This window comes from Labeo rohita, chromosome 15, assembly GCF_022985175.1.
Source record: "Labeo rohita strain BAU-BD-2019 chromosome 15, IGBB_LRoh.1.0, whole genome shotgun sequence".
Lineage (NCBI taxonomy): Eukaryota > Metazoa > Chordata > Actinopteri > Cypriniformes > Cyprinidae > Labeo > Labeo rohita.
Genome location: NC_066883.1, coordinates 4,293,568 through 4,356,909, shown reverse-complemented (window position 1 = coordinate 4,356,909; position 63,342 = coordinate 4,293,568). Strand labels below are relative to the sequence as shown.

The 63,342-nt window shown below is 37.5% G+C and overlaps 1 protein-coding gene and 1 long non-coding RNA gene across 2 annotated transcripts; one reads left to right on the top strand and one right to left on the bottom strand.

Annotated features, from left to right (window-relative positions):
- Positions 1-2,838: 2,838 nt before the first annotated feature.
- On the bottom strand, positions 2,839-46,851 carry LOC127177461 (B-cell receptor CD22). The gene is made up of 4 exons (XM_051129749.1): positions 46,824-46,851; positions 45,007-45,288; positions 3,056-3,328; positions 2,839-2,981 (listed from the first exon to the last, which is right to left on the bottom strand). The coding sequence occupies exons 1-4, from the start codon at positions 46,849-46,851 to the stop codon at positions 2,839-2,841; spliced, it is 726 nt and encodes a 241-aa protein (XP_050985706.1).
- Positions 27,108-27,321, top strand: LOC127176902 (uncharacterized). Its single transcript, XR_007829169.1, has 2 exons — positions 27,108-27,170; positions 27,248-27,321. It is a non-coding gene; the product is annotated as an uncharacterized LOC127176902 (long non-coding RNA).
- Positions 46,852-63,342: the final 16,491 nt, after the last annotated feature.

Here is a 63,342-nt window from a genome sequence, read left to right as displayed (position 1 = left end):
GTTGGGCCATTTTCTGAAAAAAAAAAAAAAAAAAAGAAATAAAAAAAAGTTTTTAACCTCAAATGCTTATCTTGTCTAGCTCAACCATGCACATGTGTACTCTGTGCATTCCAGTTCAATACAGTTAGGGTAAAACTCTTATCTCATTTTCTCCTCCAACATCAAAATCATCCTACATCACTGTTTTACCTGTTGTTTTTTTTTTTTTTTTTTTGTAAAGGGCGTTTGACCCTCCTTGCGCGTTCAGTTTGTAAACACTGCATCTGTACTTGTGCAGGGATGTAGGATGATTTTGAAGTTGGAGGAGAAAATGAAATGAGTTTTACCCTAACTGTATTGAACCGGAATGCACAGAGTACACCTACACATATGTATATATATATATTAGGGATGCACGATATTATCGGACTGATATCGGAATCGGCCGATAATGACTTCAAATGTAAATATCGGCATCGGCCCGATATGAAACATTATGCCGATATGTTTTGCCGATAAGATGAATATGTTAACTCACATGTGCTAAGGGTGTGCTAGGGATTAGATCATGTCAGCAGTGTGGCTCATTCTTGAAGCAAAGTTTTGACTGAATGAGGAGTAGATTCACTGTTTTGGATCGCTGCATTTAAACTGAGAATACACATAGAGAATGATGCATAGCAATAGCACGTGCAGTGGCAGCAGCGGCTATAGGAGAAAACGCGCCGTTGTTCCATTTGGGATAATTTACTGTTGCCTGTTTCATATCCAGTCACTAGATCGCTAAATGCACATTTTAAATGGTTTTATGGTGCTCTTTGTTGTATTTTGAAACCCAATGGCTGTGTTTGCACATGACATGATCTGCATTTAAAATAAAAAGTAATTACGGCGCGCGGTCAGTGAATTCTCTTTCTTCGGCGGCGCAACGGCAAAACACACTGTTGCTCATATGAAACATTTTTCGTGAATATGACACAAGTGAGGTACAAAGCATTCTTTATAAGTTAAATAATTGGTTAGCAGGCAAATGTTAGTAGCGACCATACTTTTGGATTCATGCCGTTCGAGCCAATACATTTAAAGCCATAAGCGGCTGTGTGTCCTGTTTTCCCGGTTGGTCACGAATTGCCACAAACTTAATAATATTTATAGTTTCTTTTCACAAATCATCACCGTCTCACCCTTTGATTTCGCAGGTTTGTTTTCTTGTCATTTACTTTTAATCCATGTTGTCGGATCATTTATGCGGGTAAACTGCGTGTGGGAAATAAAAGATTTCGTGGCAATAAATTAAGAATTCGTTAATACGACTTTTTAATTCGTTTCCTTATTTTACAAATTAATAAATTAATAAAACGTAGGAACGAATTAACAAGTTGTAGGAAATAATTATGTTCGTGTCCTGCAGCCCTGTCAGAGCGAAGTGCACCATATAAAATAATTAGAAATTATAATTAAACATGACTTAGTGACTACATTTCTATTACTTTCTTTCCATGTTGAATGCCTTTGTATTGCAGGGCTCTAGACTGATCAAAACTGTCACATTTTTTTTTTTTTTTTTTTTTTTTTTAAATGTGCAAGTTAAAATTTGACATGGTCGCACTGCTCCATACAGCGCGGGTTACAGAGTTACAAAGCCGTGGCATATTCAGGATTTCACTGATCACGCGAAGAGTAGTTTTCGTTGTGAGCGCTTCGGGTGTAGAGCCTGGTTTGTATTTGTAGTGTCAGCACGAGCCAGGCGGTGACGGCAAAAAGGACGCGACTATTCTGGAAAGATTGCGGACGGAGGATTTGGTTTTCGAGTAGGGTAAAAGACCGCTTGTTAAACCAGAGAAGGTAAACATGTTGGTATTCTTGTGCAAAAAAGGTGTACTGTTTTGCCAGTTGGTCACGAATTGCGACATAACTTAATATTTTTATTTTCCCAAATCCTCACCGTCTCACCCTTTAATTTCTTAGGTTTATTTTCTTGTCATTCACTTTTAATCCATGTTTTCGTATCTCTTACTGTGATAAATTGCGGGTGGGAAATAAAATATTTTGTGGGAATAAATTAACAATTCGTTAATACTACATATTAATTCCTTCCCTCATTTTACAAATTAATAAATTAATAAATCATAGGAACGAATTAAGAAATTGTAGCAATGAATTATGTCCTGTTCATGTCCCGCAAAGCACCCTCACAGTCACCCAGTTTAGTTCTACTTTTCTGTTTTCGTTTTGAAATGTTGTATTCAGATTGCAAAATCGAAAGTGAAAGCATCCGAAGTTCGGCTTATAACATAGCAAAAGTGAACTTAATTTACAAAATTCAGATCATAAATAATGCTAGTCTACTGATGAAAAAGAAGGGATTGAATGTAAACCACTCATTACTATTTATTTAATCCTAACAAATAAGTTATTGTTAAAAACTAACTTTCCAAATAAAATGATATATATCGGTATCGGTATCGGTATCGGCCAAAATGAGATGAAAAAATATCGGCATATCGGATATCGGCAAAAATCCAATATCGTGCATCTCTAATATATATATATATATATATATATATATATATATATTTGTTTTCTTAGAAAATGAAAGATCATTTCGCAAGATAAGACCCGTATTCCCCAGTTGGGATCATTTAGAGCCCTTTGAAGCTGCACTGAATTTGCATTTTGGAAGTTCAAACTCAGAGGCACCATAGAAGTCCACTATATGGAGCAAATGCAGAAATGTTTTCCTTAAAAAACATAATTTCTTTATGACTGAAGCAAAGACATGAACATCTTGAATGACAAAGGGGTGAGTCCATTATCTGTACATTTTTGTTCTGGTAGTGAACTTCTCTTTTAAGCACATTATAATTTACCTGCTGAGATAGTTAAAGTGAACCAGCTGAATGTCCAGCCTGTAGAGAAACTGTAAACCTCACAGATCAGAGTCACTGGATCTCCTTCAGTCAACCACTTCTGTGAAGAAACACTTAAAACTGCTCTGGGATCTGAAATAGAGAAATCACTCATTAATAACATGTTAAACGTGTTTGTGTGTTTATGAAGAGATGATCAAACTCACCTGATACTGTCAGTGTAACTGCATCACTCATTTGTGACCAGCGTGATCCTCCTGTCTCTGATCCTTTACAGGTGTATTTACCTGCATTAGATTTAGTAACAGAACTGAGTGTGTGTTCCTGTCGATAACTGAAAACACTGATTGAACCTTTTTGATACCAGCTGTAGCGCCAGCTAGTGACTCCTTCACCATAAATGTCACATCTGAGAGTGACTGTTTCTCCTCTGAATACATGTTGAGCAGGTTTAATGGTCACTTTGGCTTTTGGTCTTTCTGTACAATGACAACAATTCACAATGAAAATAATGTGCTGCTTTTTTATTGTATTAACACAGTTACTTGATTGTAAAACACATGCTAAATCAGATTAGACTGAAATGTTTTATGAATTACATTGCATGCATTATGTAACTAAAAAAAAATACTTGCCATATATTGTCACTATTACTGGTTTACTGTAATCTGTGTAATATTTTCCTCTTCGTGCTCTGCACCTGTACTCTCCTCCATCAGAGACTTTCACAGGATTGACTGTTTTCGTTGCAACTTCAGTGGATTCACGGTTTGAGTCTTTTCTCCAGAGAAACACCCATCCATTGTGTGACTGAATCAGCTCACATCTCAGAGTAACTGAGTCTCCAGTGAACACTGAACTCTGTGGCTCAACAGACAGAGTTGGTGTGGGAACATCTGTCAATGAGATTATGAGTTTTTACAGTTTGTAAGCAGATGTCATCCTCTCACTAGTAAATCATTATTTGCATCTTGATTTTAAAGTAAAAGTAAAAAATAAATAAGTAAGAATCAATTACAGGAACAGCCCTTATGAAACAAAAATATGTGACCCTGGACCACAAAACCAGTCTTAAGTCACTGGGGTATATTTGTAGCAATAGCCAAAAATACATTGTATGGGGCAAAAAAAAAGGATTTTTCTTTTATGGCAATAATCATTAGGAAATTAAGTAAAGATCATGTTCCATGAAGATATTTTGTAAAATTCCTACTGTAAATGTATGAAAACTTAAATTTTGATTAGTCATATACATTGTTAAGAACATTATTTGAAGATCTTTAAAGGCAATTTTCTCAATATTTTGATTTTTTTGCACCCTCAGATTCCTGATATTTAAATAGTTGTATCTCGGCCAAATATCGTCATATCCTAACAAACTATACATCAATGACAAGCTTATTTATTCAGCTTTCATATGATGTATAAATCTCAATTTTGAAAAAATGACCCTTAGCACTGGTTTTGTGATCCATGGTCACATATATGGAAATATCCTGCAAATATAATGTGATAAATTACATCATACAAATGACCAGGCAATTAAATTAATACATCGATGATGTATGGCTATATATTGATACAAATAAAAATATTTAGAAAGGAAGGCAAAAATAGCATTACATGTAATATTCATAAAAATGTATAAAACTTAATAAATATATCCAGATTTATTTATTTTTTTGTCTCATAAAGGTATCATCTGTTGTGTAAATGATAAGTGATTTCATGTTTCCTGTTAAATTCAAAGTTCATTTTAAGATTTTAGTGTCTGTTTAGTTTTCTTCATGGTCTTGCCCCTGTTTACATTTCAGATCTCTCCATTTCTACTCTCCTGTGAGTACGCTTAGATCATCCTCTCAGTTGATACTGATTGTCTTAAAATCTTGTTTAAAGGTATGCTATTATGGTTTTTCACTTTTTGAATTTTAGTCAGTGTGTGGTTGTGTATCTTTGGTACGGTGTACATTTTATCTTCAGACGTCAGTCATAAAATGAAAAGGTGTCATGCCTCAGACTAAAAGGCTTCAGTCACTGGACAAAACGGCTTTGTGCCTCAGACCGAAAGGCTTCAGGTCTCAGAAAAAACAACGTCATGTGTCAGGTCTCATATAATTAGACATCAGATGAAATGGCCTCAGATTAAAAGGCATCAGATGAAGTGAGGAGGAATGTGACGTCAAAAGCCACGCTAATGTCCAAATATGTCACATTTTCATTCATTTTGAAACAGGAAGAAGCATCGATATGAAGATAGTACTGTTGTTTGCAAACTGCCAAAAAGAAATAGTTGTTTGCCGTATCGGTAAGTAAAAAAAGTCAGTAACAATAGGCTAAAGCCAGAGCCAATGGGGAAAGTCTTTGCGTGACGAGACCCTGCCCCATTTTGGAGGTTCTGCCCACTTTTGGAGTTCCCGCCCCATTTTGGAGATCTCCAGTCTGCAGTTTTATATACTTGTTGTGTGCCGCGGCGCTCGTCGAAAGTTCACGGAAAGAAAAACGAGATGACAGAAATTAAAGTAAATGCTGCAATTTCGAATGATCTGTATGACCAAAAATGACTGAGTATTTTTTTTTGTTGTTGTTTGTTTCCGCTGCACACACATATAGCAAACGTTTCAGCCTGTTCATTATCAGAATAAAATACAGTCAACAAACATATACACTGATTAATTAAAATAGTGCGTACTGCGTAGTACAATCCGTGTCGTTCAGCCTGAGGTCGGGCCAAACACATATTTGCTAATGTGAGGATGTTTTTACGCGCATTAAGTACAGCGCTTGGTTTACTAATAAATAATAGTTTAGCATTCAAATACATCATATACACATTTTATTGGGTTCATGCCAAATGAGAGAGGTAGGCTGCTTGAGAACAAAACACGTTTGCTTTCAGTTTCGCTTTAAATTAGCCTAATTTGTCTTGGCTTGTTTAGCAACTTATATATTTTACACTTGTTTTGTTCCGAAAAAGGTTCAAAATAGTCTATAGGTATTGTGTTTATTGTTTGTACATTACAGCATTTCACTTTATTTACCGGCATTATTTATAAATGTAATAATTTTGTGCTTATCTGTGTTTAACCTAAACCATAACGTTAGTTTAGACCTACATACCGGTAGCCTATCTAAATATGATTTTATAATTTTAGGCTATATAGACCTACCTCATTACACTCCACTGGATGCATAATGAGCTGCAATAAACTACATTTTGGTATTTTATAATGCCTAGTCATACTTCTGTGGATATTTTGGTGAGAGTAACTCAAAAGTAGTGTAACGCAATGCAATTCCGAGACAGTAATATTGTAATGTAACTAATTCTTTTTAAAAGACAGTAACTAGTAATATATAATGTAACTAGACTAAATGTCATCAGTTTTCCTTGACTAAAACTAGACGAAAATAGTCATGGATAATTCTGACTAAAAAAAGACTAAAATGCTCAGACTTTTAGTCAACTGAAACTTGACTAGACTAAAAAGAGTATGAACGTGACTAAAACTAATAAAAACTAAAATGACAGCTTCACACAAAGACTAGACTAAAACTAAAATTAAAACAGGCCACCAAAAACAACACTACTGATGCTCCAGAAGGAAAAAAATATCCAATAAGAGCCAGGGGCGAAAACTTTTGAAAATGTGTACATTTTACTTATTTTGTCTTTCAAAAGCTACATAACATACTGTACTTACACGCTTGGCAGAAGACAAAATAAGTTAAATTTACCCTGATCCTTTGAACCTTCTGCGATAGTTGCATATGAGTCTCTCAGTTCTCCTCCATGTAAAAAGATGGATCTCAAAATCATACAGTCATTGTTGGAAAGGGTTCAAATACATAAAAATGCTGAATAACCAAAGAATCTGTGGGACCTGAAGGACTTTTTCCGAAGAACTGCAGGCAGTTTAACTGTTCAGGACAAACAAGGGACTCATGAACAACTATCACTAAACAAAAAACACAGCTGTGGATCATTCAGGTAACAACACAGTATTAAGAATGAAGTGTATGAAAACTTTTGAACAGGTCATTTTTATAAATTTAACTATTATTCTCTCTTGTGGACTATATGTAAACATCTTTAATGTGAAATATCTTCTTTAGGTCAGTACTAAATAAACAAGAACATACATTTTCTATGATCCCTCTTATTTTGGTAAAATAATTAACTTTGCAAATAATTAATTAAATAATTATCTACACCATTTTTCTTGGTGCTGTAGATAACAGGTTTTGTCTTTGTGTTTTCATGACTGTTTCAGTTTCACCACTGATGGGAATAAATATACTGCCAGTCAGGGAGTGAGCACACTGTAAAATCCAATAGTTTACCTTACTTAGATATAATTAGTTATCTTTACTTAGTTGCTATACTTACTAGGTTTTATTAAGTTACAGCTACTTTCAAGCGAGTAAAACAGTTTACTTACTACTTTGAGTGATGCTTACTTAAAATATTCAAGTAGCCACAAAGAAACCAATGACATTAATAAACCAGTGAGAGGCAGCAGTGCACTAATATGTTGCTAATTTGCAAAATAACAACAGAAGAAGAAGAAAAGCAATTTTTTTTTGAGGTGGCAATTGTTAATCTGCAGTTATTCACTTGTTACATTCACTCATTTCCCAAAGTCATCTTGAATGTTGTTTCAATACAACTATATATTTGAGAGAACATCACATAAGCTGACTTCATAAATTGATGTTGATTTTCGTAAAATGTTGTTGGTGTGTCTTATTTTATTTATTTATTTTTTATTATTATTATTTTTTTTTTTTTACTTACCATTATAGTGATTAATGTTCTGTTTGGTTGGGCACTTGGAACTTTGCTTTTCTTATTATAATTTTCTTCCTATTGATGCAGCAATGCAATATGAAGTCATAGTTTTTGATTTTAAGGGAAGAAAAGTAATAAGGAGGTTGTTTTTAGAAGGTAACCTTCAAGTTCTGATATTTCAATTAGCTAAATCTTTCCAATTCTTTAGCTAATATATTTTTTTATTTTATTAATGATCTTTTACAATTTTATTGTTCTTCATAAACACCTTGAGAAACTTTATTGGGTTGAGAGAGTCCTTTAATATTTGTGATAATGTGCTCAAGTCACAGACTTCAACATTCAGCATGTGAATCACAACGATGGTAACAATTCAGTTTTATTTATTTTTATTAATTGTGACAATAACCATTATATTATTTTATTTTCTCTTTTTGTTGTGTTACTGCTGACACAAGTCAGTAAATAAAATTAGCAAATAAAAACAACAACAGTAAAACAAAGCAATTGCATAATTTATTCATGCCGCAATGCACTCTGGGAGTCAGTGAGTAGCTATACTAAGTCAAGTGTAAGCCTAAAGTAAATGATCAAGTACCCCCTACAGTTCTTTTTTAGTTACTAGAGCTCCCGTGTAAGTAAACTATACTAACTAAGCATTTGTCACTACAACATACTATTCTTATTTCACTTTACTTAGTTTTTTTAAGGCAATCGGTTTGCATGCTTTTTTTAAGTAAGCCCAACTAATTAGATTTTACAGTGCAGAAGATCAGGACGGTGGTGCAGAGTGATGGCCATCAACCCTGCATGTCAACATCTTCATTCAGTCAATGTTTAAATGGAGGACTTCACAGAGAGGGTCAGTGGCTTGTTTGCCACCACCCACATGCCCTGCATGGTTTTGCTAATTTTAAGAGTTTCATTTTTAGATAGTTGTAAGATAAATCACGTTCTCTCTTAGGACATTGAATTCCAATACAGCCCTCAAGATGCATCTGTTTGTTTCGTTCATATTCTTGCACACTTAAAATGCTTTCATGGCTGTAAATTGTTGATGCACTGTACTCTGGGTAGCAAACACCATGCTAAAATGTTTTGAAATGTTTTCATAAAAATACTTTTGTAAATATGTTTGGATTGTCTTTTGATTTGTAATGTTATTCTGAATTATAGTAGTATCACAATATTCACAAACTATTTGTATGTACTATTCCAACTACACAATACACAATAATAATTACACAATAGCAAATTACAGTAGAAAAATACAGTACAATACTGTTTTTAGTTATACAGTACATTGTTCTATATACTGTAAAGTTGCATTACAGTACATTACTGTAAAACCAATTACAGTAACTTGCTGGCAACCTTGCTGCCAGTACCTTACTGTAAAAATACAGGAACATTTTTAACAGTGATACTATAGAAATAAAACTTGGATATATTAGAGTAGTCAATGTGCAGCTTGTATAGCAGTGCATATTTACGGTCCCCTAAATATAACTCAACATACAGCCATTATTGTCAAACCAGCTGGCAACAAAAGTAGGCACACCCTTGTCAAAACTGTTAATATTTTGTGTTAGCACCACTGTCATCTAGCAATGCCTTAATCATTCTGCGCATGGAATTCACCAGAGCTGCACAGGTTGTTGCTGGAATCCTCTTCAAATCATCTATAACAGTGGTTCGCAAACTTTTTCTGCTGGGCCCCCCTTTTGCAGAATAAAAAAATTTCAAGCCCCACGCCTGCATTTACACAGACATTTAAAAATAAACACAACTTCAGAAGGATTTATTTGAAACGTAATAATTAAAATTCAGTGTGTGACAACTTACTGAAAAAAAACCCCAAAAAAACAACCAAAAAAGGAACTAGTCACTTTTAGACTAGAAACATTAAAAGCAAAACATGCAGCTTTACTACGTACTATTTTTTGTACTATGTAACAGCATTCATTGTTTTTTAAACAGATTTTCTCCTATTTTCTTCTCTTTGTTGTAGTTGCGATCTTTGAAGTAAATTCATCATCTACTTGGCACTGGCACTTGTTGTCTTTTCAAAAACTTGTCCATGCTTAGATCAGAAATACTATGCATCATTCATTCATAATTTTACTCGGCTAATTTCTGATATCAATTGCACCATCTAGTGGTGTTACTGTTATTTTACGACAAAAACCGCTACAACTGATAACAGACAGCTGCAGCAGGTACTGCAAGTCATCATATAAAATATGATGAAATTCATATTTTGTGTTAAATTATTTACATATGTGGCAAGTAGCCATATAATACGCAAGATAATTTCACAGTGGGGTCTTGTATCACCCTGAAAATGTTTCTTTTTACATAAAAATCTAGGGATGTACCGAAATGAAAATTATTGGCTGAAACTGAAACTGCTTTGTAATAATTATTTATTATTTTATTAATTAACATAGTCATTTTGTAATAATATTAATGATACTGCATAAAAAAAAAAAAGGTCACAAGCCAATAAAATAACCACGTTTATTGAAAGTAACAATGAAATTGGACAGAAAATATATGAACATTAAATCTCAATATATTATTTTATTCAATTCTATGAAGCAGAATCAGATATAACTTTTTTTTGACTAATTATCAAAATAATATTTAGTCCTACAAAGCTATTATTATCAGAGCATACTTTCACGAGAGGGTCGCGTCATTTTACCAGTGTTGTCCAGCACAGCAGTACTACAGCATGTTACAGCACAGCATGTTACAGCACAGTATGTGACGCTATGGACCTTATCGCAGCAGAATTGAACACTGGAAGTGCTTGTCGAAGCAGTGTATCAGTTCTTCCGGTTATGTATATTTTTCAATAAGCTGTAATCACTAGTTTAATAAAAGCTTGTTGAAATGAGCATCTGCAGGAGGACTTGTTGACATTTTCAGAGACAGGCGAAGAAATGCCTAGCCTTGCAGCACCCCCCTTATCATAACTCTGCGCCCCCCAGTTTGGGAACCACTGGGTTAGACTAAAGTATTGTTATAGAGCTGTTATAGTCACTTATTTAGTGTCTTGTGAAACATTTTCACTAAATTCTCAGAGCAGTTCATTATGTGAGGAAACACATGTGCTGTATATTGACACTGCTATTGGTTCCCTGTAATTTCTTCCTTTAGTCACAACACACAAATAACTTGTTAAAAAGATGTATTCATTATCACTAAATATCATAACACTCTTTTCGCAGCTAGTTTGTAACAGTGTAAAATCACTCATATGTGAATATGTGATGAAATTCACTCACCTTCAGTTTGTCCGGAGTGAATGATTGAAATCAGCACTAAAAACACAAAAAGAAAATGTGAGCATTGAGCTGATGTTGTGTATAAATTATAGTAGCCATATGAAATTATGTTCTTCTTATTTTGCTTGCAAAACACCATAATTTTACTTTTAAATGTTTCTCAGCTTCACAACACAGGTTTCTTGTAAGTCAAGTCATGTTTTTTGGCTAATTTGTCTAGACCTTTTCATCCAACTTGTCTAGACTTTCAAGGGTCTGAAAACTGTGACAGTAATAAATATAAATCATATTAAGATATTGTGTGGAGGACTGCATATGTGTCCAGATGAACACCGCAACATCTGTTTGATATTTTAGTGATTTCATCATCATAGCAGAGAGACCTGTTTAGGGAACTTGACAGTCTGATCACAAGCAGAAACTCTTACAAACTGTTACTAGATGGGACATTTTACCAGAAACATACATTATCTGTCCTTGACTTGTTACAGGAAATAAAAAGTATTTAATCCAAAAAATATCTAAAATTGACTAATGGTTGATTTCTGTGAGTTGTTCTGAAAAGAATATGTCATTCATTAGATTGTCAGATATTTTTTTCTTTATTAAAAAAAAATAGTCCTGACAAGTCCTGTCATTGTCCTCAGCTTTGTTATGGTAAAAACTGTTATTTAGAAAAAAAAAAAAAAAAACAACAACAAAAAAAAATCCATAAATAAGTTTAAGTTGTTATCACTCACATCAATTGATTAAAAACATGAAATTATACATATATTCTACAAATAAATAATAAAATGTGTGCAATAAGACTTTAAGGGAGTGACTCAAAGGAAGTGACATCATTTGACTGAGGTGAAGCTAACACTGATCAAGGGTGAGTTCTGTCATTGAATTGTCATTGATGAGCTAAAGCGTCAGGCCCTGTAACGGTAAAACATCCCAGAAAATAATAAAAATGTTTGAAATCCAAAACGTCCAAAAAAAAAAAAAGTTACAGAAATTCCTTGTATGCATGTTAATGGTTTTTATGCTAGCGTGCTAGCAGGCTGAGAAATGGCAGTTTAAAATGGCCGACCGTCAGACCCTGTCACATCCTGACAGTCCTGTGATACGACCTTACAAATAAATGGCATTGTTCTGTTTTATTATCTTTATTGCATATAATATGTATTTAACATATGCCATAGTAAAGCAGTATTTGAATAAACAGACATTACACAGTAAATGCAATGCTTTATGTTCATCCACCAATTTTTATTTTAATTTTGCCCCTCTTTTACCTAGGCCTATGTAGCACTGCGTTTTGGGGTTGAACTTTGTATATTAATGATATTTCGGTACATATATAGATATAATTGTCATTTATATTAACTTTGAGTAATGATGACTGTAATTATTACAATTCATGCAGGTTGCAGTTCAATGACTCCATTTAGTGCAGCTGAGAGACAAAGACAATGTCAGAAATAACTAAATGCAAACCCTGAGAGAAAGGAGAAACATCTTCAGAAAGAAAGGCAGAGATGGAAACAGAAAAAAGGAAAGAAGGAGAAGTATTCACAAGTCACAAAGACACAAAGACATAGGCACAAATTATGGAGAGAGCATCAGAAAAAATAGGCTTAACAGGGCTCCAGACCAAAAAAAAAAAAAAAAAGAGAAACAATAGAGGAAATAGAGAAACAAATTTAGGCACCAAATAATTTTTTAGGTGCCACAGAATGAACATATTTTATTTTATTTTATTTATTTTTGACCCTCTACTTTTTTAATCATAGTGTCATGTGTTTATGTCTCATCTTTTCTTGTCTTTACACTCAAAAAAGTCAACTAGTCACTTACTTGATTCAAATATGTCTGATTAACAAGAATAAAACAAATTTACTTATGTTAAGTGATTCATTCTTGTTATTTGAAACTAAATTAAGAAATAATCAAATGAATTAGATAAGAACTTGTTGATTCAATGAGACTGAGGCACTTCAGATCAACGACTCTCTCTGGTGAGTCACTGCACATGCTCAGAACTGGGGCGGAAACACACGGGTACACACTCAAAAAAATATTTCAGCCTAAACTTAAACTTTATGTAATTCAATTACATACAAAATTTCCATGCATTTAAATCACATAGTTTTAATTTAAACAAATCAATTAAACTTAATGTGATTCAAATGCATCAGGTAAAGTTTATGTAATATTTCCCAGTGTTAAACAAACCCTGCTCAGTGTTCATGTGTTTCCACACTACAGTGTTCAAGTAGCATTGACACAGTGTTGGAGTTAAGGAGATCATTATGTCATGATTGACCAATAATGATGAACACCTGCTGTTTACAAGCAGAATCACAGAAGGAAAGAGAAACACAAGAATCAGATTTATTTAAATGAACTTAAATAAATGAAGACATTAAATCTCTGATTAAACAACTCCACAAACAACATTACAGTTTGACTTGATTTCTGTCATATATCCACAAATATTATTTGAGAACATCTAAACAGAGGTTTTTTTATTTAAAAAAAAAAAAAAAAAAAAAAAAAAAAGTTATTTGACCTCACCATCATTGCGATCAGGGTTTACTTTAGTTATACTCTTGACCTTACATTTTTTTTTTTGGCTGCTGTGATTATGTGTATGAAGCACATCTATAACAGCAAATCAAAACAAGCCAAAAAAAAAAAAAAAAGTCTGATTTGGTTTTTTGGTCATTTTTTTTTTTTTTTATTGTTATTATTGGTGGTGTAATTATTATTATCCAGTGCCCTGATCTCATGCTGTGGTTAATCTGTTAGTTTAATGTTTGCAACAGGCATATGAACTATTATGGATGTTTATCTTATACACTAAACCTTGAAATCTACGGCATCACTTTGACACACACAGACATCAAGAATCAGCATATGAATCTCAACAATGGTGACATTCAACAGCTGCATGCTGGGTAACAGCAGATTATAAAACTCACCCATGACTCCCAGCATGCAGCTGTTGAATGTCACCATTGTTGAGATTCATATGCTGATTCTTGATGTCTGTGTGTGTCAAAGTGATGCCATAGATTTCAAGGTTTAGTGTATAAGATAAACATCCATAATAGTTCATATGCCTGTTGTAAACATTATGAAAATAGACTAACCACTGCATGAGATCAGTGCATCACACCACTGGATGTTAACGATTTCACAACCAATAAAAACTAACCAAAAATACCTAATCAGACTTCTTTTTGGCTTTTCACTTTGCTGTAATAGATGTACTTCATACACATAATTACAACAGCCAAAAAATATCAAAAGTCAAGAGTCCAACTAAAGTAAACCCTGATCGCCATGATGGTGAGGTCAATTAAAAATTTTAAAATAATTAAATAAATAAAATTCTCAAATAATATTTGTGGATATATGACAGAAATCAAGTCAAACTGTAATGTTGTTTGTGGAGTTGTTTAATCAGAGATTTAATGTCTTCATTTATTTAAGTTAATTTTATCTTTGGCTGTGGCTGATTCTTGTGTTTCTCTTTCCTTCTGTGATTCTGCTTGTAAACAGCAGGTGTTCATCATTATTGGTCAATCATGACATAATGATCTCCTTAACTCCAACACTGTGTCAATGCTACTTGAACACTCTGTAGTGTGGCTGAAATGTACCTGTGTGTTTCCGCCCCAGTTCTGAGCATGTGCAGTGACTCACCAGAGAGAGTCGTTGATCTGAAGTGCCTCAGTCACATTGAATCAACAAGTTCTTATCTAATTAATTTGATTATTTCTTAATTTAGTTTCAAATAACAAGAATGAATCACTTAACATAAGTAAATTTGTTTTATTCTTGTTAATCAGACATATTTGAATCAAGTAAGTGGCTAGTTGACTTTTTTGAGTGTATCAGCATTTTAATCCATCGTGTAGATGTTCTGGAAACTAAACGTCTTTTCCAGCTTGAGAACTATATACATTCACAAAGAACTGTTTATTACACAGAATCTGTGCCAATATCATGGACCATAACTATGTCAGCATCACTTAGGAGTGTAGTTTTGGCTCCTCCTCAATGCATCCTAAATGTTGTCATATGTCTTTCATCCAGTCTGTTTTTCTTCATTAGTAACATGCAATTGTTTTAGGTGTTGAATTTTAGCTTTAGATCCTTGCATTGTTTTTATCATGTAGACAACAAGTTAAGTAAAAATATGAATGTGCAATATAGTGCATATATTTAGCAGAATGATCCTTTTTATAGTTATTTTTCTAGCTGTCTGATGAGCTTATGGACGTTGAATGGTTATTCTGAGTTAAATGTACAGTATTGTTAGGTGGCATTGTTTATACTTTACACACTTTCTGCAGTTTGAAACACTGGATGAGTGATTACATAAGATATTTCAGTAAGTTGTACTGGAGGCTACATTATAAAATAGTCTACCTTTTGATGTCTATTCATGTTCATTTTGTAATATAGTAGTAAAGAGAAATATAAAATAGTTTTTCACGTGTTGCTTTAACTGAGGCGCTAAACTAAAGCTATCGTTCATGTCGCATTAAGATGCGCCAAAACTGTATTTATTCTCTGAATTTTGTTATGTTCGTCAAGTTGATGCTTTGTTTATTGAAAAGTAACAAAGCATTATTGCGATTACTGGACGGCAAGTGCGCTACAAATAATATGATGTGCACGCATTGACAAAACACAGCATATACACTAAAGATCTTGATAAGAAGAAGCCACAGTATCGTTTATAAACCAGAATTGTTAATGATATTGTTAATGTCCACACAGCTGACAGCTTTACCCATTGTAGTTTGTTTAAGTTGTGCACGAAACACTGCTTTTCCACGCTCTCACTTCATACGTCTCTGTCATTTCAATCTCTCTCATGCCGCACAATAGAGCTGCTTTCAGCAGTTGTGCTGTCAACGCTAAAGTCCAGCAGAGATGAGGACTGTTTGAAAGACTTTTTCCTCTAAAACTTTGGTGCGCATCATCTCAGTTTATTACATCAACATAACAAACAATGTGATCACAAAACAGTCAGGAAAAAAAGGCTGTAACAGGACTCGTGGGAAGCGTATAAGATCCAAGTGTGAGCTTTTATTAACACAGCGTAATCAGACAGGCAGGGTTGATCTTCAAACAAACAGTAATATCCATGGCAAAAACAGTAGCAAAATCCAGAAATCAGGCAGAGGGTTAAAATACCAAGACAGCAGTCCAAAAGTAACAAATAAACAAGGCTATGAAACTAGGCAAAAATTATGGCAATGAACTAGACAGAACTATGGTAAAAAAACAAGGCAAAACAATGACAAGAAACAAAACCGTGGCAAAAACAAGGCAATGAAACAAGAGAAAACGCTTAGTAGAGTCCACACAGCAAAACAATACTTCACAGGGCCTGTTTGGTTTTAGGCCTCCTTAAATGGCCACCAAACAGGAAGTTACCAGAGAAGCAGCAGAGGGAGCAGCAACAGGCAATCAATGGGTGAGGGCTCCCTCTGCTGGTGTGGCGTTACAAAGGCATTACATTCACATTTTAAAATCATAACATGTACATTTATGTAATCGCCACTGGCGAACTGCACACAGAAAAAAAAATGGTGCTTCAGCGGTTCTTCAGTGGTTCTTTGGGGTCGTTAAGGTGCTATATAGCACCACTGTCATACAAAGAACCTGTTAAGCCTCTGAATAAGGATCTCTAACTCTCTCTGAAACTCTTCAGTTGGGGAAAGGATTAAAAAGAACATTAACATACAGTGTATTTCCTGAAGATCTTTTTGCCCCTAAGGCCCCCATAATGAAATATTTCCCACATAAGACCTTTTGACCTTAGAAAAGCATAAAAGTGATTCAAGACATTTTGCCATTGTAGTAAATATATTTACTACTATTGTAGTAATACAAGCCCCTATGATTGTTTCTATTGAGCACCATTTTTGTTGAAGTAATAAAATGCTATACACAGCAAAATCCCCAGTGTTAATTTAACACTCTGAGTGTGGACACATATAAACACTGAAGCAGTGTTGAAGTTAACGAGATAATTAGGTGATTAACGAAGTGATGATTGAACATTATTGAAGACACCTGATGTTAATAAGCAGAATCACCAAAGGAGAAAACCAAAGCAACCATTATAGTGGTCAGTGTTTGCATTAGTTGGGCTCTTGACCCTTAAATCATCAATATTAGGTCTTGTTTGGCTGCAATTACTGAGTTATAACAGCCAGACAAGCAAAGAACAAAAGTCAGTAAGATGGCATTGACTGTGCTTGACTTAATCATCATACAGTGACTTGAGTATTTGACATAGAATTTTCTTGCTGATTACAAAAAGAACTGTGAACAAAAGATCAATCAGTTTTGCCATAATCAGACAGATGATGGAAAAAAAGCTTATCTTAATTTAGACACACAGACATGAAGAATCAGTGTGAGAATCACAACAACGGTGACCATCAAAAAGCGTGTTGTAGCCAATCAGAACTCATCCATGACTCCCATCATGCATTGCGGCATGAATAAATTATGAGAGTTCAGAGTTGATCTGTTTATCTGAATATGCCGTTTGTCACCATTGTTGAGATTCATGGGCTGGTTCTTGATGTCTATGTGTGCCTAGGTAAAACACTTTTCTTTTTTTTTTAACAGGTTGTAAGAAAAAACTTTCCAAAATGTATAGGAAGTACTGGATCAAAAAAAAAAAAAAAAAAAAAAAAAACACCTAACTTAAAGATTAGACTCTAGGTGATTTACGCCAAAAATGAATACGTTAAAACATAATCACCTGGTGACTTGAGCTTTTGGCTTGTCTGGCTGTTTTAACTCAAATACAGCAGCCAAACAAAATCTAGTATTAAAGATTAAAGGGTCAAGAGCCCAACTAATGCAAACATTGACCACTATAATGGTTGCTTAAAAATTTTGGTTTTCTCCTTTGGTGATTCTGCTTATTAACATCAGGTGTCTTCAATAATGATCAATCATCACTTTGTTAATCACCTAATTATCTCATTAACTGTGTATGGTACATCTGATGGTTCTACATAGAACCATTTGACAAAGGTGCCATACAGCACCTTTTAAAATAGGTGCTATATAGCACTAAAAGTGGTTCCCCTATGATTACGAGCCAAAGAACCACTTTTAGTGCTATATAGCACCATTTGTTTTTAGAGTGTGAGCAAAAACTTCACTCGCAAATTAGTATTTTTGTTCACAAATGCGACCGTTTTAGTCACAGTCTGGAGCCCTGATTAAGAGAAAGGTCACAGTTCCAGGGTCGGGACCTTCAAGGTTAGAAAAGGCCACATCACAATATCACTTCATATTGCACAGGGTGAATCATGTTATTATCTGCATTATTACCCAGAAAATTACATGCAATTTCTGTTATTACCATGTAATTTCCTAAGCAATAATGTAGATATTACTATAGTATTACCCTGTTATTACTGAGTCTTAATATGATGTGGTACCACAGTTACTTTACATTGTGCTAGTCAGTTAAATATCTGTTAAATACATTTAAATGAAATATGTTTTTTTATATTGAAATAAAATGAAATTAGTTTATTGAATTAAAAAGATATTTGGACTATATCATTTGTCAGTTATATTCCAATGAATTACATCCTTATTTTATGTCCTTGGCTGAACTTTACCGTAGTCTAATATTACATTAACAGTAAAAGTATAATATCTCCTATGTAAAGGTTTTTTTTTTTTTTTACAACAGTATGAGTGCCTGGCAGGTATTCAGTGATTTTGTGTACTGCAGTTGCCTGAAAATTTGCTTATATTTCATATAGGAATTATAAAACCATGTTAGATACAATCAGGCACATGTGACCAGTAAGAAAATGGTACTTGTGTCAAAGAAATTAATTAGGAAACCATTCTAACATATACAGATTTGTCTGTGACAGGGCCTGACATTTTAGGGGTGAAATGCATATAAAAATGTATTTTATTCAATCATAAAAACATGTGGAAATGGCATGATATGTGTTTTTCATAGTTTAACGTCCTCCATATAACTCAACATTCAGATTTAAGAATAAGATCTTTTTTATACCAAGATTTTTTTAAGTGGAAATGTACATTTCTGGTAGAATGTCCCAGATATTTAGTTACAAACTAAATATATAGTTGAAGCATCTGTGCAAAACAAACCTGCAGAACTGATTTAAACAAACACTATTACAAAGCAAAAAAAAAAAAAAAAAACACAACACTCAACAACACAATAGAGTACATTTCTCTTTCACAAACAGCACTAACTGCACACCTGCTCCCTCAAGCTCATTTTTCATATAACATGAACTACTGTATTTGAAAATCTGAGAACAGAATGCAAAGAAAAAAAAAAATCCAGGTAAACTAAATCACTTGATCCTATTCATAATTAAAAGCAATTATCATCCACTGAAATACAGAGAAAATAATACTTACAGAGCACAAGAGGAAGTTGACTGAGCTCCATACTGACGAATAATGACAGACGGTGAAAAACACAGACTGTGTTAAAGCCTCAAGACTTCCTGATACCTACAGTCAGATCCAACAGACAAATGCCTCATGTATTAAAGAAAATCTGATTACATTGATAATCTTCATAATGTGTTCAGAAAATGTTAAACTGACTAACGTGCAAGTTTTTGACAGATCACTATCAAACTGAACAGTATCAGTTTTCCATTATGAGAAATAATATTCTTGTATGAACAAGGAAAATGAAACAATACTTTGATAGACCTTTATTGTAATTATAGTATTAACTGTAATTAAAACTATTGAAGTAAAGAAGTAGAAACTAGTGATCAACTGCTGCTCTCACACTGGTTAATGTCACTGAGCGCAAACAAAACAAACCAAACCACAACTATGAGCTCATGTTGACCTGTTTCTATTCTCTGACACTGATGGTGTTAAGTTTGGCTCTGATATGTTTGTACCTGTGAACACATTAAAGACATACAAATGCATCATTTAAAACTCACACCAAGACAAGGGATGTAAATTAAGCAGTGGTGTAATGTAACTAAGTAATAATACACAGCAAAAACCTCAGTGTTATGTTAACACTGCTCAGTGTTTATATAATCCACACTCAGAGTGGTAAAAAAGTAACACTGAAGCAGTGTTAAAGTTAATAAGATTATTAGTTGATTAACTGTGGGATGATTGAGCATTAGTGATGAACACCTGCTGTTAACAAGCAGAACCACAGAAAGAAAGAGAAACAAGATCAGAAAAAAAAGACAAGATGAGCAGAAATACAAGAACTACAGCTGACTTCAGCCACAGCCTTAGATGAAATCAACACAAGATAAAAGACATTACATCTTTCAAGATCTCGACAGGGGAGGATTAAATAACTCCACAAACAACATCACCAGCTTCACCCATTAACAAAAACAAACAAACAAACAAACAAACAAAAAAAAAGGCAAGTCAAGTGTTGTTATGTTTCAATAAAACATAATCAGCATATAGTGGCTTGAATAACTTGATTGTTTTAATACTTAATTTTGTTGTTGATCACATGAAACACAAAGCTTTATCCAACAGTTTTAAGATTAATCTGAAAGATTTTTGAAAGTTCTTCTTCACTAAAAGCTTCAGTTTTTTTTATCAAACAGACTTCAAGAATCAGCATATGAACCTCAACAATGGTGACAATCAACATATGCTGCCTTCACGCCATGTCGTAATTACCGTAATTCTGACATGACAACATGTGACATTTTACTCATACCTTTCCATGTTGTTGGACTTGGAGGTAGCGCCTAAGTAGTGCCGAAACAAACCTGACGGCGGTCACGTGGTACATCTGTAACTGGTTTAAGTCGTAATTCTAAAAACATTCAGAGTTTACAAGTTGTAATTATGAGTTCAGGAACACATGAGGCCTTTGGCTTTGATAGTGTTGACATAGAAACACATAATTCAGATAGAGTAGAACATCACGTGTTTTCATCTCCAAATTACAGCATGGCATGAATGCAGCAATAAAGCTCCATGTTGCAGTGCATTCTGGGAGAACTGACCAAAACTCATCTCAGCATGCAATGCCACATAAATTATGCAGCTGAAATGTTCTAGTATTTTCTTTTATTCTTACTATTTGCTTTTGTTTTGCTATTTTTGTTGTGACTTTTAGTAGCGTGTTTTGTGATGTCTGGTGTGTTGACTTTAAGAAGTTACATATTCATATAAGAAGTTATGCATTATGAATTGTATTATGAAATGTTTTATGAATTATGAATTATTCTGTACATCATTCTTAATTATTAATTCATGTATCCAATATATTACCTGTCCTTCTATGAAGACAGCTCAAAGAACAATGATATAACAAATGGATTCAACATCCCATAAACCTTGAATTTCCATAAACATCCCCGTTATCTATTTCTTAGACCAAACAATTCATGAAACCCTACAATCATGGAACTGAACAATAATGAAAATGCATAAGCAAGGAAAAAAATACGAAATATAAAATATAAAAACATATAAATAAATAATATATATGAATAAATGAATAAATGATAAATACTTAATCAAATTGTCACATTTATGTCTGTTTATGTCTTTTGGTTTCTCCCATTGTCTCCCCCTGTCGATCTGTCTGTTTTGGTTTATCCCTCATTACCGTCATCCCCTACACCTGTTTGTAATTTAGTCTTCCCCTTTATAAGTCTGCTTGTGTTTTGAGTTTGCTGTTGGTCCTTGACGTTATTTGGAAGTGTGTGGATGTCTCGTTCTGTTCCTGCCTGTTCCTACGAAGATTTATATTAAAGTAATTTGTATGTATCGTATCTTGTTTCCCGTCTCGTCCGTCCAGCACTGCTCGTAACAGAAGGACCAACGAAACAGTTTATCCCCGGCGTTTTCCCTGCTTTATTTTTTTTTCCCGGTTTTTTCTCAGTGTTTATTTTTTGTGTTTTTTGTTATGGATAACCCCGCCGTCCTCCTCCTTCTCCTGGAGCAGGGGAATCGCTCTCTCATGGACCACACTAGAGACTTCGTCCACCTCGTACCACTCACACACTACCCGGACAGCAGCCTTTGCACATTCTACCATGCAGGACTGAACAACGCCACGAAAGTGCTGCTGTCCGGGGAGGGTCCACGAGAGAGCTTCGCCGACTACATCGAGTGGGTGCTGGTGTCCTGTAGATCTTCGTTAACCGCGGAGGATGACACCAGCCCCACTCAAGACCCAGAACCCAGCCAACCAGCACCCCGACACGCGGAGTTTGAGCCCGAGCCCACCGCGGATGACGAGCCAGAGCCACGAGCGACAGAGTTAAAGATCGCCTCAGAGCCAGAGCCCTACACGTCCGATCAGGTGCGAGAGCCGGCCACAACTACCACGACGGGGGAGTGCAAGATGGAGCAAGTGAAGGCTATGGAGAGCCCTGCCCACTGCACCACTGCTGGGGGTGAGCTGGAGAATGAATCTGGGGATTTAATTGACTTTTCTACAGAAGCTCTAGAAAATAACTCTGGGGATTTAATAGACTTCTTTACGGAAATATCTACCTGTCACGTTATACCTGCCTGTATGGAATCCCCACCCACCCTCCCTCCTTCTTCTGCCTATGTCAACATCTGTCTGCGCACCGCTGTCCCCTGACAGCCCCTCTGCTCACCCTCAGCCCACCACCTGTGCAGTGGGCTTGCCGCGGGTCTGCCAGCTTCCATCGGCGTCAGGGCTGGAGGATCCCTCATCTCCCCCTCCAGCCTCAGAGTCCAGAACTCCGCCTCGGCCCTCCGACCCTGCGGCTCCACCACGGCTCTCAGCGCCCTCGTCTCCATTGTCGCCCATCGGTCCACCAGCTCCACCGGGCTCCCTCGTCTTTCCGGCTCCGCCCTGGTCGGTCGTCGTCCCTCCGTCACCTCAGGACTCTGTTCCTCCGGCTGCGCCTCGTCACTCCGTCCCACCAGCTCCTAAGGACTCCTCCCTCCCTCTGGCACAGCCTCCATCCTCTGTCGCTCCGGCTCCGCGGCGGACCTCCGGATCTCCGCCTACGCCTTGGTCGCCAGAGCCTAGGGCTCCGCCTTGGCCCTCCGGATCCTCGGTGTCGCCCTGGATCTTCGGCTCTCCGTCTCCGCCTCGGGCTCCTCCGCCAGCGGCTCCGCCTCTGTCGGTCGGCCCCCTGGAGTCGTCAGCCTGTCCTCCACCATGGCTCCTCCCTCCGTCGGCTCCATCGTGGGTCGTCATCATGGCTGCGGTCTGGGTCTCCCTCTGCTTCTCCTGCTCCAGGTCCCTCCTGTTTCCTCCTTGGCTCCTTCCACCTTCGTCACCCCCCTGGACTATGTTATGTTTATTTGAACTGTCTGTCCGGCCATGGCCTCCTGAACCGCCCACCTACTCTCTTGTTTTCTTTTGTATGTTGTACGGCGCGAGATGCGCCTATTCGGAGGGGGGCGTAATGTCACATTTATGTCTGTTTATGTCTTTTGGTTTCTCCCATTGTCTCCCCCTGTCAATCTGTCTGTTTTGGTTTATCCCTCATTACCGTCATCCCCTACACCTGTTTGTAATTTAGTCTTCCCCTGTATAAGTCTGCTTGTGTTTTGAGTTTGCTGTCGGTCCTTGACGTTATTTGGAAGTGTGTGGATGTCTCGTTCTGTTCCTGCCTGTTCCTACGAAGATTTATATTAAAGTAATTTGTTTGTATCGTATCTCGTTTCCCGTCTCGTCCGTCCAGCACTGCTCGTAACACAAATAAATAATTAAATATGAATTATGTGAAAGACTAATGATTGTAAAATGATTATGAATAATTAAATAATTAAATAAATAAATGATTATAAATGAAATTAAAAACAAACATTAAATTTAAACACAACACAATAATTTGCATGGAAGGATCTAAGGATCCTTCAGCACAGTAATTACAATGCTTGCCACCTTTAATATATATTTTTTAATGTAGTTATATAAATTGATTACTGTAAATATTGTAATTTAATATTTTTTTCTGTCTTGCAGTTACATCAGATCACTTACTTCAGCAGCTCTTTAAAGAAACCATCTCTTGTAAATGCCATCACTTGTTCCTGTTTTTCCGAAATGTGATCCATAATTAATTTACACTTAGTTTTGCTCTCTTTCTGTGGTCCATCATGACATTTTTATAATCTCATAATTTTGACCAATTCTGTCAGAAAGCTGCTAGAATTAACAGGGAACTTGAACCCGAAGCTCCCAGTGCTGATCTTGAAGAAGCTGTTAAGAAGGCTGAACAAGTCCTTCAATGATTCAACCTTTCACAGTAATGTTGAAGACATTTAGTTATAACTGATTTGCTTTAAAGGGGTCATCGGATGCCCATTTTTCCCAAGTTGAAATGATTCCTTAGGTTCTTAATGAAAAGTCTCTAATATACTTTGATTAAAAATTCTTAATGGTTTTGTAAAACAACACCCTTTTTACCTTGTCAAAATCAGCTCTGCAAAAATCATCTGATTTTAAGGGGTTGTTCCTTTAAATGCAAATGAGCTCTGCTCACCCCGCCCCTCTTCTCTCTCTGTGGAAAGACGGTCTTGTTTACATTAGCCGCATTTAGCTGCGTTTAGCCGCTAAACTTTCTAACTACCACGTTATAAGGAAAGGCGATCGCAAAGATAAAAAAAAAACGCTTATACACACTTCTGCTGTAAGTGAAGCTGGATCATGAATGATTTGCACGAACATAGACGGATATATGTAGATTGGGAGGTGCATTCCCTTCACAAACAAACATAATCCACTGCATCTTCAGCGGCTCAGATGTCAGGACTAAATGATGACCACTATGTTCATTATTGCATCCAGCAACACAACACCTCATTCTGAGATATTCTTGTCTAACTTACATCCCTGCTCCGGCATCAAAACAAGGAGAGTTACTGGACTGTGACAGCTGGTCTGAGGTAAGACGCTTATGTCAATCAACTATTGTGGGAGCGGCCTCTATCGGTGTGACGTCACATCGACAGGCATCTGAGAACGGCTCGATTTGAAAAAGGGGATATTATTTTTACAGATTAATTAAAAACCACTGCATGGATTTTTATCATTATAGGGTAGATTTGTACATACACTGCCAACACACATTAATGTTCAAACAACATGTAAAAGTGAACTTAGAATCCGATGACCCCTTTAAGGCACACATCCTTATTTTATCTGTTAATAATACATTTTCTTTACAGTCGTTCCTCTTAAATATTTTGGTCACAAATTTCTTTTTAGCACATTGTCTCAACATGTATATATTTCTCTTTGTTTCAGCTGAAAGGGAAGACCAAAGGAGGCCAGTCATGGGATCTGAATTGGGCCATATTGTGCATTTATGGAAAAGACCAAAGGCAAACATTTCCATGTCGGTCTGAGCATCTTGACTGAACTGTAGTGCAGTTACATTTTGCACAGCTTGCTCCACGGCCCCATCAGAAAGAACAACCAACAAAGTGACATGTTGAAGTCATTCATACAATTAACAGCAAATCAGCAAATTTATATCATATTGTACAAACGTACTTATACAAAATACTACGACTTTCACTTGTTCTTTTGTCATTGGCCATTGCCTTAACTCTCATGCTAATTTTGCCCATTGTAAGTAGTCAGAGTGTTTGTATCATAAAGTTTATATTAAATCCATTGTGTTGTTCTTTATAAACCTTTACAAATTGCCACTGTCTCTTCCCGTTCTAACAGTACATGATATCTTAAACTTAAAGCTGTTTACACCATGAACAAGAACTATGATAATAACTATTTAACATCCAACAGACGATAATAATCTGTTTACTGTTTTACTGTCACATCATCGTCACGATCCCAAAGCCGGAACACACGTGAACCGTCACCTGACTACTGATCACATGCACCTGTGCACCCAATCACCCCACAGTATAAATACTTACCTGTTTGTGTTACTCACTGGCTGGTATCAAACAAACCTGGCTCCTTTTATCTGTGGATGCAAGCTTCTCCGTCAGTGTTCTTTCTTCACGAGGTACTTCAGGAGGATTCGGACTGGAACGTCTCTGTGGAGGAAGGAGATTTAAAGACATTTAAAGGGAAGTGACTGAACGATACTTTTGGAATGATTTGTTTACGTATTGGATACTTACCTGAGTTTACCGGCACTGTTGTGAATCACCTGCAAAAAGAAACTGAACTACTTACCTGTTTTCACCGTATCACCTTATTGTGCACATCTGTATCAATAAACAAATCAAACGCTATCTCTGCCTCTGCCTTTCTGTGCCAGCGTGACATATACATGCTGCAGTTACAGTATGTTGTTGTCTGCCATCTGTTGTTGTCAATGTTTTTGTTGTTCATCATGCGATCAATTATCTTTCTTCCTGTCTTGCAGTCATTCTTCATCAGCTCTCCACAATATCTGCCCTTCCAAAATCTTCCACATCGCTTTCTCTCGTGTGGCTCTTTTAATTTCTCCTCTACAGTCAACACTCACTCCCATCACTAACTTGTCACGTGGCAAATCAGATCTTCTTTTAATTTGGCCAAATCAGATCACTTGAAGCTGTTCACACCAAGAGCAAGAACTACAATGATAACTATTTTAACCATTTATTTTTCATACTAAGATACAATAACATTCTGTTTATTATAAGCGTGTGCTGCAGTTATGTTGTCTGCATTTACATGCTCAGGGTATTTACAGTCTGGTGGATTTTGATTGGCTCTCAATGCTTTTATTTTTCATCATCTGGAAAAATTTGTTCTGAAAGATTCCAACCATATTGTTTCTCTGTGTCGTTTCATGTTAAATAGCTGCAGTGTGGACTTGGTGTGAAGAGGCCTTTAAACTGCTTACAACAAAATCGTCAGCAGGTAATCATATTTAGAGAAATCATATTAGCTTGCTATTAAAGAAGAAAAAAATTCTAATGCTGCTTTCGTGTTTTCTTGTTTTACAGCTGGAGACCAAAACGCAAAGAAAATCAGTCACAGGAAGCCAGTCAAACCAGTCCTGATGAATGAGGAATGAACATGGTCTTCTTGTGCCCAAAGAGAAAAGACAGATTTCCACTGGTATGTATGTATTCAAGCAATGTAGTTATATGTGGTATAGCATTTGATGTTGATCTCTCAAAAGATAACGTTATAATTTTTCACATACACATCTTTTTTTCGAGATGCTAGAATTAGCAAATCAACTGTGCCGTTGTCTCTAGAATTTGGGCAGGAAATGACCAAATATGGTGAGTACTGACACCTGCACCTGTAATCACCAACACTATTTCTTTGTTGACTTATTGTTTTGTCTGTTTGTTTGAAGGAGGATGAAGCCAGTTGATGAAGAGATCAATTCAATGGCCATCAGGTATCTGCTGTTAAGACTGCATTGGCGGACAGCTGTACTGTGACAGCTCAGATGTTAAGGCGCATAAAAGTAAACTTCACAAGTGATCAACAAGAGTTGTGGAGGGATTCTTTTGGCCCATATACCTCCAACAAGAATCAGTGGTAAGTCCAATGCAACAACTACAAATTCTATATATTGTTTATTGATTTACATTAAATGCATGTTTTGTCCCTCCAGGGCATCTACATCAGGTGGTGTGCGAGGAAAGCACAGAGGCCCATCAGAGACTCCAGCCAACTGCATGGATCGCTCTCATTGTTACCAGGCAGAAGTTATTGCAGAACCTACACCAGCAGACTGCGAGACAAGTTCTTATCACAGGCAATCAGACTGAACTGAACTCATACCAGTAACACCACACACAGCACATCAACCTCATATGCACTGCCCTCTAACAGTTACACTGTCTGGACTCTGACTCCCTATTATTCTGCACCCTGACATTCTGTTTGCACTAATTCATACTGTACTGCACTGTCATTATTGTTTGTCATTTTCATTTTGTGCTCACTGTATAGCGTAATATTTACCATATATTGTTCTCTGCATGTTCTAAGTCCCTTATATATACATTTTATATATATATATTTTAACATAACCCATTTTTATTTCTCTTGAATATCATTTGTCTTTATAATCTACTTTAGTTGTCTTTATGATGTATTCTCCAGTAAAGTATTGCACATGATGTTGGATAATAAAGTATGGTGAATATTCTGTGTTGGGGACAGTGTTTGGTAAAAAAACATTTAATTTTGTAAACAACACACCTAACTATCATGAGTGTTGTAATTAAGACATGAACATTGTGATATTAATGTCGTATTAATGACATTCAGTTCCCGGAAGGGAAGGCTGAAAGATGAATCAGAAGTGACTGCATGGACCGTATTGCTACAGACACTTAATGCACAACTGAGGGTGATGGACCAGGGAAAGATCAATACTCAATACATAGATATGAATCTAATACTGTATTGTAAGCAAGATGAGCATGCACGTTACTTACGTTTCATATCAGAGAAAGAAAAAATAAGGAATATTTGACACAGCGACACAAATGAGGTGTTTTACATTATGATTCTTTGCATTGCATGAATTGTATGGCTTTTGCACCATAAACCACACACTGTCTGTGCCTTGTCTTACTGAATGACACATTGAAATTGTGTGATAGTACAATGAAGGATCACAATATGTATTGTTTTTTTACATTTGTGTCTTCATTTACTGTCATCGCTGTATTCTTGCTCCTGATATAATGAAATCAGTGGAGCCCATTTCAGATGGGAACTGTCTAATTCTTATTCTAAGATAACCATGACTTGCAACTTATATATTGGCAAGTTGCTGAAAAAACAGTCTCAAAAATGTGACTCAGCACAGTGTGTTATCGATGATAAGAAGAGATTTGTGTACATTTTACTGCCCTGCCATCTCTAGGGGCCCAGTGGAGTCCCCTGGAAGAGCAAAAAAAAATATTAACATTTCAAATGGCTGTAAATCAGTGTCTGATTATAATTACAAAGAGAAAACTGGCAGGATAACGACTTATGCTATGTTAATTACATAATGTTTTAAAACATATATGGAAAAGTGGTTTCAAAAAGTGGTCTAAGTAAAATACCAAATTTTAGCCTGCCTCTTGAATATGCCATAGATGTTTGCACAATGAACATGTTTAGATAACCTTTATTCAAAAAAAGATTGTATTTTCCCCCCGTTTTATAATTAAATATTCTAAACTACATTACCCATAAGCCTCTGCCATTCTATCGATAGAACGCAAAAAAAGATGGCACTGTTATTTGTAGTTTAATGAAGATATGCTTAGGGTTAGGGTTACAATCTCAGTAAAGTGGCAATTACCAGTGTTGGGAAGGTTACTTTGGAAATGTAATAGGTTACAGATTACAAGTTACTTGATTTAAAATCTAATAAGTAGTGCAACTTTTCAATTACTTTATTAAAGTAAAGTAACTTATTACTTTTAATTACTTTTTGATTACTTTTCAAAATTTCTAATATTTTCAACTGTTAATTTTTTTGAAACATTTAAACCAGGCAGAGTTAACCTTACAGTAGCACTTAACACACTTGAATTAAGATTATAATAAGGAAGGGATAATATACATCTTTATTTTGCAATAACAACTGGCTGAATGTGTTACGAATCTGGTCGGTGACCTGCGGTCCGCTCACCACCAGATGTCGCTCTCGCTCCATCATTTCACACAGACTGTTGTATTACACCCCGGACTCCATCTCCCGTCATGCAGCGCGCTGATTGGGTCAGCACCTGGGACCAATCAGGCGCGCTATAAAAGTCCCGGTCTTACCCCATGCAAGTCACGGAGTGTTGTTGTTGTTATTATTTTGTTAGCGTTCCCTAGTTTCCGAGTTCCTAGTTTCCTGTGTTTTGTATTCTCGCCTGGCTTCCCCCGTTTTGACTGTCTCGCCGCCTGCCCATTGGACTATTTCTCGTTTCTCGGATTAATCCCTACGTCTTGCCTTTGATATTCCTGTTTGTTGTTGTTTTGACCATGTCTTTGCCTCGTCCCATTAATAAAAGTTCGCAGATGGATCCGCTCGCCTCTCGTCTCACTCACTCCTTTACAGGATGTACATTAGCTGCTTGATAGATTATTTAGATGGTTTGTGTCAAAATAATTAGACGTGAAACACTGATCTGAGCTGAAATATTTGAACACAAAGCTTCCATGAAGAAATCAGTTGCTAGCAAGTGGCAAGTTCAAACTAGACAGATATTTTAGGGATACAGTGCAGTCATACCACTTTTATTACACAACATTTCACCACATAAATAATATAGTAGTACTAGTTTATTAGTTATCTTATAATCCATTACAGTGTACAAAAAAAAATGGCAGCAGCTGTGTTTGTATGAAACAATAGAGCGACTCCACGATACCAGGATGACAGAATTAAGAAATTGTGCACATAATATTAAATTGAGCTTTAATATTTTATTAACTAACCAAATGCCAAGAAAAACTATTAAGCATATAGCATCAACTTAAGTTGCCCAGATGAGTCTGTGTTATTAGCTTTTACCAGTTGTTATCAGGGAATCTTGGAATGTCATGACTGACAAATCAGAATCAAGCATTCCACAGAGCCGTGCACTCTTAAAAATAAAGGTGCTTTAAAAGGTTCTTCACAGTGATGCCATAGAAGAACCATTTTTGGTTCCACAAAGAACCATTCAGTCAAAGGTTCTTTAAAGAACCATCTCTTTCTTCTTTTTTATAATCTGAAGAACCTTCTTTCGCCACAAAGAACCTTTTGTGAAACAGAAAGGTTCTTCAGATGTTAAAGGTTCTTTATAGAACCATTTAGACAAAAAAGTTCTTCTATGGCATTGTGAAGCACCTTCATTTTTAAGAGTGTGGTAATAATTTAATTTAAAGCACAGCCACTACAAATTCAGACTTAACAGCTCTTATTTACGTCAAGATCATTCTGAGGTTTAATAAAGATTTGAAATCATAACAAGAAAGAGTTTAATAGCTATGATACTGGGTTTGAAACCAAATGTTTGCATAGTTATGACAGGAAACACTGGCATCTAACAATGCCTTGGAAAAAACAATTAATCTTAAAAAATAAAGTTTATGCATAAACCCAATAAGCTTGTGTCCTATTCTGTGTCCTAATACTCCTGGAACATTGGTGTCTCATTTTAGAGCAGTCAATGCAATTTATGAAAGAAGTCAGTTAAATCTGCATTTTGGGGTGGGTGTGTGAAAAAATTCAGATGTAATCCCCTTTGTAATCGTTGACATTTTTCAAAAGTAACTAATTTAATTACAATTACACTTATTTTGTAATTAAATTACATAATTCCGTTACATGTAACTCCCCGACACTGGCAATTACTCACCACATAGCAACACTGTATTGTTAACTGAGGGTATTACAGACGTAATAATAACTGCAAAATGGACTTTGCAACATCAAGCGTTTTTTAATTAAAAAAAAAAAAAAAAAGTCCAATCACAGCGAGTTCTGCTAGTGCCATGGGAACTTCAAAGCCAAGGACAACCCAGTTGAGCAGAGGCATCACACTTACTTGTCCATATATGGTCATTTATAACAGGATGTTCCAGGTTCTTGTGGTGAATGGAAAGATAATCAGTTATACACTCAATATAAAACTGTGGAGTTACCCTGCTGTGGATACAGCAATAGATTTGTTGATTACAGTATATATATACATATATATATATATATATATATATATATATATATATATATATATATATGTATGTATATACTGTTTGGTTCCTTAAAAAGAATATAAATCTTTTATTTTCATTTACAGTTTACACATGGTGGAAAACTGAAATACATTCATCAATGGACATGACATGTACCCCAAATTGTAGAGACTAGTGAAAGAGGAAGTACTATAGAGAGTACTATAAGAATGAGTGTTGTTTGCTAAGCATCACTTTTGCTTGCACTTGAGCTCAAAGGGTTTTCATAAATCTCTAACCTTACACTTTTTTCTTAATTGCATAGACATTAAGAAGCATTATATTAGCCACATATCATCAACCTCAGACCATTGTCTTAAAGATTTCTTAAAACTATTAACAATATTCTTGTGTTTCACTGTTCACTGTTTAACTTGTGTTTCAACTCTAAACACATAGTCAGCTCTTAACACCATCACAATGTCACCACAACCGGAAGTTCTCACCATGCGAACACTAGTGTGCAGCATCTGAACATGACACTGAGAACCGCAATATGTGTAAAGCATGTGTGAATTTATGTGCTGTGGGTTAAAAAAAAAAAAAAAAACTGCATGTTCAGTAATTGTTTAAAACTTGATAGTATTATTTTCATCTGGATACTGTTATGTGCTTGTGTTGTGTTATGTGTTTCCCCTCTGTCTCTTCTGTTTACTTTCACTTTTCTCAGTTACCTGTCATTGGTCCTGTCACCTGCCAATCTTCATTAACTGCTGACGTCACCCATCCTGCCGCCCCCAATCGGACAAGGCCCTCCCAGATAAAAGTGCACGCCAGACCACCCGCAAGCCCCCATGTTGTTGCTGTTTTGTACTGTGTTTTTCTTGCCATCACGTACTATTGTCATATCCCCTGTTGTCTATGTTGCTTGGTTTTCGTGTACGTTTTTGCCCAGTTATATAGTTTTTTTGTTCCCTTTTCCCTCACTGTACATATTTGAGCATGCGTTATATGTTACAAGGCCGGGAAGAAGCGGACAGGTAAGAACGTCACGTGACATACATTGTAACACATTGGCATACCATCCTGTATAGTACATTAGGTTAGGGGCGAGTGCCACCCCTTGTACTTTTGTTTATTGGCTAGAAAGTGTAGTTTAGTTAGGGCATCTCAGAAGCTGAAGACTTTTCTTTTCTACATTTTCTTTTCATATCAGGATGGGGGGATGTTAAGAAGTTAGAGGGTTTTGGTTTTGTTATTTTCTTTGATTTAGCACCACCCACGTCCCTTCTCCCAGTTCTCTTTGTCTTGTGTTTTGCCTATTCATGTAAATACTGTAAATACTGTATACATATATATACCACACCTTTGTAGTTTCCACTTTTAATAAATCATTTTGTTGCACAATATCTTTGGCGCACATTGCTTGTATGTATATGTTTTTAATGTCTATATTTTAAATGTTCGACCCCAGAACCCCTAGACCACTTTGGGGTCGTAACAATAACTGTAATCATGTCTGTAAATACACAATTAGAGATTAAATCTTATTCATTAAAGTAAATTATTGTTGGTCCTGGTTCTTCTGCTTTTATTGACTTTTTTTGACTTTTTATTTATTTATTTTTAACAAAGCAGCTGAAAAAATAGTTCCTTTATTTAAATAGGAAATAAAAACATAAAAGCATGAAATATTACAGCAGGAGACTCACACTAAAATAAATAATATGCATGCTTATAAATGACACTAAGTGGAGTTGGTTCATATTACCAATAACACATTATTGGTCAAAAATAGCAAAGACCAAACTGATAAAAACAAGTTAACATTCATGTTGCTTGTAAAAAGTCATATGAAAATAAAGTGTAACTTACATTTCACAATCAATTCCTGATGGATAAAACCAAATGATAATGGAATCAGTTGAAGTCAAGTGTGTTGGGAAAACTGGTTGATGTTAACTTTAACAACTACAAAAAGTGATGTACATACAAAAGGTTAGTCATCATGAATCAGGAGTTAATCCTGTATTACACACACACACACATGTTGTGTTTCCATGTTTTATGGGGACATTCCATAGGCGTAATGGTTTTTATACTGTACAAACTGTATTTTCTATTGCCCTACACCTACCCTACACCTACACCTACACCTACACCTAGCCCTCACAGGAGACTGTGCACACTTTTACTTTCTCAAAAAAAAAAAAAAAAAAACTCATTCTGCATGATGTATATGCCTGTTTCCTCATAGGGACCTAAAAATGTCCCCACAAGGTCAACATTTACTGGTATTACTATCCTTGTGGGGACATTTGGTAGCCAAAACATGATAAATACCAGGTACACACGCACACACACACACAGTACAGTAATTTATTCCTGCGTTTACATATAGTAATTCCAAAAACATTACTTTTACAAATAGTGTATTTACTGTACTTGTCTGCACTTGTAAATGAGATATTGAGAGATTTCAGGATGAAGCTGAAGTTTTCTCACCATCGCTACAGATTAATCATTATCAGACTGAAGATTCTTCTTCTTCAATAGATGTAAGTGTTAAATACACACATAAACAATCTTCTCAGCATTTATTCATGAGTAAGTACACCCTTCTGAAAATTACTTGCAAGTGTCTCATCCAAAACTTAACACATTCACCAATTGCTCTTTACTTAGAAGACATATTAGGGTTGGAGATATAATGTTCCAACAAGCCAGCTTGATCAATTACCAGAATGTAATATTTATTTAGGAAAATCAGATGTTCTTATCAAAGTGATAAAATGTTGTGTTGCAAAAATAAGTACACCCTTCTGAAAATTACTTGCAAGTGTCTCAGAAAAACATATGAAAAGTGTGACACTTTATCTCACGGAGTACGACACAGCCTGCAGAAGTGACGTGAATGATTGTTGTCACCACTAGAATTGCCTACTGTAGCCAAAGCACAACAAGCTCATTTAGTGAGGAGAACAGGAAGATGTTTTGGTGAGAGACCAGTGTTAGCTTAGATATAACGTTACACACGTTAGCAAACGATATGTAATCAGGCTAAAGCAAAGCTAATATTGGTCATCTACGAGTATTGATACTAACCCGTAACAGAAACTAATAATCGTTAATCAAGCGCGTCAAACACGTTAATATCCGACACTAACGTTACGTGATATAGCGGTTTCTCGTCAAAGCAGGAAAGAGAGAGAGGAAGATAAACACGTTTGTGTTTCATTATATTCTTGTGTGGGAAACCCTTACCTTCATGTGTTGTGTCAGTCATGAGTAGACAGTTTACAGAGGAAGAGTGACTTTATAAAGGTTTTGAATGGCCCCATTTTGGTGACAATCAATAAACAATAATCACAAATTGTCTTACTGTATAAAAACCTGTTTATGAAGTTCACATCACATATATATCAAGCACATCTGCATTTATGGTTAATTCAATTCAGTTTTATTTATACATCACTAAATCATAAATATTGTTTCATAGCACTGTTAATACCTAACTCAAAACACAACATTGCAACTGTTAACACACACACACACACACACACACATATATAACAAGTGTAGATGTACCAAACATATACTACTGAAACAAAAATATACCATCTGACCCATTTAAAAACATTTAACAATCTTTCAGTGTGGGTATCACACTAATGTGTTGTTAACATATAAAATTGTGAATGCTGTGCAACAGCAACAGCCTCATCTTGTTGATCCTCTGGAGGGATCTGGAACGGGGAGCAGGTGTAGTGGAAGACAAGAAAGTGCTGCGTTCTCGTAGAGCCTTTGGTGACCTGCAGTATTCCATCATTCATTCATTGCTGACCATGCTTTTCCACTTGGCCTCCATCACATCTGCATCTCCAATAGGAGTGGAAGCTGCAGTCCAGTAGAGGTGGTTAATAACAGCTGGCCTGCACTGCTTCAGATCTTCACACACCATCATGTCTTGCAATGTCTCCCAAAGCCTTATAAACACACCACATGAGAATAAATTACCAATTAGTTGTGCAAACAATGTCACTAAGCTGTAACTAGACCTGATGGTTACAATATTAACAAACTGAGATTAACTTACCAGTTATGCCTTCTCAAATGGTAACATTTTTACACGGTTTTATTATATTGCTAATACTTACAAGCTAGCTGCGGTGCTTTACAACAAAACTTATACATATCTTGTTTCGTCTCATCATTAAATAATTATGTTCACTGATTGGGTAGTTAATACATGTTATAAAAATACTACTACTAATAATAAAAAAACAAGACTTACGGTGCACAGTTCACGTTTTCGTCGAGCTGCATCTCTGATGGATCCGGACGAACCACAGGCTGATGGCGGACCCGATGAAGGTGCTGTGTGCACCAAAGGGACCGCACCAGCTCTGAGCCTGCTTTGGCATCCCATGTTTAACTCCATCATATCGCCGGGACAATAATCCTCCGGTGTTAATTGAATGCTACACACCACCGCGTTTTTCTAAGCAAATGCATTAGTAAGGGCCCGTCTCTTCAGCTGCACAAATGCACGCAGGCATGGAAGATAGCGCTGTCCTTTTTCTTGTTAGCAAACCTGTGGACTCGATGTCCTGACAGGTTGGAGTTTGGGCAACCTCCAAAAACACAATAATTTACCATGACGATAATCAATTGAAATAAAGAACTAACTACAGAAAACACCCAAGACCGCTCCTAGTGAAAACCAATAGACCACGGCAAACGACTCCCTCTCGTGACGTCATATGACGTGACGTTAAAAAAAAAGCGCTTTTTGAGAACTGTCAAGGAAATCGCCACTTTTTCTTCTAAATTTGTGCCCTTGCGTCTTGTAAAACATTTTCAAATCCTGCATTAACGATTCATATGGTATTTTCGTACAAGGATATATGTTTATTTGGAAAACATTTTTAACCTGCAATATGCACTTTAACCTCTTTAGAGGCCCGTTTTTACAAAATGGGAAGAACAATGTGAACATGTGAAGAACAAATTTTGTAGTCGTTTACCCATTTTTACCCGTAACTCAACAAACAAAAAAAAATCAAGCCACAATCGAGCTTATTCATTTTTCTGATCAACCAAAAAAAATAAATAAAATAAAATAAATAAATAAATAAAAAACAGCTGTTTTTTTTTTTTTCAGTTTTGCTTGTTTCATTTAAAATAAAAAAAAGCAAACTGTCAAAATGTATGTGGACCAAAAAGCAGTAGTCAAGAGCCCAATTAAAGCAATCACTGATCACAATAATGGTACTTTGTTGAAATTTCAACATTTTTCTTCAATTGCGGGTGCAAAAGTGATCTTAGTTCAATACCACTAAAGGAAACACTGGGTATTAAGAATTGTATAGCTTAATATAACATAAATTATGCTTCTTATTGAAATATGTAGTAGAAAATCCATTACATTATAGATTTACGTTATTTAAGAAAAAAAAAACACATTATTATATACAAATTCTGGACTATGGTGAGTACTATTATTTTTATTATGTACAACAGTTCCACTGGGTGAGCTAATGCGAAGGTTATAGAATTAAAGTAGGACCAATTATTATCTTCCCATATAAAAACATCTAATATCTCCTCATTATACAACACCACATGCATCATTACAGAGAGAGATCTAATGCAGGAAGTTAAGGGTCAAGAGCCCAATTAAAGCAAACACTGATCTACATGATGGTGGCAATTTTTTTAACCAATAAAACATCACCATCTGATTCTCTGTAATTCTCAATAATAGCAGGTGTTCATCACTAATGCACAATCATCATATAATTAGTCAATTATCTCATTAAATTTAACTCTCTGAGGACTTGGGATTTGAGACTTGGGAGACTTGCTTGTGACTTGAAAGTCTCACCTCTGCTATAGAATGCCCAAGATGTATCACTTATATAGTTTTGATAAGGGAAAAATGCAACGCTCATTATGGCCATGATACCACGCCTTCGTAATAATCGCTAATCTGTAATTGATAAAGTCAGGGCATCACTGCAGCTGCCCTTAGAAGTCCTGGTTGCTATAGGAACAGTCAGCGTTCTGAGACATGCGCTCAGTACTGTGCATGTGCACTGGCTGGTCTAGCCTGAAAAATAAGCTATAATTTTGATGCTGTTTGAGCAAAATAACAACAGTTGTTGTCAGATTCATTGATGATTTTAAATATGAAGTTTAATCGTAAACTTGGAGAACAGTTTTGGAGAAATTTGATTTTTCCCCGTTCAAAGAGATGAGTGAAATGACTTGTCTTAGAGGGACTTCGGCTAATGGCATTGAACTACACTATTTCTACTGCAACACAACTCAGAAAATAAAATATTGAGACTGTTCTGCCCATTGTCTGGTCATGGTGTGTGGCTGACACCTACAAGCAATTTTATATATTGCAGTTTTACTACTCTTTTGTATATACACAGTGTTTATTTAGTTCGGCAACGGGCAGTGTGCAGCAGCAGTTTCAGTTCAGCTTGTGAAAGGTCATTGCCTTGGAGAAAGATGAGCTTATAAGTTATTAACTGTTTTTCAGAGGTGGAACTAAATCATTCCTTTCAAGTCACAAGCAAGTCCGAATCAAATCCCAAGTCCTCCCTGGTGAAAAAAACAGCTAAAACCAGCTTAGGCTGGTTGGCTGGTTTTAGCTGGTTTAAGCTGAAAGTAGCTGGTTTTAGCTGGTCTCCCAGCCTGGCCAGGCTGGTTTTAGCTGGAAGTAGCTGGTTTTAACTGGTCAAACCAGCCTGGCCAGGCTGGTTTTAGCTGGTTTAAGCTGGAAGTAGCTGGTTTTAGCTGGAAGTAGCTGGTTTTAACTGGTCAAACCAGCCTGGCCAGGCTGGTTTTAGCTGGTTTAAGCTGGAAGTAGCTGGTTTTAGCTGGTCTCCCAGCCTGGCCAAGCTGGTTTTAGCTGGTCTCCCAGCCTGGCCAAGCTGGCTGGTTTTAGCTGGTTTAAGATGGAAGTAGCTGGTCAAGCTGGTCTCCCAGCCAGGCTTGTTTTAGCTGGAAGTAGCTGGTTTTAGCTGGTCTCCCAGCCTGGCCAGGCTTGTTTTAGCTGGAAGTAGCTGGTTTTAACTGGTCAAACCAGCCTGGCCAGGCTGGTTTTAGCTGGTTTAAGCTGGAAGTAGCTGGTTTTAGCTGGTCTCCCAGCCTGGCCAAGCTGGTTTTAGCTGGTTTAAGATGGAAGTAGCTGGTCAAGCTGGTCTCCCAGCCAGGCTTGTTTTAGCTGGAAGTAGCTGGTTTTAGCTGGTCTCCCAGCCTGGCCAGGCTTGTTTTAGCTGGAAGTAGCTGGTTTTAACTGGTCAAACCAGCCTGGCCAGGCTGGTTTTAGCTGGTTTAAGCTGGAAGTTGCTGGTTTTAGCTGGTCTCCCAGCCTGGCCAAGCTGGTTTTAGCTGGTTTAAGATGGAAGTAGCTGGTCAAGCTGGTTTTAGCTGGAAGTAGCTAGTTTTAGCTGATCTCTCAGCCTGGCCAGGCTGGTTTTAGCTGGAAGTAGCTAGTTTTAGCTGATCTCTCAGCCTGGCCAGGCTGGTTTTAGCTAGAAGTAGCCGATTTAAGCTGGTCTCCCAGCCTGGCCAGGCTGATTTAAGATGGAAGTAGCTGGTTTTAGCTGGTCTCCCAGCCTGGCCAGGCTGGTTTTAGCTGGAAGTAGCTGGTTTTAGCTGGTCTCCCAGCCTGGCCAAGCTGGTTTTAGCTGGAAGCAGCTGGTTTTAGCTGGTCTCCCAGCCTGGCCAAGCTGGTTTTAGCTGGAAGTAGCTGGTTTTAGCTGGTTTCCCAGCCTGGCCAAGCTGTTTTTAGCTGGAAGCAGCTGGTTTTAGCTGGTCTCCCAGCCTGGCCAGGCTGGTTTTAGCTAGAAGTAGCTGGTTTTAGCTGGTCTCCCAGCCTGACCAAGCTGGTGTCCATTTGACCTAATTACAAATTAATCAGTTTGTCCGCAGTGCGCAAGGGAGGCTTGTGCCGGGTTTAAGCAGCGCGGGATTTCACACATTCCCCGGCCTCATAGCGACTATAGGCGGAAGATCTCTGGGTTCCAGCGGTAATAATTACACGCTTCATTGACAACAGTTGTCATTCATGGGAACGTCGTGTTGTTCAGCACACTTTCTAGTGATTATTTTATGACGTAAATCAAAATTTTAAAAGCAGTCATCTGTTAACACGGGCGCCGAAATGAAACGCGTGACGTTGTTAAAGAATCACAACTCGCGGCCATCCCGCTCACGGAGGATCAGCGTATATCACCAAAAGGAGCCTGAAAGAAGAGAGAGAGAGAAGAGGGAGAAACAAGTGGGCATTACATATCCCAAAAAATACAAGATATAATAAAAAGGAAAAGAAAAATGAAAATGCATAATATGTTTAGAATTCTGTTATTGTTCATCTTCACCATTAATTGTTAAGTTTTTTAATTGTAATCATTCCAAGTATTTTGTAAATATTTGTTAGAATATAATTTTTTAAAAGGGGCTGTAAGTTCAAATAAAAATTATTTTAATGTTTTTTTTTTTTTTTTTTTTTTTGTGGTCCTGCAGATTATTAACAGTAAACTTGGAATTATTTATATTATTTGTCGCAACACCCCTTGACAGGGAAATTGGACCAAGCTAAGACCAGCCTGGCTGACCAGCTAAAACCAGCTAAGACCAGTCTGACCAGCTAAGACCAGCCTGGCTGACCAGCTAAAACCAGCTAAGACCAGCCTGACCAGCTAAGACCAGCCTGGCTGACCAGCTAAAACCAGCTAAGACCAGTCTGGCTGACCAGCTAAGACCAGCCTGGCTGAGCAGCTGAAACCAGCTAAGACCAGTCTGACCAGCTAAGACCAGCCTGGCTGACCAGCTAAAACCAGCTAAGACCAGTCTGACCGGCTAAGACCAGCCTGGCTGACCAGCTAAAACCAGCTAAGACCAGCCTGACCAGCTAAGACCAGCCTGGCTGACCAGCTAAAACCAGCCAAGACCAGCCTGACCAACTTAAACCAGCTAAGACCAGCCTGGCTGACCAGCTAAAATCAGCTAAGACCAGCCTGACCAGCTTAAACCAGCTAAGCCCAGCCTGACCAGCTAAGACCAGCCTGGCTGACCAGCTAAGACCAGCTTAAACCAGCCAAGACCAGCCTGACCAGCTAAAACCAGCCTGACCAGCTAAGACCAGCCTGGCTGACCAGCTAAGACCAGCCTGGCTGACCAGCTAAGACTAGCCTGACCATTTTAAACCAGCTAAGACCAGCCTGACCAGCTAAGACCAGCCTGGCTGACCAGCTAAGACTAGCCTGACCATCTTAAACCAGCTAAGACCAGCCTGACCAGCTAAGACCAGCCTGGCCAGCTTAAACCAGCTAAGACCAGCCTGACCAGCTAAAACCAGCTAAGACCAGCCTGACCAGCTAAGACCAGCCTGGCTGACCAGCTAAGACTAACCTGACCATCTTAAACCAGCTAAGACTAGCCTGACCAGCTAAGACCAGCCTGGCCAGCTTAAACCAGCTAAGACCAGCCTGGCTGACCAGCTGAAACCAGCTAAGACCAGCCTGACCAGCTAAGACCAGCCTGGCTGACCAGCTAAGACCAGTCTGACCAGCTTAAACCAGCCAAGACCAGCCTGACCAGCTAAAACCAGCCTGACCAGCTAAGACCAGCCTGGCTGACCAGCTAAGACCAGCCTGACCAGCTTAAACCAGCTAAGACCAGCCTGACCAGCTAAAACCAGCTAAGACCAGCCTGACCAGTTAAGACCAGCCTGGCTGACCAGCTAAAAACAGCTAAGACCAGCCTGACCAACTTAAACCAGCTAAGACCAGCCTGGCTGACCAGCTAAAATCAGCTAAGACCAGCCTGGCTGACCAGCTAAGACTAATCTGACCATCTTAAACCAGCTAAGACCAGCCTGACCAGCTAAGACCAGCCTGGCCAGCTTAAACCAGCTAAGACCAGCCTGGCTGACCAGCTGACCAGCTAAGACCAGCCTGACCAGCCCAGCTAAGACCAGCCTGGCTGACCAGCTAAGACCAGCCTGACCAGCTTAAACCAGCCAAGACCAGCCTGACCAGCTAAAACCAGCCTGACCAGCTAAGACCAGCCTGGCTGACCAGCTAAGACCAGCCTGACCATCTTAAACCAGCTAAGACCAGCCTGACCAGCTAAAACCAGCTAAGACCAACCTGACCAGTTAAGACCAGCCTGGCTGACCAGCTAAAAACAGCTAAGACCAGCCTGGCTGACCAGCTAAGACTAATCTGACCATCTTAAACCAGCTAAGACCAGCCTGACCAGCTAAGACCAGCCTGGCCAGCTTAAACCAGCTAAGACCAGCCTGGCTGACCAGCTGAAACCAGCTAAGACCAGCCTGGCTGACCAGCTAAGACCAGCCTGACCAGCTTAAACCAGCCAAGACCAGCCTGACCAGCTAAAACCAGCCTGACCAGCTAAGACCAGCCTGGCTGACCAGCTAAGACCAGCCTGACCAGCTTAAACCAGCTAAGACCAGCCTGACCAGCTAAAACCAGCTAAGACCAACCTGACCAGTTAAGACCAGCCTGGCTGACCAGCTAAAAACAGCTAAGACCAGTCTGACCAGCTTAAACCAGCTAAGACCAGCCTGGCTGACCAGCTAAAACCAGCTAAGACCAGCCTGACCAGCTAAGAACAGCCTGGCTGACCAGCTAAGACTAACCTGACCAGCTTAAACCAGCTAAGACCAGCCTGACCAGCTAAGACCAGCCTGGCTGACCAGCTAAAACCAGCTAAGACCAGCCTGACCAGCTAAGACCAGCCTGGCTGACCAGCTAAGACTAGCCTGACCATCTTAAACCAGCTAAGACCAGCCTGACCAGCTAAGACCAGCCTGGCCAGCTTAAACCAGCTAAGACCAGCCTGACCAGCTAAAACCAGCTAAGACCAGCCTGACCAGCTAAGACCAGCCTGGCTGACCAGCCTGACCAGCTTAAACCAGCCAAGACCAGCCTGACCAGCTAAAACCAGCCAAGATCAGCCTGACCAGCTAAGACTAGCCTGACCATCTTAAACCAGCTAAGACCAGTCTGACTAGCTAAGACCAGCCTGACCAGCTTAAACCAGCTAAGACCAGCCTGACCAGCTAAAACCAGCTAAGACCAGCCTGACCAGGTAAGACCAGCCTGACTGACCAGCCTGACCAGCTTAAACCAGCCAAGACCAGCCTGACCAGCTAAGACCAGCCTGGCTGACCAGCTAAGACCAGCCTGACCAGCTTAAACCAGCTAAGACCAGCCTGACCAGCTAAAACCAGCTAAGACCAGCCTGACCAGTTAAGACCAGCCTGGCTGACCAGCTAAAACCAGCTAAGACCAGCCTGACCAACTTAAACCAGCTAAGACCAGCCTGGCTGACCAGCTAAGACTAGCCTGACCAGCTTAAACCAGCTAAGACCAGCCTGACCAGCTAAGACCAGCCTGACCAGCTAAAACCAGCTAAGACCAGCCTGACCAGTTAAGACCAGCCTGGCTGACCAGCTAAAACCAGCTAAGACCAGCCTGACCAGTTAAGACCAGCCTGGCTGACCAGCTAAAACCAGCTAAGACCAGCCTGACCAACTTAAACCAGCTAAGACCAGCCTGGCTGACCAGCTAAGACTAGCCTGACCAGCTTAAACCAGCTAAGACCAGCCTGACCAGCTAAGACCAGCCTGACCAGCTTAAACCAGCTAAGTCCAGCCTGACCAGCTAAAACCAGCTAAGACCAGCCTGACCAGCTAAGACCAGCTAAAACCAGCTTGACCAGCTAAAAAAGTGGTCAAAACCCCACTAAAACCAGCTTGATAAACCAGCTATGACCAGGCTGGGATACAAGCTTAAACCAGCTTGACCAGCTTAAGCTGGTTTAAGCTGTTTTTTTTTTTTCAGCAGGGCTCAAAGAGATAAACTTACTGAGATAATTAAGTCACTAATTAAATGTTGATATTGCATTAGTGATGAACACCTGCTGTTATTGAGAATCACAGAGGATCAGATGTTGATGTTTTGTTGGTTAAAATGATGCCACCATCATGGAGATCAGTGTTTGTTTTAGTTGGGTTTTCTCTCTGTACCACTGCATGTAATTTTGAAAAGTAGTGAGATCAGTGTTTTGCAGTTATTACCTCTGGTGCATATGCATTTAGGCACACACAGATGAATCTCAAAAATGTTGACACTCTATATAATTGTTCATACTGCAATGCATGTTGGGTAATTCCATAATAAAAGCTCCCATAATGCACTGTAGTATGAATAATTGCTGTCAGTATTGTTGGATCGTAAGATAATTGTACAATATTCAAGTGTTACAGTGGCATTTGTTTAATAGGACTCTTTTTGCAGTTCTGCAATAGGTGAATGTCAGTCAATAAATCAAGCAGAAACCATTTCATGATGTTCATTCAAATGATTTAAAAGCAGAAAGTGTAAGCTAGTGATGGGAGAAAGTAACCTTTACAAAAGCTTCGAATCAATTGAACCAACTGCTTCACAAAATAATTCACAGTTTTTAAGCGCCCGAAAAACCACACCCTAATGACGCATGCTGGTCAAAAGTGTGTAAATGCAACAAAAACTCAGGCTAAAACATGCATAAAAGAAGCTTTTTAAAAACCCATTGCAAATGTTTTATTAAATGTATAACACATTAAATGCGAAAAAACAAACAAAAAAAAAGGTAAGAAAACACCATTAAATATTAAAGTAAATATATAAATATACAAAGTGTCTGTATAATATGTGGATTTTAAAATATTTATTATTAATTTGCAGGGCTTGTTTTGTTTGTTTTATGGAGAGCTTGTATTTAGAGGCCAGTAAGAGACTATTAACTACTTCTCATACTTCTAACTGCACAAATGTCTTGTTAAAATGTCTACAAATTGAAGAAACTGATGCGAGATCAGGTTAAAACCATGTTGTTCTAAACTCAGCGTCATTCACTGTTGTACAAAGAGCATCGGCCCATCTGGACACCCACCTCTAAGTAAATTAAGGGATAATTTTCATTTTTGGGTGAACTGCAAACAATTATGATCTGGCAATCAATCAATCAATCAATCAATCAATAAAATTAAAATACATAAATAAAATAAAATAAAATAAAAATTCAGGAACCAGAAACAACATAAGAAGAAAAGGAATAAGAAAAGTAAAACAAAACATACAAATTCTATGAGGGAAAAAGAAAAAGGAATGTATAATAAAAGAACAGAGCTGCAAAGAAGAGAAAAAAAGGGATAGTTCATCTAGAAAGATTTAGCAGGTTTAATGGTCACTTATTTTATTTTTTTTAATTAACAATTTTGCAACGATTTGTATTGTGAAAAGCGCTATACACATAAATGTGAACTGAATCAAACTGAAAATCATTCTGTGATCTGAAATAGAGAAATCACTCATTAATAGCATGTTAAACATCTGTGTATGAAGAGATGATCAAACTCACCTGATACTGTCAGTGTAACTGCATCACTCATTTGTGACCAGCGTGATCCTTCTGTCTCTGATCCTTTACAGGAGTATTTACCTGCGTCAGACTCAGTAACAGAACTGAATGTGTGTTCCTGTACTTCACTGAAAACACTGGTTGAACCTTCTTTATACCAGTTGTAGCTCCAGCTAGTGACTCCTTCACCATATATGTCACATCTGAGAGTGACTGTGTCTCCTCTGAATACATGTTGAGCAGGTTTAATGGCAGAGGTGGAGAACAAACGCAGTGCGCTAACTCAAGAAAGATGGAGACGGACAAGACAGACACATGAAAGTGAAATGCTGTTGAATTTGAATTCTTCAGAAACAAACCCATGGCCATATTTACAAAACCACTTTGAATTTAAGTGCAAGAAAGGCAACAGCTTTTTTATGCGGTGTAAACTTTATTTGCCGAAGACGACTGAATTGGCAGCTTACAAAAGCTCAACATCAAACCTGCGCAAGCATGTTGAGGTAAGTTAAACATACTTTTTTTTTTTTTAACATAATTATTGTTCTGTTGTGTTGCATCAGTGCGTGACATTGCTAATGTTGGTTAGCACTAGGGTTGGAAATTAACAGGAACTTAGGACAAAATTGTCAATGCACAATTAACGTTAAGCTATTACCAGTGTCAAGATTTACTTAAGTCTATGAAAAGAGTTAGAATAGATCTGCAGATGTCGCGTTAGAATTGGGTATTACTGTATAACCAGTCATACATTTTGTTGAGAATGCAGTGTCCAATCAAAGCGTTTTGATTCGTCACTCGGTTCAATGCGTGAGCAGACTCTGCATTTGCGATTTCTCTCATTATCATAAGTTAAATGACAAATTGTAACAGATTTTTCTTTTTTTTTGCTGTGAAAGTGCATAACTTACAGTAGACTGAAGTCGTGGACTGCTTTTTCTTTTTTTTTTGCGGTCTAATATAGCCACTAGTTAGTCAGTAATAATGTAAAAGACAAAATGTGATGTGTGTAGAAACACACACACACACACACACACACACACACACACACATATATATATATATATATATATATAAGAATGTAAAAATTTCAAATTCTGTGTGTTTAATGAACATTTATTTAAATTATAAATATTTTGGTTACAGAGAAAACATCCATTAAAGCTGAAGGCCTTCACTGATTTTGTGGCAGGACGGAAGCGAGCTCTGGAACCACCAGTAATCCCAACCAAACAAGCAAAAATAAGTGATGTAATGGCACTTGGTGCAAACAAACGTGTGCCACAGGCAAAGGTCGACAAGCTCATGATTAACTTCATTTGTGAGGGTCTTCATCCATTCTCTTTGGTCGAACAACCTGCTTTTAGAGACCTTTTACTTGCACTGAATCCTCAATGCAAAGTCATTTCCAGACCAACTCTCCGGAACAGAATTGATGGAGCCGCCAATCAGTTGAAGAAGACTTTGGTGTCGCACCTCAGTAAAGTCACTTATGTTGCCACCACTACCGATTGCTGGACAGCGCACCAGCAAAGTTACATAGGAGTGACAGCTCATTGGATAGATGAAGAAACCTTGGAGCGTAGATCCGCCGCAGGGCTCTTGATGACATTCATTGTCAGTATAGAATAAGAGGAAAAGTGGTAAGAACCACAACTGACAGTGGCTCAAACTTCATCAAAGCATTTAGTGTGTTTGGTGAGCAAAGCCAGACTGAGGTAGCAGAGTCCGAATCAGATCAGGACTCTTCTGAAGACCCACAAGTTGTCTACGTGGACACATTAAGCATCCTGAAACAAGACAGTGGTCTTGAGTACCAGCTTCCACCGCATCAAAGGTGTGCATGCCACCTGTTGAATTTAGTTGCTACAACAGACGCTGCCATGGCAGAAAAGGACAATGATACATACAAACGGCTGTCACATGCAGCCTGTCAAGCAATGTGGAACAAATCCGGTCGGTCATACATGGCAGCGGAAATTGTTGAAGATCAATACAAGCTCCAGCTCATTCGTCCGAATCAGACTAGGTGGAACTCTACATACATGGCTGTGGAGAGAATCATCTGGATCATACAAGAGAAGGGAGAGGATGCTATCAGAAATGTCTGCGAAGAATTCAAAGTAAAAATGTGAGTATTGTTTTATGTCTATGTGTATATATGACACTGATAATAAACAGTGCTTGAATTTGTTCTGCTTATTCCTTTTTCATACCTATACCTGCATGAAAGTTGTATGTTTTGCTACACAGGCTGAGCCCAGCTGAAATAGTTTTCCTGACTGAGTACTGTACTGTGATAAAACCTTTGGTGATGGCTCTGAACATCCTTCAGTCTGAGACCAACACGCACTTGGGGTGGCTCCTGCCGGTGGTCTTTCAGTTAGAAGCCAAATTAAGCAGACTGGAGACAACTTCCAAGATGTGTCTGCCCCTCATCAGAGCAGTTCAGGATGGTATTGAAAAGCGCTTTGGTGGGATGATAAAAGATCCTGAACTGATTGCTGCAGCAATCCTTCTGCCAAAGTTCAAGACTACCTGGACTGAGAGGGCTGATATCATAGAAGCAGGTATGATTTCAATATTTTATTTGACGTAAGTGCAGTAAAACCAGTCTTTGCAGTTTCTGCATTATGATCAACTCTTTGCCACATTAATCAACTTAATTGTCAGAAATAAGTAATATGCATTGTTGTGTGTTCAACAGGACTTGTCTATGTGAGACAACACCTTGACCAGATGGCAGAGGCCACAGTGGAGCAAGTTGGGCAACATTCATCAGATGAAGAGGACTTCTTTTCCTCAATGAAGTCCAGAAGGTCACAAGGTACAGGAGAACTAGACGGGTACCTTGCCTGTGTCTCAAACAAAATGGATCTGTTGAACTCATTTCCACACATCAAAAACCTTTCTGTCAAACTCAACACTGGCCTTCCTGCCTCAGCCACATGTGAGCGTCTATTCAGTAGTGCTGGACTGCTACTCACTGCAAAGCGAGCTAGGATGAACTCGGCTAACTTTGAAAACCAACTGCTGCTTAAACTTAACAGAAAGTTAATAGATTAAGGATGAACTGTTAAGATATACAGAAGGGCAGGGCAATTAAAAAAAAAAAAAATACCATGTTGTTCATTAGATGTTTGTTATTTGACAAGTCTGTTATCTGACAATGGCACCATTTTTTCATAAATGCTTGAATGTCCCTGACCCATTTTGACTTACTTTTGCACTACTGTTTTAGTGTTTAACAAAAGGATGCTCTGCTGAATCCACAGTTTATGCCATATTCAGTGGTTGTGATGTTCAATGTTTTATGGGATCATTTGCACTAAAATGACTTCCCTAAATGTTTTATATGGTTACTTTATTTATTTTTATTGTATTTTATTTATTTGTTTTTATTGCACTTTAATTTGTAAAGTTATTTCCTCAATTAAAAACAAACAGGTTGAGATTTATATCCCTGTCTTTTTTTTAACTACACTAGAATCACCCACCCACCACTGTTGTTCAAAAAAATTACTCAGTAAATTTTACTCAGAGTAAAATTTTAGAAGAGTTACTTTTTACTTTTACTTGAGTAGATTTTTTGGCCAGTACTTTTACTTGTACTTAAGTAAAATTTCATTGAAGTAACAGTACTTTTACTTGAGTAGCATGTTTTATTACTCTTTCCACCTCTGTTTAATGGTCACTTTGGGTTTTGGTCTTTCTGTACAAAGACAACAATTCACAATGAAAATAATGTAATAGATAATTTAATAAAAATAAAATGTGTTTATATAATTTGCTATTTCATATATTTTATATACAAACTGGCATTTTTTGAATGAAAGCTGAATTTATATGACCATAAATACAGTAAAAATAATAATATGAAATATTATACTTAAAATAGTATTTTTCTGTTAAAGCTATTTTAAAATGTACTTTATTTCTTTGATGCTAAGCTAAATTTCCAGCATCATTACTTCAGTCTCACATGGCTCTTCAGAAATTATTCTAATATGCTGTTTTGCTGCTTAAAATCCAGTATCTCAAAATATTAGAATATTTCCTAAGATCAATCAAAAAACGGATTTGCAAAAAAGAAAAGTTCAAGCTGATTTAAAGTATGTTCATTTATGCACTCAATACTTGGTCAGCAGCACATATTACAGCAAATGACCTGCTCCTAGCACAAATTACAGCATCAGTGAAGTGTGGCGTCTGTATATTGTTGGATTGACTGTTTCTCATCTTTCTCTTGAAAATATCCCATAGATTTTCAATGGGGTTCAGGTCAGGCATGTTGGCTGGCCAGTACATAATATCATGGTCAGCAAACCACTTGGAAGTTACTGACTTCAGAAACTTCACACTGGACTTCAAGCAGTTTGGATTCTGTGCCTCTCCAGTCTTCCTCCAGACTCTGGGATCATGACTTCAAAATGAAACGCAAAATTTACTTTTGTCTGAAAAAAGGACTTTGGACCACTGAGCAACAGTCCAGTTCTTTTCTCCTTAGCCCAGGTAAAATGGTTCTGTCGGGGGTTGGGGGGTTATATTTTAGACAGCTGTTATCTATTTTATTATATATTTTAGTCAGTTATTTCAGACATTGTTATCAGCATATGTTGAAGTAGATTCATCTCTTGTCATCTCTGAGAGAATATGCGTCGTTAATGCAGCATTAGAAAACTTTGTCAGTTTGTCAGTCGCTTTCTGTATAGTAAATTAACTGAAGTTAAGATGTTCACCGGCATAAATAATACGCAAAGTTTTCACGTTTCTTGTGTGATATCCATTGACTCACCTTCGTGGTTTAAAACAGAAATATTTCCAATATTGCGACGTAACCGCAAACCCCCATATGTATGTATCTTAAATGCAGGGAGACATGAAAGAGGTGTCAACTCGGTATGCCGCGCTGTCTGAAATTGGCTTGTTGGTTTTAAGGATTATTTTTTAAATGTAACAAATAACTGTATGTCTGATTGGTCAGATGATACAGTAACGAATCGAGTTCTGTTTCTTCTTCTTCTTGTGGTTTTAAATAGCTTGAACGTGTAAATTGGCAAATTAATCTGCAAATCACATGCCGAACGGTGGGGTCTGGACCTGGTTCGTACTATCATGGATCAACTGCGATCTGTTTAAGCCCTAATAGATTATATGACAGATCAGAGCAATCTTTTATTTACTAATTTAACATTAAATCATCAAATTGTTACTTCATATCAATCGCATACAATGGAAGTACAGAACAGAACAATCAATTACGCACAATAAATAACGGAGCATCATATCTATACAAATTTTCTCCAGAACGTTCCCGCGACCTGGTAGAAATTTTCCCACGGCCTGGTAGTGGGTCGCGACCCGGTGGTTGGGGACCTCTGTTCCGGACCATTGCCAAGTCAGCAGCCTTCCCCATTAGTGTGATTTCAAAGAACAAGATCTACCCAGAATTTATACTGTAAGGATGGTCATTTAATAAACTCAAATGTAAATATTCTAATATTTTGAGATACTGGATTTTTGACTTTCATGAGCTGTATGCTCTAATCATCAAAATTAAAGCAAAAAAAAAAAAAAAAAAACTTTTGAAATGTTTTACTTTACGTGTAATGAATCTAGAATACATGAAAGTTTCGTTTTTTTTTTAAAATAAGTTACAATAAAAAAATGAACTTTTTCATGATGCTGTAATTTTTTTAGATGCACCTGTATATATACACCTGTATTATTATTATTATTATTATTATTATTATAGGCAAATATTAAAAAAAAAAAAATAACATTATTAACTGGTATTTTTTCTGCTCAAACTGGTTTTGGAACGATAATAATACAGAGGAACGCAGGAACGGAAATGTTAAAATATTAATTATTCTTGGAGTGAACCAATAGATTTTTTACATTTATTTATTTTTTTATTTTTTTTCAAGCCCTGCTATAATGATAAAAACCCACCCAGTGTTTTTTTTTTTTTTAATCCCTATAAATCAGATCAAGCCATTCTCAGCTTCTTTGCTGTGTGAGGACACACAAGGCCCCTCCCACGATTGTTGACTGACACTGGTGTTGAACCACAGACCCGCCCTGAGTGATCTGTAAACAGTTGGCCATTGTTTCAATTCCAGAGCAGAATGGCTCCTAAGCAACTGAAGCGTTTTGTTGTTGGATGTATTAATGAACACAGCAATCATTATTTACTCCCAACATCTAATCTGCTGAATACGCAGTGGATTACTCTTGTTTTTGAAGGGAATGCATTAAATATGTTTACATACAGTCCACAAGACAAAATAATATCTAAATTATGTCAGAAGCTTCATAAGAAACCTACATGTTTCCCAGAAGACAAAACTACTACAATTTACCCAAAGAGTTTGTGAGACCTGGAGATGTTTTTCCTGAAGAATAGCGGACTGTTTAACTGCTCAGGACATATAAAGGACTCATGAGCAACTCTCAAATAAATAAATAGATAAGAATTTAATAGAATTTAAATGATTTATTATTATTATTATTATTATTATTATTATTATTAATTCAATAGCATGTGTCCTGAATTACATATGGAAGTAAAACCTGAACTGAAATGTTCATTTGGGAATCAGAAACAAGACACACCTTTTGAAGTTAAAATAGAAGACTGTACTGATTTTAAACAAATTTATAAGTTTGAATGTCAAACTCAGTTAAACAACAGTATCTTCCTCTAGGGGGCAGTAATACAGGAGACTCTCTTCACAAGCTTTTTTAATGTCAATATCGTAACTTCTGCATCACTTTTGTATAGAAGCCCGTTTCCGCCACTGAATAAAGAAATTAAAAAGGTAATTGCGACTTTTTATCTCACAATTTTGACTTTTTTTCTCAGAATTGTGTCATATAAACTCCTAATTCTGACTTTTTTTTTCCTCAGAACTGTAAGATATAAACAAACGATTGCTAGATATAAAGTCAGAATTGTGGGATATCAACTCACAATTGCAAGAAATTTTGTATCTTGTAAAGTTTGCATCTTGCAATTCTGACTTTTTTGTCAGAATTATGAGATACAAACTCGCAATTGTGAGTTATAAAATCCAGTTCTGAGAAGAAAAAAGACTGATATGTTCACAAAATTGCAAGTTTATATCACACAATTCTGACTTTATTTCTCAGAATTGCGACATAATATCTCAGAATTCTGACTTTATAGCTTGCAATTGCGAGTTTATATCATGCAATTGTAACTTTATTTAAAAAAAAGTCATAATTGTGAGATAAGTCGCAATAACCTTTTCTTTATTTTTTATTCAGTGGCGGAAATGGGCTTCCATACTTTTGACAATGAAAACTACTGCAAATTGGAAAACAATTAGAACACAGTATGTTTCTTGTCATTGTGCTAAATCTCTGACAAATGTCAAATGTCAAACCAACTTTATATCAGTAGCAAAGATGTCTGCAATGTGGAAACATTTAAAACCTTTCGAGAAAGAAAATCATTACAAGCACAGACAGCGAGAGACTGTTTAGTTATGTCTTCGATGAGAAGAGGAAGGCACACGTACTTAATTTTAATGCAGCCAAATTCTCAATAAAGCGGTTTTAACTGATGTTTCATACACTGACCAAAATTATAAATGCAACACTTTTGTTTTTGCCCCTATTTTTCATGAGCTGAACTCAAAGATCTGAGACTTTTTCTATGTACACAAAAGGCCTATTTCTCTCAAATACTGTTCACAAATCTGTCTAAATCTGTGTTAGTGAGCACTTCTCCTTTGCCGAGATAATCCATCCACTTCACAGGTGTGGCATATCAAGATGCTGATTAGACAGCATGATTATTGCACAGGTGTGCCTTAGGCTGGACACAATAAAAGGCCACTCTAAAATGTCACTCAGCGCACGTTACAAAGCAGACATACTGTGGACCTAAATGGACGTTTGCAACATCCGGGGGATGTCACCTGTTTGCTGGTTGCTGTTGAAGGTTTGTCCAAGAAGTCGCTAGATTTGTCGCTAGGCACTTTTTTGAAAAAAAAAGTCACTAAGGGGGTCTGAAAAGTCGCTAAATCTACATTCATAAATGTTAGTATTGTAATTTTACTGTTGTTCTGTAAAATAAAATAAAAAGTAAGATAAAAATAATGATAGCAATAATTACAACAGCTCTATTAATACATTTATTATAACATTCACACATGTTCAAATTGGGATCTGTAATATTTTCTAATGTTTTAAAAGAAGTCTCGTCTGCTCAGCAAGGCTGCATTTATTTGTATGTAAAAAAACAAAAAACAAACAAACAAACAAAAAAAAAAACAACACATACCTGATTCAAGAAAGGGGTCTTAAAAATAACCAAAGAATATTATTATGTGCTTTGTTGGTAGGCTATAATGTATACTACAATGTTAAAAATGTTCAGTGTTAAGTAAATATTTTTAAATTGTTGTTTTGTAATTGATTTTTTTTTTCCTTTGGAAAGCAAAACAAAAACTGTAAAAAGCACATTTTGACTATTTAATTCATGCAATGGTGAAAAAAAAGGCAAAATACATAAGGGAAAAAAAAAAAATCAGCCTTCGGCCCAGTGTTTCATTTTGTTCAAGAATTTTCATTTAGGTGCATCCCTAGTTGTAAACATCCAGCTGTCATCAGCGATCATCAGCCTGGCCATAACTGTTCCATTAGAGAATCTGATTAATATTACAAGCCCAATAATATTATTGGAAGTTGGGAAGTGCAAGTCCTCCCTTAGACTTAGGGAGCTGGAGAACTGATTTCTTAGGGCATGCAGGCTTGTTTGCCCAAATGAATAAACACACAATACCATCAAAATTAGTAAAAAAAAATAAATAAATAAATACAAAAAAATAAAAAAAATACTTAATGCAAATTGGAATATGTTGAAAAGATAAAGGAATTTGGGTAAGATAACCATTTTTACTAGGGACAAAGGAAGCAAGGACCATCTGGACATGTCTAACTTGGTTTTATCAACAAGCGGTTGAAAGTTTTTGACAAATAAGTTATTAAATGAATTGGTGAAAACAAACACCCAAGTATTTAAATTCACCTGAAGCTATTCTAAATGGCAATCAATAAATAAATAAATAAATAAATAAGGCACAAAAACAAAACAAGAAGTCATGAGTCAGGAACATGACTTCAACAATACCCTACGGCAAAGAAAGAATTAGTAAACAAGGAAGAAAAGAAAAATATTTGTTTTTGTTCTTATAAATACAGAATCCCATATATGATCTATTAATTCAATGCAAATGAGCATTGAAATACAGATCATTGATTAAATAAGGCTCTTAGATGCACCAAAAACAAGATGAACTTGTGACTATAATATGACACATGAAATTTCAACTAACATGGCTGCATTACCAGTGGTCCAGACTGGACCAATTACAAAATACAATACAAATAGGGACACTGCCATAATATATGTACATTATATTATTATTGTAATTGCAGTAAATGTGCCACTGTCAAACTAAAAGTCAATGTGCCAAATACTCCAAAAAACTGCCAGCAAAAATAAACAAAAAAAAATGATCAACATATATGCATATGTGCACCCACATACGGCCGTCTCATGAGGGCGTGATTCAGGCGTCTTAGATCGAGGATGGGTCTCAGATCTCCATCCTTTTTGTAGCGGCTGTAAAAGCCTGACTCGCTCTGAGCTGGGGGGACCGTTTCTAAGGCTCGTTTTGCCAGCAGGTTCCTCACCTCGGTGCACAGGACCACCCTGCGCGGGGTCGCTGTTCGTAATAAGTGGAAGAGGAAATGCGCTCTCTCTTTTTGAGAATGTTTGTGTTTTACTTTTTCCGCTATAACAGCAAACGGTTGTGTGGGCACTGTTTGAAATGGACCCAAGGTTCACAACAGTGTTTATCACAAACACATTGCCATAGGCACCCAGAACCAAATGGGGTGCTAGGAGGCAAAAACGAGGTAGCTTGGGGGCTGATCCGGCTCCAGCGGGACTTGGCCCCTTCTTCTTCCTTCCCCGCAGATCAGGAAGACGCCTGCGGCACCTGGTCCAGCACTACCTTGGGCCGGGGTCCCTGGCGCTCAGGAAATGGGTAGCGTCTGGCCCAGCGGGAGCGATGGCAGGGCTCAGGCTTGGGAGCTGATTGAGCAGCTGAGCGCATAGGCTTCGCAGGCTGCTGAGTTGGCACTGGTTTGGGGGAGATAAGCTGGAGCGCTTTGGCAGGAAGTGCCGCATAGCTTGGGATGACTTCTGTGCTGCAGTGAAGCACTTGGTGAAACCCTCGACTACAGGTCCAAACAGGCCAGTAGGGGAGACTGGAGAATCGATGAAGGGGACTTTATCCGCATCTTTGATCTCTGTGAGGGTCAGCTATAAGTGGCGTTCGAGCACCACTAGACTGGCCATGGACCTGCCAATTGCTTGAGCCATCGTCAGTCACACTGCTCAGGTCCTTGAACGCTGCGAGGTCTGGGCCGGACTCATCCATGCCTCTAAGGAGTTTGGCCTGGTAGACCTGTAGGACCGCCATAAAGTGAAGCACCGTAGTCACCTGTCCTGCCGATGAATAGGCTCGTCCAGCAAGGGCTGAAGTCGTCCCACACGGCTTACACAGGTGTGCGGCCTTCGCCTCCTCAGGCGGGGACCACTCCAAGTCCAGCTCCTTCACAGCTTTAGACAGGACACAGAATAATTGTTGTGCTGGACTCTGCAGATGGCATGGGAGCAGGGTTGTGAGACGAGCCCGACAGCTCCTCCACGTCAGAAGCCACCAAAGACATGCTGTCATCCATGGCATCGCACTCACTCCCACCGAAAGACCAGATGACTCACAGCCGCAGAGGGACACTGGTCTGGGTGAGAGAAAAGCACGGGGGAATCCCCTCTAGGCGGTGAGAGTGAGGTACGCGGGGTCTCAGCCAGTCAACCAAGTGCCGAGCTCCTCTGCCCCACTGTTTTTTCTTCACAGGCTCCTGTGCGCAAGGGCCGGAGTCACATTCTAAAAAAAAAGAAAGCTATCCACAAGTGCAGAGAGGCGAGACTCATATCCTCACAATGAGGACATTCCGTCAGCTTCAGGGTGTGCTTTACCGCTATAGGACAGGAAGAACTAACTAAACTCATCACTGTGTCTAAACCAACAACATGCCTATCACAATTTTAGAGAAAGTTGTATCTGCTCAACTGTGCTCCTTCTTGCAAAAAAAAAAAAAAAAAAAAAAAAATCTATGAAGATTTCAGTCAGGTTTCAGGCCCCATCACAGCACAGAAATGGCACTTGGTTAAATCACTAATGACTTGGTTCTTGCGTCACCAAGGCTGCATCTCATTGCTAGTTTTACTTGATCTTAGTGCTGCGTTCGACACTATAGATCATGACATACTAATAGATTGGCTAAAAAACTATGCGGGTATCCAAGGGCAGGCTTTAAGATGGTTTAGATCGCTACCACTTTGTTTATTTAAATGGGGAGTCATCTCAGTTATCACCAGTAAAGTATGTTGTGCCACAAGGATCTGTCCTAGGTCCTCTGCTATTTTCAATATACGTGCTGCCCCTTGGTAATATTGTAACCCCCTTGTCAGGGAGGGTTATATATAAAGTAGCTTTACAGCACACTAGATGAGTTTCCCTTAAGAGTATTTACTTATATTTCTCATTTTATAATGGCTCTGTAAGGTTATTATTGACAACATGTTAACAGAACACTCTTCTGTTAAGAGTTTTAGATTCAAACATTCAAATAGGTATATTGTACGAAGACCTCGTATATGTGTGTGTGTGTTCCCCTTTAAGGAATCCGTCTTGAAACACAAATGTTTGGTTGATGTGCACTTGGCAGAAAACGTGAGTTTTGCTGTCAAGTTTGATTTACCTTTAGTTGATTGGATGTATATGTGTTTAGACCCGCCCCCTGATAAGTGAGTCTTGCGTTATTGGTCCATTAAGAGGTCTGTCGAGTGAAGACGAGCAGCATATAAAGTGAAATTATAATTCATGCTACATACTCCGATACAGTAGGTGGCGGTATGCACCTGATATGTCATGATTGCAATCCGCCATAAAATTAAAAGAAGAAGAAGAAGAAGAAGAAGAAGAAGAAGACGAGCAGCGAGCAGGGAGATTTGGATTGCTGAAGGGTTGGTTCTGATAAAAATTTACTGTTTATAACCGCAAAACGCAAGTTATACGATTGATATTAGATTAAACGTATATTTTATTTAAGTATCCGAGTTTACACAGAAAGTGTGTTAACTATTTGTGTAACGATCTGTTACTGGTTGAAGACCTCGAGGCCAGCGTTGAGAGCCAGCGCTCTCGATTAGCAATAGTTGTAGAAAACAACTGCCCTGTTTGAGCCTTGTTTTGAAGTAAATCGTGTTGCTGCACGTTGTTTATTGTTCATCATGGTGTGTGATGAAAGAAATCAGATGCCACCGGAAGCGCACAAAGGTCCTCTGACAGCGAGGGACAGAACGAAACTCCACCGGATAGCGCACCCAGCCACCGGGAGTGTTGTATGTTCCTCTGGCTACGAGGGACGAACGGCCGCTTGAGGAGAAGTCTGTTTGCCGGCATCGGGAGACGATCGTTAAGGAACACCTTGCATTGATTTTGTTTTGGCTCACTGACGAGCGAAGAGGCCAATTTGCATTTTCCAAGGCCCCAACGCACACAAGCAGCGAATCAGGCCTGCATCGGGGTTGGGTACGAGTGTTGGTTTGTGTGTGAGTGAGCCCACGTTCTTTACATTCTGATCATTCAAATAGTATTACTAGTTTACTGTTACAGTTTATAAGACGGTGAAAAACGTTACTCTTATACCCTGGTTGTATCAGTGCACTGGGTAGTAAGTTAGTTCAGTGAATTCAATATTTCCCTGGGGATTCACACTTTTGAGTTTGAGAGTGTGCACAAAGTGCACCCTAAACGAGGAACGTAGAGTTTGTTGAAACTACATTTCCCTAGAGGATACTTTGTGTATTTCATTCTGTGTATTCAAATTGTACATTGTGTATTGCTATCTGTATTTTTTCATTTTGAGTTTACCTATTGGTTATTATTAGAATATCTCTACTGATTACTCATACCTGAAATAATTCATATTATACATATAATTATATACTGTCTTTTCCTTATTTTTTTTTTTTCTGTTGGTAAATAAATCCCCATTGCTGTATAATCTTATCAGTTTATTTAGTTATTCAGTGAAATTCATATCCCTGAACCATGGTATCAGAGTAGGGGCTTAAATTCATAGTCAAGAGACACCAATTAAAGGAACCCGGTGCTCCGCCCTTCAGAGTTTAGGTCAGGTGAGCCTAAGAGGGCAGGGGCGCTACAATATTATTAGAAAATACGTGATTTGTTTTCACTATATGCTGATGATACTCAAGTATATATCTTAACAAGACTAGATGAAACTTATAAATGATCGAAGTTAACAGAGTGTGTTAAAAATGTAAAAGATTGGATGACCAATAATTTTCTCCTAATAAATTCAGATAAGACAGAGATATTACTTATTGGACCAAAAAACAATACACAGAATCTCTTGGCTTACAATTTACAACTAGACGGATGTACTATTACTTCCACTACAGTCAAAAGTCTGGGTGTTATATTAGACAGCAACTTGTCTTTTGAAAATCATATTTCTCATATGTTACAAAAACAGCATTCTTCCATCTTAGAAACATTGCCAAGCTACCAAACATGTTACTTGTTTCTGACACAGAAAAGCTAGTTCATGCATTCATGACCTCTAGACTGGACTATTGTAATGCACTACTAGGTGGTTGTACTGCATCTTCAATAAACAAGCTACAGATAGTCCAAAATGCAGCTGCTAGAGTCCTTACCAGGTCAAGAAAATATGATCATATTACCCCAATTTTAAAGTCTCTGCACTGGCTACCTATTAGGTTCTGCATCAGTTACAAGATATTACTTCTTACCTATAAGGCCCTTAACGGTTTAGCTCCTGCGTACCTAACTAGTCTTCTACCACGCTACAATCCATCATGCTCCCTAAGGTCTCAAAACTCTGGATTTTTGGTAGTTCCTAGGATAGCAAAGTCCACTAAAGGAGGTAGAGCTTTTCGCATTTGGCTCCCAAACTGGAATAGCCTTCCTGATAACGTTCAGAGATTGGACACACTCTCTCTGTTTAAATCTAGATTAAAGACACATCTTTTTAGCCAAGCATTCAAATAATGCATCTCATAAACTTACTGTAGTTATATCTGATCAAATGCACATTATTAATCTTGTAGCTCTGGTTGAACAATTTTTTCTTTGCTTGGTTTGAACAGCAGCTACGCTAATTATGTTCCTATTTGTTGATCCCATGGTAACTAAGAATTCACAAGCTTCAGTCTGGATCCACTTAAGAACACTTAAGAAGAGATGATGCCAACCCCTCAGAGGACTTCAGATGATGGCAACCCTGAAACAACAATACAGCACTACCGAATTTTGCTACTAATTTATAGAGTTCTTTGTCTGTTTGATTACGTCATTAATCGATATTTACCATACATCTCTGCCATATGTACATCAACTTGACAGTCACCACTAGTAAGCTACTACTAAAAATATTGTAAAAACTTTAATGTGCTGTAAAGTTGCTTTGCAATGATATGTATTGTGAAAAGCGCTATACAAATAAATTTGAATTGAATTGAATTTGAATTGAGTCCTGTAGCGTAATGTAGAGTTGTCGCCAGGGGCGTTTCTAAGATTATAAAACATCCGGGGCTAATGCCAAAACATCAGGGGCTAGTGATGTTGGGTGGGAGCTCACATCATGCTCACATAAGATTTTGTTAGACACAGGTGTTTGAACCTGGATGGGGTCCAGGGGCATTAAACCGGGGGTTAAAGACCTTGTCACACTATGAACAATAGTAAATAGTAATCACTGCAAATAGCAAACATATCAAAGTATTATAACAAAATTATAACTTTTTAAAAAAATATGTTAGACAAATAAAATAATACATTTGAAGATGTATTTATAACTGTAGCAAACAGTTGCATGCAAAAAATAGGCCCCTGTTTTTTTTCCCAAATTTCTTTCTTTTTTTTCTTTTTTTCTTGTTTTCATTTTTCTGGACTTCTTTTTAATGGTTAAATTTAATTTTGTTAATCAAAATGTAATTAATCATGTGTGATTAATTAAAACCATGAATCTTATATGATTTACCGCCAATTTATCAAAAGTTAAGAAAAATTACATGTTTAGGACCCCATGAAATGTTTTATTTTTTCTCATCTTACGTTTTATTGTTACCAAATATGTTTTAGCATGTCTGTTTATTTGAATGCATAAAAACAACTTTTATTTATTTTTACAATGGCCTTATGGAATTCTGTGTTGTGTATTGTTCTGGTTATCAAATGAAGGTAAAAACATTAATTAAATTGATCCTTATGAAAATTATATTTTATTTTTGGCAAATAAAGGTGATTTACTATTCAAATTTAAAACATGGAAGAAATATTGTGTGAGGAATTTGTATACATTTTTATTAATTAATAGTAGTAGTCGTAGTAGTAGTAGGCACGTACATTATGCTGAATGGTTAATAAAGTTAAACCGAACTTTTACTTTGACGGGTTGCCGTGAATACCTGTAAATTTCTGTGTGTATATTTGACTCTTGTTTTACTTAAATGAAACAGTGAAATGCTCATGAAGTGACAGAGCAGTTCTGGAGATGTTGTTATTGTATTTATGTCCTCATTTAGTGAAACGGCAGACGCTGAAATCACTGCGAGCATCACACGCGCATAAGTATTAAATCTAAAGAAACCGCGAGTCCGCCCCTTCCATTCATAAAAAGACAAGCAGAACATGCAGGATTCATATTTAAATAGTATTTTGCGGCATAATATTTACAGATACTAGTCCATATCGCGACTTGATTTAAGTGTAATGACCAACTTTTGATTAATTCATTCAAACTTTTACAAATTCCGTGGAAATCAACATTCGGGGCTGGAGTAAAAACATTCGGGGCTCCAGCCCCGAATGATCAGCCCTAGCGACGCCCCTGGTTGTCGCTGAATGAGAAGAATCTAAAGATCCTACGGTGAAATGTAGCCAGATACTCCGCCTTCTTCTGTGAATTCTGGCGGGCTTCATCACTGAGCCATTGGTTCATCTTTATCCACTGCACGAACCAACGGCCATGCAGTTACACTGCGTTATTGAAAAAGGCTTCAGTCTTTGAGAAAAATGAGTTTCTCCCCATAGTGTCTTAAGCAGACGCAGTATGAGTGAAGTATCAACAGAGAACTCTCAATAAGCTACCTGCCAACATTAACTAGTAACACCAGAACAAGATTTCACATGAGTTAACTTAATGTTAATGTAAGATAAGCGTTGCTCGTTAAAAATAATTTAAATTCGAAAACTGAAACAAACAAATAAAACTAACAAACACTCAGACAAATGTACATATATTTTTGCCTTACTTGCTAGGTTTATTCTCTCCTAAGGTGCATCAACACACAGCGTAGTTCTCCGGAGCTCTTCCACTCTCCCGAGCAAAACCCGTGGTGCTGCACCGCTGCTGCCATGTCTTCCTTGGACCTGAGTTGTGCGGCGCAGCGCGGCTCGACAAAAGGCCATATAGAACTAATTATATATACTATCTACAGTGGATGCAGACAGTAAAGTGATGCCCCGGTATATTTCTGACGTACAGATGTACTCCAAGTGCTCGCGCTGTGTCTGACATGAAGGACCAACGTCTTTTCTGATCATTACAAGCGATGTAACATATCCAGTGTAGTCTTTTCCAAGCTGTTGCAGTGTTTTAGACACAGTGTAGTGGGGCAAATCGTGCACAGCAAAAAGCCCAGTGTTAAATGAACTCTCCTGGGAGTTTATTTGGCTCCACACTCAAGAGTGTTAAAAGTAACACTGAAGAGTGTTAAATTAACACTGAAGCAGAGTTAAAGTTAATGAGATCATTAGTGATTAATTAAGTGATGATTAACCATTATTGAAGACACCTGATGTTAACAAGCAGAATCACCAAAGGAGAAAATCATAATTTTTAAGCAACCATTATAGTTGTCAGTGTTTGCAATAGTTGGGTTCTTGATCCTTACATTTTTACCACTAGATTTTGTTTGATTGTTCTAACAGAGTTATAACAACCAAGCAAACCAGAGGATAGGTGATCATGTGACCTTGATTATGTTTTGCCATAGCCTTCGTGTAGTGACCTGTATTTGGTAAAACTTTACTGAATACATCAGCCCTGTGAACAATATAATATCTATAATCAGACAAATGATTTTAAAACTTATTTTGATCAAAGACGTATTTAATTAAGACAGACAGACATGAAGAATCAGCGTTAGAATCACAACATCTGTGACCATCAAAAAAGCATGTTGTAGTCAATCAGAACTCATCCATGGATCCCATCATGCATTGCAGCATGAATAAATTATGAGCTGAATTGTCTTTGTAATGTCTTTTATTCTTACTATTTTCTTTTGTTTTTGCTCTTTTTATGTGACTTTTTAGTAAATTGTTTTGTGATTAAACACTGGGCTTTTTGCTATGTGTCAATCCAAGTGTAATAAATGAGGAAAATAAAACAACCTCAACAGAATGTCACCAAAGAGGCCACTACACCAAATACAGTAGTATACAACAATTTTTAAAAAACACAGTAAGTATCTGTATGTGGGGTCAGACGTAACAGAAAATTCCCATGATGCAATGGTTATTACAGTTATTTACTGTAAAGGGAATTTGCAGTATTATACTGGGTGATATACAGTTAATAACTGTAGAAATTACAGAAATGTCGAACAGTTAAAAAATCATAACACTCTTTTCACAGCTAGTTTGTAAGTGTAGAATCACTCATATGTGAATATGTGATGAAATTCACTCACCTTCAGTTTGTCCAGAGTGAATGATTGAAATCAGCACTAAAAACACAAAAAGAAAATGAGAGCATTGAACTGATGTTGTGTATATTATATTAGCCATATGAAAGTATGTTCTTCTTACTTTGCTTGAAACATAATTTTACTTTTAAATGTTGCTCAGCTTCACAACACAGGTTTCTTGTAAGTCATTTCAATTTTTTGGCTAATTTGTCTTTTTTTATCCAACTTGTGTGGAGGACTGCATATGTGTCCAGATGAACACTGCAACATCTGTTATTTTAGCGATTTCATCATCATAGCAGAGAGACCTGTTTAGGGAACTTGACAGTCTGATCACAAGCAGAAACTCTTACAAACTGCATATTAGATATTCAGTTTCAAACTGAACACACAAAAAAAGGATTTACTGAACAACACAATAG

Excerpts from the sequence above, each read along its gene's own strand:
- LOC127177461 (XM_051129749.1), bottom strand. The coding sequence starts at position 46,851 with ATGCACACCTTTGATGCGGTGGAAGCTG. Across the intron at positions 45,289-46,823 it reads CTTTGATGCGGTGGAAGCTG|TTAGCGCACTGCGTTTGTTC; the intron begins GTACTCAAGACC and ends ATCTTTCTTGAG. Across the intron at positions 3,329-45,006 it reads AGTTACACTGACAGTATCAG|AAAGACCAAAAGCCAAAGTG; the intron begins GTGAGTTTGATC and ends GTCATTGTACAG.